Genomic DNA, 69712 nt, shown 5'->3' with positions numbered 1-69712 from the left:
AGTTCATATATTTGTTTCGTAAGGCTGAAATGGTCTTCAAACAAATCACTTCTCTTCCTACGATCTGATTGTTATCCATTCATCAGTATGAGGAATTCGATATAAGGAAATCAATATAAGGAATTCAAAGATGCTTACTGCTAATACTAATTACAATAAATGGGAAGAAAACTAATCTTCTGGCCAGGCGTATGGACTCATGCCTGTAATCCCAGCACTTTGGGAACCCGAGGAGGGTGGATCACCTGAGGTCAGGAGTTTGCGATCAGCCTGGCCAACGTAGTGAAACCCCATTTCTACTAAAATACAAAAATTAGCTGGGCATGGTGGTGCATGCCTGTAATTCCAGCTACTCAGGAGGCTGAGGCAGGAAGATCACTTGAGCTTGGGAGACGGAGTTTGCAGTGAGCTGAGATGGTGCCACTGTACTGCAGCCTGGGTGACAAGAGTGAGACTCTGTCTAAATCATCATCATCATCGTCATCATCATCATCATCATCATCTTCAATTTCCATAAGGTTTTTCTTAAAAAAGCAAACTATGAGTGTCTTACTGGAGAGCTCCAAAACAGCTTCGTAAAGAGAAGTTCGTATAAATATCATGATTTTTAATGAGTTATGTTTTGAAAAATGAAAAAGGAATTCTAAGAAAGGTGGATTATACAACATTCCAGTTATATAGTATAGTTTCTTCATTCCTATTAAGCGCAATCCTTCAGCAGTTTTCTTAAACCTTTGCTTATGCATTCCCTTCTTAAATGTTCATAAAGACTCTTTACCTTAAAGTGCTATCATAAGACAGTCTAGAAAAACAACTATTTCTTACTATTCCTTATTTGATGTAAGAAGCATCTGATGGAGATGGAAGAGCCTGAGAAACTCCTGAACAGTGTGTCTATTTTAGTATAAATTCTAAAGTTCACATTAGATTTCACCGTAAACCTCAACCATCTGTCGGCATATACCAAAAACAAAAGTATTCCAGCAAGGATAGATAACTACGGTAAAAACCAAAATGATGTTTTTACAAATCCTGTCAGAGTGTACTAATCAGAGGGTGAGAAATGATATACAGCTGACATATTCAGTGATCAAAACTTACCACCTGATGGTAAGAAGAAGGCTCAGGGAAATAGCACACTTACCAAGCTCTTCAACATGAGAAATCAAGGTGGTATGTTTTGCATAATTTTATACATCATGCAACAAAAAAGTTGATGGAAACAATAATTTTGCTGGTAAGAAAAAACCATTCCTGGCCAGTCATGGTGGCTCACGGCCTGTAATCCCAGCACTTTGGGAGGCCGAGGCTGGTGGATCACTAGAGGTCAGGAGTTCAAGACCAGCCTGGTCAACATAGTGAAACTCCGTCTCTACTAAAAATACAAAAATTAGTTGGATGTGATACCACACACCTGTAATCCCAGCTGCTCAGGAGGCTGAGGGAGGAGAATCGCTTGAACCCCAGAGGCAGTTTGCAGTGAGCTGAGATCATGCCACTACACTCCAGTCTGGACAACAGAGTGAGACTCCATCTCAAAAAAAAAAAAAAAATTCCTGTAATTCCAGTAACAGATTTTTTTGTTCGATAGCTCATTACAGTTATCAAAATGATAAGAAGGTGGGGCCACTTATTAAAATAACATCCAGAATGTTAGAAAATATAATGGATACATTGAAGAATCATCTTTAGTTAGAAACAAGAAGGAACTTCTTCCTTTTGCCCTAAGGTACTCTGCTCTGGAGAAAGAAGCTAGGATAGGTGAAACAGGAGAGTGGGCCTGTTGGTGAGGCTGCAGGTGAGGTTAGTGAAAATCCAGGTCCTCAGAAATATCAGTTCAAGTCATGAAGGCTTTAAAGAATAGGCCTGCAGTAACTGAGGCTGAGCTGACTTATACTCGTCTCTAGTGAATCAGGTGACTGAAGGAGGGAGTGGACTCTGACTCAGATTTAGGAAGATTATCTTACCTGAAATAATTTCTTCACTTACTTTCTAATTCTTAAAAATTTACAATTTAAGATAAAATGGATCAATGAAAAAGAACTGGAACTAGACCGTTAAATGCCTTAATATAGAGAACAAATTGTTTATTAAAATAACAGGAAATGAATGACAACAGCTTCTTTTAGATTCTAGTGGGAAATTAGTGGAAGGAACTGAAAGGGTCTAAATGCAGAATCGGCAAAAGAGGGTCAAAGCTGTGTTCAGGAGTGTTTCTGAGGGTGTGTGGGAGAATGAAGAAGAAAGGCGGGGAAGAAGTTCCTATAATTCCACTAACAGTTTTGTTGTTAGATGGCTCATTACAGTTATAAAAACTGATAAGAAGGTCGGGCCACTTATTAAAATAAAGGGTCTAAATGCAGAATTATTTTGCAGAGGTAATAGCTAATGACTGTTTAGTGTCAGCTTTGTTTAGCCTCAACTAGGAAGAGAGCAACAGGAGGAATGAATGACGGTATAGCATCAACTTTGTTTACTCTCCACTGGGAAAGAACAAGTTAAAAGAATGAATGGCTGCAGTGCTAATTAATTTACTGTCAGCTGGGAAGGGACCAGTGAGATATTTGAATCCAGGTGTTTATTGAGAGGGTGAGTTGGAAAGGCAATTTAAGATGGTTTCTAGGCAAAAGTTTACAAACACAAGTAAAATAAAATAACTTCATCCTAGATAAGTGTTTATTGATATTTCACTGCCTTTAATAAATCATTAATAGGAAGTAATCTGTTGAACTACATGAACAATAACTAGAAAAATGATTAATATCCCATCTACAGATTATAGGAATGTACATTTCTTCGTTTTTATAGAACATAATAAAAAAACCACTGTAAACTAATCTTTTTCCTTGCCAGTGCAGTCAAAGTCAACTCTCATAACCACAAAGCACAATGAAAGTCAACTGCTCATTTATGTCAGCTTTCTGATTGGTATACATTTGGGGATCCTGAATGGGTCTATTTTATCTTGATGGTCTTATATAACGGATTACCCAGAGCTGTCTTGGTATGTATTTTGATTGGTATATATCCGGGGACCCTGAATAGGTCCATGTTATCTTGATGGTCTTATGTAACCGATTACCTAGAGCTGTCTTGGTATTTGGTCTCTGAGAGAAGTAAAATTGATTATTCAAGAAATACTTCAGAGGTCAAAGATATGGGGGAGGCTTTGCTAGTTCATATATTAACACTTTAAGGATAAATTCAGAGTTATTTAAGTGGGAGAATTTGGATGTTCAAATTTATAAGATTGGAGATAAGGATGCCAAGACCTTGGATCATTGGATATGTGTTCTGTGATAACGAGCTGATTAACGGTAGTTGGCTGACTTCCAGCCTAATAGGTATTTTTGAAAAGATGGTTTAATTTTTTTGGTTTGTTTTTGGAGTGGATTTTGATAGTGGCCTTTATAATGATATTTCCTCTTTTATAAAACTTTATCTAGTTATTGGTTCTTCTCCTTTCATTTTTTTTTTTTTTCCAGATAGCACACACCCTTTCCAGGACAGTAACTTATATCATTGTATGTATAGGAAAAAACTTTATACAAAATGTTACTGTAAAGTGATCAGATTGATTCTAAAAGAGGCATTTGAATCTCAGCTGAGTTTCTGAGCTTCTCAAATAAAGAGACAAGAGGTCTTCCCTAAGGGGCAAGCCAAGGGATGAGACACACATCCCTTCTATGGGTTAACTAGAGCTGCTTTTTTTCCTTCTTTAGATAAGGTCACATTTCTGGAGGTATAAGGCATATAGAATGTTTAAGTCTTTGCAAAACTAATGAGAAAATTAAAAGGAAAATCTAGACTATGCAAAAATTATTAGGTTAAAATACCTAGGGACAATATTTATTGGTTTAAACAAATGACTTAAACCTAAAATTAGTTGATGGAGATGTTGGGTTCAAGCAACATAGTAATTTCATAGCTCCATATATTTTAGTTGAAGCTTCCTGTAAAGACTGCATCATCAATATACTCTTAATTCAATCCAGGCTACACTTATGGATATGCTTACATTAAGATAAAAGCCTTGTGCCATCCATTTCACACTGAAACTATAATTTTTACTTCACTTCCTATGCAGTCGCCACTAGAGTTCTGCACTTAACATGCATTCTGCTGACAAAGAAGAAACATTATAAAAGAGTTTTGTGCAGTAAAAAATTTTAAAAAAGAGAAACATTATTTCTCTTCAAAATCTGTTTAAAGGAGAAATAAACTGCATAGAATTTTCCTGCAAATTGAAAATTGGAGAAAGACCAAATTAGAGTTTATGTTCCTCTGTGCTTCTCAAGGTACCTCAGTAGCCTTGAGCTCAAAAAGAAAGCACTCCCCCAGCATTGCCCTCAAAACAAAACAAAAGCCCAGGAATGTTCCACTAGGGCTTCTGTCTATTGAGATGGGTTTTCTTGGGTGTGAACTGAGAAGACAGAAAGACTTATAATAGAAAAAAGCTTTGTTTTTTTCAGAAAGTGAGAAAACTTGGTGGAGGATGGAATCAAAGCTGGTTGTGAAAACTGTCTCATCTCATACTACCATGTCACCAGGATGACAGGTCATATTTTGAGGGCCTTCGAGACTGCAGAAAAGACTCCCAGGCTGAGCACAAGCCTTAAGCCTCTAGAATATGCTGGTTTTCTAAGCATTCGCCAATCTGGTTCTTATCAGTTACATTTTTTCTCCTACTCCTTCCATACCTTATTCGCTCTATGTGATTTTTGGCAAGTGAGTTTACATCTAAAGACATTTTCACATCTCTAAAGTAAGAACAAGGTAATACAGAATCACTGTAACCATAAGTCCTATAGAACAGGATTCTATTCCAGATTGTCGCAACCTTAATATTTAGACTACTAACTGGGCAACTTTTTAGATTCTATTCCAAATTCCCTCAAACACTTTCTAACATTGACAGACAAATTCCCATAGCCCCAATCTTCCTCTTTAAAATAAAATCACTGGGCTGGGCACTATGGCTCCTGTCTGTAATGTCAGAACTTTAGTAGGCCAAGGCAAGAGGATCACTTGGGTAAGGAGCTACAGAATGAGTTTGGAAGTATTTCCTCCTACATTTTTCAAAATAATTTGAGTAGAATTTTGTTGAGAAACATTAAGTTTACCCTGCCCCCATGGCTCCTCTGTGGACGGTACCTTTTAGTTTGTAATTAGTGGTAGGCAGGTAATAGCTGCCTACTTGGTATATTCTTGAGTTATGTGTATATGTAGAACACCTGTGTATTAATAGGAATCACCTGTCAAAGAGCAAATAAATGCGTGGATGAATCTCTGCTGGGGACCTTCAGTCTGGAGCGATGTCAGCCCTGCAGGATCTCAGGCTGTTTGTCCCCAGGATAAATCCACTCTGTTTTGCTGTCTGGGTGTCTGCCTCTCAATACCTTCAGCCCACCTGGGTGGGGGTCTCCCTACCAAGCTGGTTTCTCGGTAGGATTTGTGTTAGTTCTTCTTTAAATGTTTGGTAAAATTCAGCAGTGAAGCCATGGGTTCTTGAGCTTATCTTTGCTGGGAGACTTTTTATTAGGGCTTCAAACATGTTACTTATTATTGGTTAATTCAGAATTTAGATTTCTTCATAGTTCAAGCCTGGGAGTTGTATGTGTCTAGAAATAGGTCCATTTCTTTTAGACTTGCCAATTTAATGGCATATTGTGGTTCACAGTGGTCTCTAATGATCCTTTGACTTTCTGCAGTGTCAATTGTAATGCCTCCTTTTTCATTTCTGATTTTTTGTCTTCTCTCTCATTTTTAAAAATTCTGACTAAAGGTTTGTCACTTTTATCTTTTCAAAAGGTCAACTGTTTGTTTCATTGATCTCTTCAATTTCATTTATTTCCACTCTGATGTTTAGTATTTCTTTTCTTCTACTAATTTTGAGTTTGCATTGTTTTTGCTTTTCTAGTTCTTTAAGATGCAGTTATGTTGCTTAATATTTTTTTCTACTTTCTGATACAGGCGCTTATGCTGTAAAATTTTCTCTTAGTACTTCTTTTGCTGTATCACATAGGTTTTGGTATGTTGTTTCCATTATCATTTGTTTTAAGACATTTTAATATTTTCTTCTTAATTTCTTCATTGACCACTGGCTATTCAGGAACATATTGTTTAATTTCTACGAGTTTGTATCGTTTCCAAAATTCCTCATTATTGATTTCTAATTTTATTCCTTTGTGATCAGAGAAGATACATGATATAATTTCATTTTTTTTGAATTTTTTAAAGTTGTGTTTTGTGGCCTAACACAATTTATCCTTGAATGATTCATGTGCTGAGGAAAATAATGTGCATTCTGCAGCTGTTGGATGAAATGTTCTGTATCTATTAGATCCATTTGATCTATAGTGCAGATTAAGTCTGATATTTCTTTGTTAATTTTCTATCTGGAAAATCTGTCCAATGCTGAAAGCATTTCTGCTTGATTATTTTTAATTATTTCAATCTCTGTGTTAAATTCACCTGATAGAATTCTGAATTACTTCTCTTTGTTTTCTTGAGTTTTGCTGATTTTCCTCAAAACAGCTGTTTTGAATTCTCTGTCTGAAAGATATATCTCTATCCCTCCAGGATTGGTCCTTGGTGCCTTATTCTGTTTGTTTGGTGGAGTCTTGTTTTCCTGAATGGTTTTGATGCTTATGGATGTTTGTTGACGTCTAGCTGTGAGATTTAGGTATTTACTATAATCTTCACTGTCTGGGCTTGTTTGTACCAGTGCTTCTTGGGAAGGCTTTCCAGGTATTTGAATGGATTTAGTTGTCATAATTTAAGTTTTTGGTCACTGTAGCCGTATCTGCATTAGGGGGTACCCCAAACCAGTAATGCTGTGGGTCTTGCAGATTCATAAAGGTGCCATCTTGGTGGTCCTGGATAAGATCCAGAAGAATTCTCTATATTACCCGGCCAGACTTATTCTCTTCCCTTATTTTCTCCCAAATAAATGGAGTCTCTTTCTTTGTGCTGAGCTGCCTGGAACTGGGGGAAGGGTGACACAAGCCCTTCTGTGGCCACCGCCACTAGGAAAGTGCTATGTCAGATCTGAAGCTAATCCAGCACTGGGTCTTGCCCAAGGCCTTTGGTAACCACTGCCTGACCATTGCCTATGTTCACTTAAGACCCTAAGACTCTAAAATCAGTCACCTTCCATTCAGGGTGGCAGAATTCCTTATGGCCCCAGGCAGGCCCACAGATACCATCTGGGAACCAGGACCTGGAGTCGGAAAGCTTAGTAATCTACCTGGTGCTCTATTCTACTGTGGCTGAGCTGGCACCCAAGCCACAGACTAAGTTCTTCCCACTCTTCCCTCCCTTTTCCACAAGCAGAGGAGTCTCTCCCTATGGCCACCACCACCCCAGGCCCATCGTGAGAACCACCTGGCTACTACTAATGTTCACTCAAGGCCTAAGCCTTCTTCAGTCAGCTTGCGTTGAATGCTGGCAGGCCTGGAACTCTACCTTCAGGGCAGTGGGCTCCTCTGGCCCAGGGAAGGTCCATAAATGCTGTCCAAGAACCAATGCCTGGATCAGGGACCTCAAGAGCCCAGCTGGTCCTCTATTCCACTGTGGCTGACCTGGTACCTACAGTGCAAGACGAAGTCCCATTTACTCTTCCCTCTCCTTTTTTTCAAGCAGGAGCCTCTCTCTGTAGGCACTGCAGCTGGGAATACGCAGGGTCATATTCCCTGGTGAGTACTGCCTGGCTATCACTGCTGACTACTTAGGGCCCAAAAGCTCTTCAGTCTGCAAGTGATGAATCCTGTCCAGACTGGGTCCTTCCTTTCAAGGAAGTGGGTTCCTTTCTGGCCCAGGGTGTCTAGAAATGTTGTCCAGGAGGTAGGGCCTGGAGTGGGGGCCTCAGGACTCTGCCTGTTGCCCTATGCACTATGGCTGAGCTGGTATCCAAGCTGCAAGAAAAAGTCCTCTCTACTTTTCCTCTCCTTTCCTTAAAAGGAAGTAATCTCTCCTGAAACTGTAAGGTGTGCTATGTGGGATTGAGTGAAAGGTGGCACAGATACTCCTTTGGCCAGCCTGGTTGGTGTCTCACTAAGTCATGCGTCTTCCAAGTCCACTGGTTCCAAACCCAGCCCAGCACCAAGACTTGCCTAGAAATTGCAGTCCTTGTGGCCTAGACTGCCTTTCAAGCTTATTTAGGACCCCAGAGCACTTCAGCCTGTGGTGGCATGGGGGGCTAAATTCAGGTTCTGACCACTGGGATAAATTATTTATCTGGCTGGGGCTGGTCTAAATGCTCCCTCCATGGGCACTGGGTTCTACCTGGTGTTGCTTTCTGCTGTGACAGGGCAGCACTGAGTTTTAATGCAGTCCCACAATCACTGTACTCTTCATCCCCCAAGTGCACATTCTCTCGCCACATCATGTGGCTGCTGTGGGGGAGTGGTGGTACCAGCAATTCAAGATGGTTTTTCCTACCCTATTCAGTGCCTCTTTCAGTGATAGTAAGTTAAAACTAGGTACTGTGATCTCTCATCTGATTTTTGGTTCTTATGAAAGTGCTTTTTTTAAATATGGACTATTCAATTTGGTGTTCCTGTGGGGAGGATGAGTGGTGAAGGTTTCTGTTTGGTCACCTTGTTTGGCCTCCACTGCGAAATGTTATTTTTAAAGTGATTATTTACAATATTAAGGTAAAAGAAAAACTTAGTTTTTAAAATGTAACAACATAGACTTTGTGAATGACAAAGTTTTCTATAAAAGTATTGTAGCTTTGGAGTTATCTCCATACTCCTTGTACTCCTTACGCAGTTGCATAAGATGGCTCCAGTACTTCATAAAATAAACTAAGGGCAAATTAAGATACGATCTGATGCTCTCTAGGGAGATGTTCTGAGGAGGGAGGGATAAAGAAGACTGAACATGGCGAACCGTAGCCCACCCAGAGCGCTGAATTTGTGACAGTGAAATAAACCTACACTTCAGAAAGTGCTCTGAGAACTTACCATAACTCATTCCTCTATCCTTTGTAAGTAGCAACCTGGAGGGCAGCATCAGGCAGAGCTTTTTAATTAGGCAGCTATGTATTTTGTCAAAAAGTTTACTAAGCAGTTGGCTAAAAGTGATTATCTTGAGCTGCACTAACTCTGATTAGTATCAATTAAACATCTATGGTTCTGCAGAAAGCTCAAAGATGGTCAGCTATGTGCCAAAGCACAGACCAATGGCTACCAATACACAAAGTTAGCACAGATATAAACCACATAGTTTGTAGAAAAAGTTTATTTAATGGGGACAGTAAGACTATGTAAGATGGTTACTAGAAAAACCTCTTTCAGTCTGGATAAATACACAACAAAGGATCATAGTTGAAATATCAGTGACCTTTACAAGAAGAAAGGTGGTCAGCCTATGGAATTTTCCTTTTGGTAACCTTAAGAAGTCATTTTAGCAGTACTAACCATATAGTTTATGTGAGGCACTGTAACAAATGCTTTACAAGTGGTGCTTCGTTTAGTCTTCATGAGTCTGAGGTAGGTACTATTAAATGTCCCCATTTTACAAATAAAAACATTGAGGTTAGCGAGGCTACAGAAGGTACCTGAGGTTTGGGAAGTGTAGAACCAGGATCTAAATCTGGAACTCCTAAGCAAAAAAAGTGTTTTAATAATCAAAATATATAGCTTTACTACATTAGTAAAATTTAAAATTTGTTTTTGTTCATTGTTCACTCTGCATGTTTTAAAATGTAAGGATTATAGCTTGTCTGTTAGGACAAACTCTCTAACTTCTAATTGATGGCTAGCCAAACATATCTTCAAAAAATAACTGTTATAATAACACCTTAGTTTTTGACAACCAAAACAACATATCCAGAAAAAAATAAATTCCTTAACAGATCATTTATTAGTAAATCTTTAATAGCTAGCACTAATCTTTGCCCAAATGAGGTAAGGCCTCCATTTCTGATTGGAATAATTTATTCTTTGGCCCACATAAAATCTTAGGCTACTGAAAATAAATACCATGTTTGTCTTCTGATTTTCTTAATAGTAACGAGTTTTTTATGTCGTAGGTACTCAAAAGTCAACTGAATCAACTAGGTAAAGCTGAAGAGGATAAGGTTTTAGTCTCGGTCTGCTTTCAACACTCTGAATATAAATGATTCTAAAATAAACATTAGGTGGTTCTATTTAGCTGTTTTCAACTTTATATTATAAAAATGGTTTAAAGTCGAGAGATTATAAAAAATGGATACCTCAATTCAAAGATATATCTAAAATGCAAAGCAGGCCTATTTAAATATTTCCAAAATTAGTATAACTTTCAAGGGAACTGGAATTGGCGTTTTCTAGCCACTATATCTTTCCAATTTATTAGATAATGACAGGTTTTGCAAGTAGCTAGTAGAGTTAATTTGGCAAAGGTGAAAGGGAATCTGCTGTATTTATCAATCTTGGAAAAGTCTGCTATATTTCCTCTGGTAGAACATAATCAGGGATGGAAGTAATCCTGTTTGGTGATTATGGGGTGATATTGCCATCTAGTGACCATTTATCGCTGCAAGTGATCTCCTTTTTCTGAGTTACTCGGTAATGAGGAGACAATAATCAGATGCATACATTTAAACACTCAAATTTACGTCTCACTAAATTACAAAGTCCTTGAGGAAGGGATCATGGCTACTTATTTGCTTTCCTGCAAGTATTTGTTAATATTGACATGAGAACATGTTCTGGACCCACTTACATAAGCATATGAGAAAGAATGTTTCATTCCTCATTCCCTTCACCTTCCCCTGCCCCTAACTCTTCTGCTACTCAGGCCTGCTTAGAAGCTGCCAACTGTAAAAATTGTGCTGGGACTATCTCAAGTAAGTTTCTGTTTTCATGACCACATTACCAATGTAAGTGGCACAACACAGATGATTAATTAATCAAGTAATTAAGTAAATTATGCATTACTGGCTTATCTTTACTTCTTAAGAAAAATAAGGCAGTGAATTCCTCCAGCTGCCAAATAAAATGCAACCAAGTTGTCAGCAGAATTTCAGAAACATCAATATAATTATTCTAATAGCTATATTTTATTGAATGCTTATAATATGCTAAACATTGTTCTAATTGCTATATGTGCACTGTATCATAATCCTCAAAACAACTGAAGGAGTTATAAATCTAATTTTAACAGTAAGAAAACAATCTAGTAGGTAGAAAGGCTAGAATTTGAAACCAAGTAATCTACCCATTTTTGGTAGAAAACAGAAAATAACAAAAATGTTGATATTTAGATTTTTAAAAATATGCAAATAGTTATTTAACTTTAGTTACCTGAATTACTTTGAAAAATGGATTGCTTTGGCAGATAATTATTCTTGGCAAGACACATACCCAAATTTATAGATGAAAGAGTTTATTTATCTATTTGTTAATACATAATGGCCTTGGCCCAAAAAAGACTAATTGGGGCTAAAAGAGGAATTACAGTAACTTCAAAAAATATATTAAATATATCCAAGATCCTAAATATATTATTCTCCCCAAAAGCTAGCTGCTTCCAAACTTGATTTGATATTTTGCATGTTTTCCCTACGTTGCTTGGTAAATATACTTGCTTCTCCTTTCTGCAGTCGATGTCTGACAGCTGATTTTTGCTGTTTTGTTAACTGACGTTTCACCTTCTGTTTCACCAGTTCCTGGAAAGATTTCATAAATTAGTATTACTGATAATGAACCATTTCAAAAAGTACACTGCTAATACCTTTTATATTTGTATGTTGACAGCATGAATTTTTAAGATTCCAAATACTGACAGTACTATATAGAAACTGTTATATAGGAGAAGTTAAATTTCAAATAGAAATACAGATTATATAGCAGAAAATACAGTGTATAGGCAGAATTTTCAAAAAACTACCATAGTGCCACCTAGTGTGCATCATAAAAACTGATGGAAAAAACGAGATGAAAACTGCTTGTTCCTCTCTGCTTTTTAGGTTAAAAGTAGGCTTTTTGAATAGATTTTGTAATAGAAAATTATTTTTGAAAGCATTCAGTATTGCTCAATATATCCAAGAATGACTTCACAATTTCAGTTGTAGAAATGACCTGATGGTGGCAATTATCCATGAAAAAGGCTTCATATATCATAAATTCAGGTTACTTATTAGTTAAGACACATTGTGCATGTCAAATGACTTACAAGATGAAAAAGAAATGCGAAATATTCACTTCACAATGATCTTTTCTTTCCCTGAAGCACTACAGCCTGTTATTTAATAACTGTAAATAACCTTGTATCATCCAATGTGTTTCCTAAAAAATATAGCTACAAAATGCTGCAAAGCCAGGAACAAGGGTTTTTTTTTTTTTTTTTTTTTTTTTGAGACAGGATCTCGCTCTGTTGCCCAGGTTGGAGTGCAGTAGCGGGAACATAGTTCATGGTGGCTGCAGTCTCCTGAGCTCAAGTCATCTTTCTGCCTCAGTTTCCTTAGTAGCTGGGACCACAGGTGTACACCACTATACTTGGCTAATTTTTAAGTTTTTTGTAGACAGAGATCTTGCTATGTTACCCAGGCTGGTCTGGAACATCATTGGCTGGGCACTGTGGCTCACGCCTGTAATCCCAGCACTTTGGGAGGCTGAGACGGGCTAATCACCCAAGGTCAGGAGTTCAAGACCAGCCTGGCCAACATGGTGAAACCCCGGTCTACTAAAAATATAAAAATAGGCCAGGCGTGGTGGTGGGTGCCTGTAATCCGAGCTACTCAGGATGCTGGGGCAGGAGAATCACTTGAACCCGGGAGGCGGAGGTTGCAGTAAGCTGGGATCATACCACTGCACTAGAGCTTGGGTGATGAGCGAAACTCCATCTCAAAAACAAAAACCAGGAACAAAACATTTTATACCATTAACATGTAAGGTCCAAGTGTCTGAGACTGTCTTAAGCACCTTATAATCCTCACAGTGACAGAGTTCATTAATCTTCAGTTCATATGAAGAATGGCTCATCCATCTCAAACCTGATTATTTTATCAAGAGACCTATATTAAGTTTTTGAAAGTCATCAGTTTGGATTCTAAGGCAAAATTATTTGAAATTTAGTCAACAGGCTGCCTAAAATCAGGACAATTGAAAAGGAAGGTATTTTGAGTTTTAACAACAAAAAGTCATTTGGCCTTCATTTTATACATAACGGTGAAAGGATTCAACTCTGCCACATCCTTTGAGAAACAATCACTTATTAGAATCAAATAAAGTACTGGTTTGAAGACTAAAGTCAAAAAGCAATCAACGGAAGTCTGTACCTGAAAAGCATGCATTATTTGTTTAATCACAGTAGTGATCTAATAAACATTCAGTACATGTTGAATGACTACTTACCGGAGGAATTGTTGAACAGCTTACAACACTGCCTGAAGAAGTGATACTCAGAGTTCTTGTTCTATATTGATTAATAGCTCCCATATTTTCTTCATCTCTAAAATTAACCCACAATTTATCTAGTTAATTTGTATAATGTAATGAATCCCGTTTAATTCATATTATTTTTTGCATACAGAACAACTGAAGACATAAAATACTTTAGAAAGATTATATTTCAAAATTTCTGTGAAGATAAAACTACCTACTGGTAAGTTCTGTATATTAACAATTTGTATTTTCCAGCATTCTGATAGTCACTATCAAAATTTCAAAATAGTAGAATGTTTTAGCCATGGAAATCTATCACCTCCCCACAATTCATCTTCCCTTTTCTAATAATACTTTCCTCTTCTTTCACTGAACTATAGAAGTAATGTTTCTCCCAATGTAAATTTTTGAGACTCTTTCCAATTTCACAAACAACAGATATAATGGAAACAGACAGTACTCACTTTAGTCAGCTCTGCTAAGGTAGGAAAAACTGCAACCTAGAGACTAATGCTTTCACATGGCTCAAAGTTTCAATATATGCAATGTATAAAAACTCAGACAGTATTAGCTCCTAACAATTAATATTTTTCAGCAACATCTGCTGTTCTGCTTTTACTTTGAATAAAAGTTTTGCTCAGCATGTATCCAGAGACTGAGAACAAAATTATTGTTCCCATTCTGAGTTTAAAAGACCATTTAATCCTATGCAGGTTTTCTTCTATCACTGTGGTTAATTTTATATGTTAACTTGACTGGGCCACAGGGTGCCAGATATTTGGTTAAACATTAACCTGGGGATGTCTTTGAGGGTGTTTCTGAATCAGTAAACTGAGTATAGCAGATTGCCTCCCAAGTGTGGGTGGACCTCATCCAACCCATTGAAAACTAATACACTTACTCAAAATCCTGACCCTCTGTCACTCCCGACTCTTAAGCTGCTGATTAAGTTTTCCAAGTTTATTATTCAAATGGCAGTAGCCCTGTGACACAGATACACAGCTACATGAAAAAGGAACAAAACTCTCAGGTTTTGCTTCATGAATAAAACTGTAAAGATAAAGGTAGGCTTAAGATATAAGCCCAAATATGTACTGAAAAATGTTCAATAAATTGCTGATTTACTTTTAATTGTCATATTACTATTTCGAATAAATAAAACCAATATTTCATTAAACTAGTTTGATTCTGAATACGCTATCCCAAATCCAAAAGTTAAGTTTTAGTTTGCTAATCTAAGCTGAGCTTAGTATTTGCCAAAAAAAAAAAAAAATCTTAAAAGAAAACATCATTACATAACTTTAACTATACATGAACAAAGAACTGAAGACTCAAGATTCTGGAGAAAACTCACTGCAGATGTTTCATGTAGAAAGTAATAAAAACATTTATTGCATGTTTTAATTTTTATATGCCTTTATATAACTCAAACACATCAGATGTGTAATTAGGAAAATATATGAGGAATAACTCATCCATCTAAAACCTGATCAATGTATCCAGAGACCTACATTAATTTGAAAGTCATCAGTTTTTCTTTTTTTTTTGAAAGAGTTCTTTGCTCTTGTCACCCAGGCTGTAGTGCAGTGGTGCCATCTCGGCTCACTGCAAACTCTGACTCCCAAGTTCAACTGATTTTCCTGCCTCAGCCTTCCACGTAGCTGGGATTACAGGCACACACCACCACACCTGGCTAATTTATGTATTTTTAGTAGAGACAAGGGTTTTGCCATGTTGGCCAGGCTGGTCTCAAACTCCTGACCTCAGGTATAGGACCTCAGGCCTGCCTCCCAAAGTGCTGAGATTACAGGCATGAGCCAACACACCTGGCCATCAGTTAGTATTTTAAAGCAGAATTACTTGAAATTTAGTTAATAGGCTACCTAGAATCAGGTCAATTGAAAAGGAAGCTATTTTGAGTTTTTAACAAAAAATTATTTGGCTTTCATTTTACACATAAAGATGGAAGAATACAATTCTGCCACATCATTTGAAAAAAAATTCATGTACTAGAATCTAAGAAGGTATCAGTCTCAAGGCTAAAGTTAAAAAGCAATCAACAAACCCAGCGCAGTGGCTCATGCCTATAACCCCAGCACTTTGGGAGGCTGAGGCAGGCAGATCACGAGGTCAAGAAATTGAGACCATCCTGGCCCTATCTCTACTAAAAATACAAAAATAGCTGGGCGTGGTGGCAGATGCCTGTAGTCCCACAGCTACTTGAGAGGCTGAGGCAGAAGAATCACTTGAACCTGGGAGGCACAGGTTTCACTGAGCTGAGATGGTGCCAGTGCACTACAGCCTGGCGACAGTGAGACTCCAAAAAAAAAAGAAAAAGCCATCAACAGAAGTCTATACCTGAAAGGCCTGAATTTTCTGTTTAATGATGACAAGGCAATTAGATGAGGGTATTCATCTTCATGCTCTTCGGAGCCAGCAGAGATTCCGCCTTGAACTGTCTGACCATCTTGCCCAGTATAATTTTCAGTTCTGCTTTTCTCCTCAGAAAATTCAGTTACACAGTTGTTTTCAACAATCTGCCCTTTTATTTCTTCTAAAGCTTGATGGAATTCATTCATTTCAAAACTCTGTGCATCAGCACTCTCTTCTGATAAACCATCTTTTTTTATTTGTCCAGGGTCTCCAGATGGTCTGTAATCACAGCCCTCTGATTCATCTAGAGAGTTCTGTTCACTTTCATTTTCTGACCTATAAACCTCTGTTTTTTCTGCCACTTCTTCATCAGAAAATGAGAATTCAGATCCGTCTTCTGTTGCAATGTTTTTATAATCTGGACCTAATGGATGAAGCAGTTCATCATCTGCCTTCATTTCCTTTGTGTAGCCACTGGCAGAAACCTCCACATCAAGAGTGTCCTCCCTCCTAGAAAAAAAAGGTGGCAAGCATTGAAAGAGAAAAAGTGTTTATCTGAGAGGAGCAAATATCTACTATTCTGATAAATTATGATTCAAGTGAGTTTAATGGCTTATATGTTAAAAATAATTTTCTCTTTCACTAATGTAATATTTAAATGACACATATACCTGTGTCATAAATATTACATAAATATTACAAATTTGAAAGGCATATATGCTGTCATTTTAAGAATAACTGAAAAATGACAATATAAATAAAGGTTATAAAAGTCTCAGCTTATGTTTATTAACTTTGTAAATTAACTTTCAAATGGGGCTAAAGATTTCCTTCAGATAATGTGGCTCCTCCCATATCAGAAAATATCTTTTAACTGTATAAAATAAATATGAGAAAACTGAACTTTGAGAATACACATATTATGTCTTGAGAATCAATTAAAGATACCTCCTGCTTTCAATAAAGGAACACAAATTTAAATGAACATTTGGTGTGACTCCTTATGAATGAGTTACTCACATAGCACCCAAAATAGAATTAAAAGTTCTTGAATTTATAAGAAATTAGATATGTTCCTTCCTAAAATTCAGTAGCAGTGCCTTTATGGACCAATTGCAAGAATTTTCAAGTTTTTAAATTTCAGTTATGTACTACAGAGCAATGACATCTAACAGTGATTGTTAAAATTTGAAAATTTTTTTAGATGAAAAATTTTTAGAAATACACAGACAAGATTAACTGTCCTATCATGTAAAGCAATGGAGAGTACAAACCTGATATCCCTAAAGGTTGGAAAAAGCTCACTTTCATAGCTGAAACGTTTCAAGAAGAAATCTCTAATGCATTTAACATCTCTGTCAAAATACCTGCAAAAGTAAGGATCATTTATGATATAGCCTTTATTGCTCATCTTTCTTCTTCTTAGCCAACGACAATATCTTTCTTAGTTAATGGTACTGCTGCTCCTTAAACAAGGAGATAAAAGATGTTACACAAAAGAAAAAAAACCATACAAATGAGTTACCAGTGTGTTCGAAAAACTAAAATCCAAGGAAATCTCAAGGATACTAATCTGTCAATGCCATGCAGTTCCTATGGTTAGGAAAGTCAAGGTTTTCTCATAGTTACTGTTATGTTAGATACACTAGGGAAAGACAAGTGTGAACTCCAGGAAGTAAGATTATGGGCCTACGGTTTGGGGATAGGTTTCTACTTATCCTCTTTGTCCTGAGTCTGGCTATGCTTCCCATCAGCAATACTCAATAGAACCCCTAGCAACTGAAGGAGCAGAAGATAAAAAGATATTAATATTAAATAAGTTTGGAGACTACTGAATTATGTTTATGTATCTTTGTTATATCCAGTAGCAAATTTGCAGTAACACCCAAAGGATAAATGCTACAGCTTATAAAAATAATCTGAAGACAGGTTTATCTGGACCAAAAGTCGAATAATTTCTGAATATCAGATTGCCTATAAAGCAGCAAAAATGGATTCAATTCTCTAGATTTCCAGACAAGGAGAATAAGGACAGGATAACGTGGAATTGACTATCTCTTTGTGAAAGATGAAGTTTGGAAACAGGAACACAATGCCTCTCCTCTTTGCTCATAGGGCATTCTGGGAAAGATACTAATACATTTTAAAAAGACTATTTTTATATGTTTACATCTCCCTATGAGACAGTAACTTCTTCTAAAGCATATACAGGGCTTATTTATCCCTCGGTCTCTAGCACTTACCACAGCTCCTTGGCCCCAGTACTGTTCATAAAAACTGAAATTAAATTACCATGTCTCCCCATAGAATGATGCCGCCTAAACCTAGAATGTCATAATCTGCCACACTCTGGTGGCTCCTAGATGTTCCTTTATTGTGTGACTGTGTTATTCCTTATTAATAAAAATGGTGATTAGTCATCATCCAAAGAGTACTGACCACCTGAGTGCCAGGCATTAGTCTTTTAGTATTTTGTTGAAAACATTTTTAAAATTTATTTTCAAATGACATTTCTTTCTATAGCATATGTATACACATTTTCTACTGAAAACCAGGATGAAGACAAACTTCACTTAACAAAACCACTTCAAGCTCAATCTCTGCAAGAATTAATATACTCTATTATATAACTGCTACTAGTTGTTAGTTGAGGAAAAAGAAGTTTCTCATAAAGCTTGTAATAGAAATTTAAAAAATTCTTAGTTACACTCAGTTGAATCATGAACTACAAGCAAATAAAGGAAAAGGTCTTATTTCATGACTTGGCTGGTTTAAATAAATAATGTGAAGAATATGATTATTATAGTATATAGTGATTCTGCTCTGTGTCAGAGATAAAGTTTTATGTGAATTTTTTTCTAATAGTAAAAGCTAAAAGTGACAAGAGATAATTATCATTGGTTTGAACAATTGAGTCTAGTCCAAAACCACAACTTTTATTCAGATCTTTGAGTTTACTGAGTTATGCTTGGTGAATCTCTCTTGGAGGCAATCATAGAACAGCAAGAAAAAGGGAAAGGCAAAAGTGGTTCTAGGGTTCTTTTTCAGTCATAATTTTTGCTTGGATAGATCCCAAACAAACACATTCACATCCAGAATCAATAATAGCATATACATACCACTCAGCATTGGGATGAGACGTCGAAACCATCTGCGGAAAATCAATCATGGTGATATGGTCATTTTCATCCAAAATGAGATTAAATTCATTAAAATCTCCATGAATCAGCCCATGATTTGCAAGTTTGACAATTAGTTCCATTGCTTCATTATATACTGATGCAGGATCTTCAACATGGTGTATCTGACATCTGAAAGTATTTTAAGCATGAAAACAGATTATTTGTATTCGTTTATGGTTTTAATCAAAGTATGTATGCATGTGAACATATATATCATTTCCATGCCCTGTCTCCCCAGTATTTTTTTCTCATTCCCATCAGCGCACAGATATAATATCTCCAATCTATTAAAAAAAAAAAAGCCACACTCTGCTTCAATTCTGTATATTTTTTCCACTGCCTTTTTTGGATCTTTACAGCCAAACTTGTCTACATGTGCTTTTTCCAATTTGTTTCCTCCCACTCTCTAATAAACCCATTTCAAACAGGCTTTCGTCCACCTTATTTCAGAGAAATAGCCTTTGTTGAGACTACCACTGACTTCAATGTTGCTAAATTCAGAGGTCAATTCTTAGTCCTCATCATAAGTGGTCTGTCAGTTGACCTCTTTGAAACATTCTCTTCACTTAACTCTTGGGACACCATTCTCTCCAGGTTTTCTTCCTTCCTCATAGATCATACCTTCTTGGTCTTTTCTTTTAGTATTTCATTTTTTTCCTTTACCTCTGAATTCTGGAATTCCTCAAAGGTCAAGCCTCTGGCCTTCTATTTTCTCTTATTTAGACTCACTTTTGGTGATCTCATCTAGGCTAATGGTGTAAATACCATATATACACTGATTTTAACCTAGACTTCTCAAACTCTCAGGCATCTCAAACTTACCATATCCAAAATGGAATCTCTGATTCTGTCCCACCCTCCAACTCCTCCAAAATGCTCTTCCTGTAGCTCTCCTATTTCTGTACATGGTAGCTTTTTCTCTCCAATTAATTTGCTACTCAGGCCAAAAACCCTGGTGTCACCATTGACTCACCCCTTCCTTTACATCCATATCCAATCCCAAATCATGTTGGTTCAACCTGCAGAACACATTCAGAATCTGGCCACTTTTCATCACCTTCATAACTATCACTGTAATCAGAACTACAACTATTTCTTGCCTAGATTGTGATAATAGCCTCCTATCTTTTCTTCCTAATTCTGCCTTTGTCTCCCCAGAGTCTATTAATTCAGCAGGCAGAGTGACCCTCTTAAAACATTGAGATCACTGACTGATGAGATCACCTCTTCTCTGCTCAAAATATTCCCACTCCAATGACTTCTAATCTGAATCAAAATTTGATAAGGTTTTACCTTATCAGTGAGACTTTTCCTGACCACCCTACATAAAACAGTAGTCTCCCGTCCCCAGTAAGTACTTCTTTTCTCCCTTACTCTGCTTTATTTTTATCCATAGTGCTTACTAACAGCTGATACACATTTGCTTTAGTTAGTCCATACTGTCAGAATAAAACTGAGTTTTTAATTTGTCTTTTGAGTCTGTTCCTTTAAATCAATTTCTAACTTCCCAGAGACAATATTTCATTAACTAAAAAAAAATTTATTATAAACCCTGAAATTTATTTCTCAGAATTCATGGCTTTAAGAATAATGAATACTTACAGTGGATAACCATTTATGAGTTCCATGACCACTGCATGACGATTGTAATCAACTGGCTTTGGAACTGGAAATTTTCTCTCATACAGTGCCTAAAACATAGCAAAACAGGTGTAAGCTAATGAAGAGGTCATTACTCTTTAAAGAACAATAAAAGTAAACACACCTTTCTATAGCAAGAAAAACACACAATCGTTTATAAAATTATAGTTAACACAGGGTTACTTATGCATAACTTATTTATTCACTGTGGCAGAGTAAGCCATACATAAAAAACGAATTTTAAACAAAAGTTTGAATTCACTTTTCTGCCAAAATGAACATTTACAAAATTGAGTATTAAAAAGTTTCTAAACACTTTATAATTAAAAAGTCCCCAACAAGCTTACAGTCTCTTAGGGGTATATCATTTCCTATTTTGTAATTCTCTGGCATTTGTTGAAATGTACTGAAAATATTCATATTAGAAACAAATTGTAATTTAGGAAATACTCATCTTCTGACATATTAGGAAATGAGGCATTCTAAGAGAACAGAAATATTGGTTTATAGGGTACCGACCTTTTTCTCCAGACCACAATATGCAATATAAATCTATTACGTGAAAAACATATACGCTGTTGTAGGCTGAGTCACTGAGTTATTTAAGACTATCCATACATCTTTTCCCCTAAGCTTACTGTCTTCAACCTTATTGTTCACAAAGCCCTGCTATTACTTCCTTGAACAATAGTAGGTATTCACCTTAGATTTATGCCCTTTGACATTTAAAATGCTAGTATTAGGAATGGTAAAAACTGCAATTACTTTTGCACCAACATAGTGTAGGGAGGCATTTGTTATTTATACCTCATTACTCTACCGGTGTTCTAGTTCTTGCAATCATACCTATCCTATTCTATGTACCAATACCAGACTAACCTGCTGATGCCAATACTCCATTTAAAAAATATACACTGGCTGTGTTTTCAGTTTGAACAACTCTTCCTGGTTTTCAAAACTCTTTAATCCACTTGTACAGTCCTACGTCTCCCAATATTCTCTCCAATACGCACCGAGAAATGCAGTCAGGACAGTCACCTCAGTGTCACCTAAACACATAGGGTTCACATTTATTCATGTATTTGCCCATACTGGCTTCTCTGCCAAAATACACTGTCTTAGAGTCAAGTAATATCCAAGCTTCTTGGCTCCACTCAGCTCCTACTCACTACCTGAAACTTCCTTCATCAACTATTCTATCATTTACAAAAGTTTCTACAAAGTCAGTATAATTTTTTTTTTTAAATTGTTCTTAGACTTGCAGTGGTGTCTCACGCTTAAAACCCAAGTACTTTGTGAGACTGAGGTGGGTGGATCTCTTGAGCCCAGGATTTTGACAGCAGCCTGGGCAACTCTGCAAAGCAGGCATAGTAGCAAATGCCTGTGGTCCAGATACTTGGGAGGCTGAGGTGGGAGGATAGCTTGAGCCCAGGAGGTCAGGGCTACAGTGAGCTGTGATCATGCCACTGCATTCCAGCCTGGGGAGAGTGGGACCTTGTCTCAAAAATAAAGAAATAGATAGATAGATTCTTTGTTTGATGTGTTCTTTGATAGATGTGTGTTTGTGTTATCTTCTCAACTTTAAGACACAGATTGTACTGGTTATTTCTTTGGCATCCACTCCTTTACCCTACACTACCCTCAGCAATTAATTTCAAAAGGCTGTCTCGCTTACCTTCTGTGAACAAGAACCAAACTACTTCCCACTTCCCAGAGATTTTTATTTGCTTTGTTTTTAAGTAATTTTTTTCAACATAGACCATTTTGAACATAACTTGGCAGATCAATAGCAAGTGATAACCTTAAACATTACGAATATTTGTCTACAACTTGTGCTATAGCCTAGACCTCATGTTATAGCCTAATCTTTATCTTATTGTTTCTCTCTTATGAAAAATCAATATATTTAAGGAATGTATTTATGTGCAACCAGATTCCATTCCTATACCTTCAATATAAATATCCTGAAAAACACCTACTACAGTTTTGGGAAAATATGTAATGATCCTTACCAAACTGCTAATTTACTGACTATTATAAGACATAAACTATTAGTATAAGACAATAAATACACAACATGTATGCTATCAGTATTACTAGTTTATACTGTCTTAAGAAATCTCCCATGATTAGTAAACATTTAAGCATATAATATAACCTACTCAAACAACAACAAATTGAATCCTCAAGAAACAGGTGTTTACACACTGTGCCAATCTTCCATTCAAATTTTTTTTTAAAAAATGAAGATAAATTATGACGAACCCTATTGGCAGAATAATGAAAACACAGTATTATCTTTTGTTTAACCTAGTTATTATTGAATATATTTTATTTGGCTATTATATTTAACAAATCTATGCTGAACTTAATTTTGAAGGCAAAAAGTTAAAAATAGAAGATTTTCTTTAATGTCAGAATAGAGTACAAACGTAATTCATCGCTACCATAAAATATGTAGTTAAGCTGCAATACTTGAGGAAACCGCAGAGGTAAGCACACCTGAAGTAAAATGAGAAGGCCTAACCCTGAGAAAACCATCTTTGCAATTATGGCATTTCATCTGCAGGATTAAGTATTTTTTTTCTATTTGTACAAATGTATGAGGTACATGTAACATTTTGTTAAGTATACATGAGGAGTGATCAAGTCAGGGTATTTAGTGTGTTCATCTCCTGAGTAAAATACATTTTGTTTACTATAGTCACCCTACTCTGCTATCAAACATTGAATGTATTCCTTCTAACTGTATGTTTGTACCCTTTAGCCCACTTCTCTTCATCCTTTCCTCTTAGAAACTAAAGATTTTTACCTTTTTTTTTTTTTTTTTTTTTGAGACAGTTTTGCTCTGTTGCCCAGGCTCAAGTGCAGTGGCATGATCTTTACTCACTATAACCTCTGTCTCCTGGGTTAAAGTGATTTTCCTGCCTCAGTCTTCCAAGTAGCTGGGATTACATGTGCCCACCACCACACCTGGCTAATTTTTGTATTTTTAGTAGAGATGGGGTTTCACCTTGTTGGCCAGGCTGGTCTCCATTATGTCAAGTAATCTGCCCGCCTCGGTCTCCCAAAGTGCTGGTATTACAGCCACTGTGCCCAATTTTTACCATTTTTAACATTCAGATAAGTCTATAAATGGCATTTGTTCCATTATGTGAAACAAAAAACTAAATAACTTATCTGAGACACTAAGGTTTCCATGGATGGTAATTACTTAGTGTTTTCAATTAGAAACAGACATATGTATAGTTATATGTATTGAATAGATATATATACACCCACACATAAATATTTGTGAGCTAACAGCATCATTAACTATTTTTGGTTATTCCATCTTGTCAATATTATAGAATGTGCTGCCCTTATGCATTAATAACAATTAAAATACCTTAACATAGAAGGGAATTACTTAAAGAGCCCAAACAATCAACAGAATTATTTAGGGATTGAGTCTGTTTGTAGGCATTGAGTCTGAGGTTAGAGAGATGTGGGGGCCACAGAATCATACTTGACATTAAGGCCTTTGAGACACATGTATTATTTGGCTAAAACATGCATGACTATAAAATAAATACCTTCATATAGGCAAATTCCTTCATGGCAGAGAGACGAGATAAATAAAGCCAAGAAACATTATGCCTATGTTTATGATAATCACGTTTGTTTTTCAGATTTCGAAATGAGGTTCTTCCTAGTCTGTGAAGCTTTAATGCAAATTGCTGTCCTTCTTCATTTGCAACAATGTAAATATCTAGAGACAAGATTTCAAAAAACAGCATTATCACATGTTTATTCCAATCACGTAAAACAATTCTAACTTTGTCTAATTTTATTTGTATCAAAAACGTCATTTTTCCTAATAAAGGCTGAATATCCCTTATCTAAAACTTTCAGACCAAGAGTGTTCTGAATTTGGGAATATTTGGACACAAATAGTGAGATATCTTGGAAGTTATTAGAAGAAAATTCCTGGTATAAATGAATTTTCAGTGACAGACTTTCAGATAAAATAATAACCTACTAATTAAGGGTGCCTTCTGATTTGTATTGCTTCCAACCAACTTTCCAATTTACTGTTTGTTTGGAAAAAAGGGAAAATTAAAAGAAAATATGCTTTCTGAAGGGAAAACATAAATTAAAGCAAAGCAAATACTTTCTATAGTACTATCAGCACTTACCTGATTCTTTGCCAACACCCATCTGGTTTCCAACAGACTCAACTACTTGCCTAGAAGAAAGTGTTTTCAAAGCTAGGTAATCATATCCTGCATTTGTCAACCGGTAGCCTTGGACAGCTACACAAAATCAAAGGAGAAAAACCATATTTCAGTTACACTGTATAACCAAGTCACGTAAGTTCAACTCAAAAGAAATATTTAACAATGGAAAATCTTTATTGGAAGACTCGGGCTCACAAACTTCCAATTTCTTCCTATAATTTGCATTTCTTCTTCAGTGTACTGTTAATTAAAGTGTGACCTACAGACTGAGGTCTATACGTTTGTGATGAGATAAAAGGAGGCATTTAAGTTCAATTTTTATATTAATTTGACCTAGAATTTATGTCTGATTTTGCATATCTGTTATCCATTTCATTTTTCTAGTATTTTTTTTTATTTTATAAAAGTAAGGATCTGTGATAGGTTGGAAAAAACGAATCCCTCACCACAGATGGTTTAAGAAGTAATTCTCTAGAGTATGACTGCTGATTGTATTTTCCAAAGATGGTAGCCACAATATCTCTATGCTACATGCTCTTCTGCAGTTCTGCGGTACTCTACATGCTCTTCTGTGGTACCCTACATGTTCTTATTACCACTCTTTCTCCACTTCTTTTTGAGCTGGTAGTGTCCTGTGATTGTTTTGATTAATAGGATATGGCAGAAGTATGTTTTGTCAATTCTTCGTCTAATGCTTTACTAGTCTGGCAACTTCTACTTCTTGCCTTTTGGAACACTTGCTCTGGGGGAAACCAATTACCTGAAAAATCACAAATGATGCCTCAAAATACTTACTTTTGGTACACTCCCAAGCTATGAGTTTATGTTTCACTAATTACCTGAAAAATCACAAATTGTGCCTCAAAATACTTACTTTTGGTACGCTCCCAAGCTATGAGCTTATGTTTCACTAATTCTCTTAAAACTTTATTACAGCCACCATGTTTAAGGCTGGCTATAGAAGCAATCAAACTGCCAGGAACAATTTCATGGTTCTTCATGCCCATTTCAACCTGAAATTAAGGGAATCATTATGTAATCATAATCAACACAAAACTTTATCTATCAAAACCCTGCTAAGAAATGAACTTCTCCTTGAAACTTTCCTTACTATGCAATTCTCCAACTAATTCTGAGACATAATCACTTCCATCTCTGAAACTATTTTAAAATTGCAATTTGAGATCTAATCACTGGTATTTATATTGTCTTTCCATTTCAAGAGTAGGAATTTTGAGTGCTAGACATACTGATGACCTTCGGGAAACGCTAAAATATTTGATAACATCTAAACATTTGTCTTTAAAAACTACAGATATGCAAGTATTTATTAAGCAGGTATTTAATGAGAAAGTACTACATGTAGGCATTGTAGAGGATTTAAAAAAATATATATAAACATTTTTTCCCCTGAGGAATTTTTATCTCATGATGGAAATTTTTGAAAATGGTATACATCTAAGTTTATTAGAAGGTAAGAAGTGATAAGTGCTTCAAAAGGTAGCTCAGGGCAAATGAATACTTCTAGCTTAGGGATCAGTTCGAAGGAAGATGCAAAACTAGAGACTGACTTTTTTTTTTTTTTTTAGACGGAGTTTTGCTCTTGTTACCCAGGCTGGAGTGCAATGGCACGATCTTGGCTCACCGCAACCTCCGTCTCTTGGGTTCAGGCAATTCTCCTGCCTCAGCCTCCTGAGTAGCTGGGATTACAGGCACGTGCCACCATGCCCAGCTAATTTTTTGTATTTTTAGTAGAGACAGAGTTTCACCGTGTTGACCAGGATGGTCTCGATCTCTTGACCTTGTGATCCACCCGCCTCGGCCTCCCAAAGTGCTGGGATTACAGGCTTGAGCCACCGCGCCCGGCCACGAGACTGACTTTTAAAAGATGTGGGCATACAGAGAAAACAGACAAGGAGCTATTAGTGAAAGAAAAAGATTTAAAAATGGCACATATGCAAGAAAGTACTGACCACAGAGAACAGCTGAGTACAGTGGCAGCTCAGATGGGACAGCACATAGAATTCATGCAAAGGCGGCTGGAAGATACTTCTAGCATACAGAAGGCATTGAAATGCAGACCAAAGAATTTTATATTTTACCCTGAGGAAAGCAGGAAACTCTTGAAAATGTTTAGGCATGGAATACGCATGAACAGGATTATTTTAAGGACATTAATCTACCAGAAATATGCAAATTGGCTTAGAGATGGCAAAATCTGAGGGGGTACTCTGGAGAACTAAGACAGAAGTCCAGCTCAGAGGAAAGAGCAACCAGAACAGGGCAAGTGGTAGTGGTGCTGGAAGGAAGGAATTAAAGATCTTTAGGAAGTATTATGGGAGAGCTTGGCAATTAGATGCCAAGGGTATGAAAGGTAAAGGTAAAGGGAAGGGTAAAGGGAATGAAAAGCCACAGCCGCAAGTGAAGAGGAAAAAGAAGTTTTAAGATTATATACATATATATATATATATATATATATATTTATTTTTTTTTTTTTCTTTTATGGAGTTTGGGAAAAGATAAAGGGGGTAGAAAAAATTGAATTTAGTTTGAGCACATAGAGTCAAGTAAAAACATTCGAAGGAAAATTGGAAAGGGGTCTGCACTTAGGAATGAAGTTGTAATCAGAAGGAAAAATAATCAATTATTTTATAGAGATGAGAGTTGAAGACGTGAAGTGGATGCAAAAAGGAATGCTAGGGAGAAGAATTCTGGGGCAAGTTCATATTGAAAGCCAAGGGCAGCTAGTCTAACAATGTTTATTGATATAGGAGGAGCCAAAAAGGGAAGAGAGGCCCAAGGAAGGGTACCAACACTGGTGAGATGCAAATGAGACTGGAATGTTACATTTAATGACTAAGTCATTTCTTGGTGAGCTTTAAAAATAATTTAAATATTGCAGAGCCAATGTTTTGCAAGATAAATCTGGCATCATTCTGATGTCTCACCAAAACCTTAACTTTTAAATTTAACGTATTTTCTGTGCTTTGTCTCTGCCTCCTCCATCCTGTAACACTCTTAATTTTGACCCCTACTTCTTCAGAGGCATTAAGGAATGCACGCGCTGAGGAAGCAGAAAAAGAAGGTATCTTTCAGAGGTGACAGGTTTCATAAGGGAAATCTAACTGATTAGAAGAATCTACATGAGGAGAAAGTAAAGTGTGTTCCAAATTTCACACTGACTTTGCATTTGAGAGTTTAATCCTTAAGTGCTATTTAATTAAAAAATACATAATACAAGAGTCGGTGTGACTCATATCACATATCCTATTACATAATTACATAACATAGGTCGTCCTTATCATGGGGTTCACTCCTTACCAAAAGATAACGGCTCCTAAATAAATGTACTACTTTATTGTACAAATGTCTACATCTGTGTATTAATTTCTGGGCCATAAGACTAAGGCCATAAAATCATATTGTGTTACTCCCCTGATTAAAAACATTCAGTGGTTATCCCCACACTCTTTACCAAGCCTGCAAGGCTCTGTAGTACATAATCTGGCTCTCACCTTTTCCAGCTATAGCTCCAACCATTAGTGTCTCACTTTGCTCCAGCCACACTGGCCTTTCCTCTCTTCAACGACTTTTCTGTCTTAGGGACTTTGCACTTATTACTCCTTTTTTCTCTGCCTCCAGCTCTTTCCAAGGACTTCACCGGGCTGTCTCCTTCTCACACAGCTCCTATTATTCCCCCATTCATTCTTTCAATTACCGAATATTTATTTATTCATTGTCTACCAAAGGCCAATAACTTGTGCCCCTCCTCTCCCATAATACTTCCTAAAGATACATATGCTTTCTATTCCATTATCCTTTATCAACTTCATAGCGCTTATCCATTACCCTACTTATTCGTTTACTTGATGATCTGTGTCTCTCTCTCCACTTGTCCGTTTTGTACCTCGTTGAACCTCCTAATGTTGCTACTAAAAACCCGACAAATACGTGTTGATTAAATGAATCACAAAAACTGCTAGGCGACTGAATCTATTAGGGAAGTCAATATTACCAAATCTCAGGAGGAACCTTAAACTTTTCACAGCTGGTAGGAAGCTCAGAATCAGAGAAGTTTCCAGGCCACAAAGATGCGAGCATTTCTCTTTAAGCACAAGGCGAACAGCAGCAGAAAAGAAGAAAATAATTAGAAGACGGGGCCTTTGCTCTGTTTGGGGTTAGGTAAGCTTCCAAACAGCTTTTTAAAAATCCAACTCTGATACTCTGTTCTCCACTCCCAACTTCTGCCACGTCCCGGGTCCCAGAGAGGGCCTGCTCAGATCCCGGAAAACTTCGAGGAACAGGAAGAACACTGTGGGAAGGGACAGGAAGAATAAGAACGGCGGGTTCCTTACCGCGGTCAAGACCCTGAAGTCATCTCGGCTCATGTAACGCAACTTGGCCACATTCACCTTCCCCATGGCTGCCTCAGTCCGGACCTAGACGCCTTTCACACGACAGCCGGAAAGCGCAGAGCAAGTCGCTATTCCGGCCTCTTACGCAGTTTACAGTAGCCAAATGCCTCGCGCATGCGCTGTATCTTATTATAGGTCCTTGTTAATAGCTAGAAGAGCTAATCTCATTGGTATAGGAAAATAAAACTACTTGTACGTTTTATGAAGCATATAGTATAGAACAAGGGAGTATTTTATTTTTGAGAAATTTCTGCGTTATGGCTGAGTTGTCGGAGTGCAGATGTTCTCCACAATATGCCTTTTTTCCCCCCATATCTGTCAGGACTTGCTGCCTGAATGACGCGTGCCGCCGCACACAGCAAAGTGGTGACTTAATCGGAGGAGGAAATTTTTCCCGCAAACAGCTAGTTTAGGCAAAGTGACTACTAACCTGAGCCACAGTCCAGACAACCAAATCTGTTAAAGGTAAAGAGGACTGTATAAAAAGGACTGTAATCACACAAGCACGCCCTCCACTCCTAATTGTGCCAGCTCCGGACAGCCCCGGAGCGGCTGGTTAATGGAACTCTTGTGCTTGCTAAGTACTTCTCTTAAATTGTCCGCCAGGCTTTGGAGTGCGCCTGCGCGGTTTGGGGTTGGGGTTTAACGTGAGACGTGGATAGCGCCGCGGTCTTTACTCTCAGGGAAGTGGGCATTTTGATAGTTTAGCCTGGCCTGCGCCGGTAGGACTTTGAGGTCCCAAGAGCAATTCAAGGATTTTAGAATAGTTACCCATGCTGGCTCTGCAACTCCGGAGCGGGACTGTAAGCTAGTTGTACCCCGACAAAGAGGATGACTATGATCTGCCCCGTGTTTCCAGGTAGGATAGTTAGTGCTCTGAAATCACAGAATGGAAAAGGAAAAACTGCCTTTTATTCCCTCTGTATTCAAGCCTTTGGCTGTTTTTACTTGAATGCAGGATATCTTTGATCAACCATATTCAACTAATGATCAACCATATTCAACCAATGAACATCTCCATTTAAATGAAGTTTTTCTTTCTGTACTTGTTAGAGAAAGTCGAGCCAAGACGCACAGAGACTGAGAGACAAAAGAGAATCTCTTTATTGGAGCTCCAGCTGACGGTGGCCTTACTGCCCGTAATTGCTGCCAGCCCCCCACAAAGGAAAATAACTTGCTTATATAAATATTGCGCAGGACGATAAGGCAGGGAAAAAAGGGGTTTAAACAAAGACAGTCAGTCATTAACGTGTGACAAGTTTTACAACCTTGAGAATACATACACTCCAAGCGGTATCTCATTCCCCCCACTGGCAGCTGGGGAAGAAAACAGGTTTTAACAGAAATATGCTTGTGGGCTGAGGGTACAAAAATATGTTTGGGTGCCTTATCTTGGGAGGAGGTTATGCTGGGTCTGCTTTAACTGCAGGCAATTTTAGGCTGGAGGGTTGCTCCTCTGTTCTTTATAATTATTTTTGTAGCCTACTCTTAAAGCTTGTTCTCTATTAAAAGTTAATTTCTATTTTTGTTTTTCCTACTCATAGTTACATAAGAAGACATAAAAATGATTTATTTTTTTATTTTTATTCTTTTGTTTTTGAGACAGAGTCCTGCTCTTTCGCCCAGGCTGAAGTACAGTGGCTCCATCTCAGCTCGCTGTAACCTCCGCCTCCCTGATTCAACAATTCTCCTCCCTCATCCTCCTGAGTAGCTGGGATTATAGGCGTGCACCACCACGCCCAGCTAATTTTTCTATTTTTAGCAGAAACAAGGTTTCACCCTGTTGGCCAGGCTGGTCTCAAACTCCTGACCTCAAGTGATCCACCTGCCTCAGGCTCCCAAAGTACTGGGATTACAGGCATGAACCACCACGCCTGGCTGAAAAGTTTTTAAAGAAACCAAGTGACGAACTTTATTAGTACAAATTTATGGGGTACATGAGAAATTTTTTTACATGTATTTAGGGTGTCTATCATCCAAATACAATATATTTTTGTTTAACTATAGTTACCCTATACTACTATCAAACATTAATATATTCCTTCTATCTGACTGCATATTAAAAAAATTTTTTAATATGACCCTGGAAGCACAGACAACAAAAGCAAAATAGACAAATGGGATGTCATCAAACTGAAAAACTTCTGCACAGCAAAGGAAATGATTAACAAAGTAGAGAGAAAACCCATAGAAGGGAGGAAAATATTTGCAAACCATACCTCTGATAAAGGGATTCATATCCAAAATGCATAAGGAACTCAACATATTTAAAAAATGGGCAAAGGACCTGAATAGACATTTATCAAAGATGACACACAAATGGCTAATTGGTACATGAAAAAATGCCCAGCATCACTAATCATTAGGGAAATATAAATTATAACTACAATGAAATAGCACCTCAAACCTGTTAGGATTTTTTTTATAAAAAAGATGAAAATAACTGTTGTGGTGGATACAGAGAAAGGGTACTTTTATACATTGTGGGTGGGAATGTAAATTAGTATGACCATTATAGAAAATTGTGTAGTGGGTCCTCAAAAATGTAAAATAGAATTGCCTTGTGATTCAGCAATCCCATTTCTGAGTATATGTCCAAAGGAAATGAAATCAATATGTCAAAGAAATATCTGCACTCCCCTATTAATTGCAGCATTATTCACAATAGTGGACATGTGGAATCAACCTAAGTATCCATGGACAGATGAATAAAGAAAATTTGCTATATATACATAATGGAATATTATTCAGTCTTAAAATGAAAGATATTCTGTCATTTGCAACAATGTGGATAAACCTGGAGGACATTATGCTAAGGAAAATAAGCCAGGCACAGAAAGACAAATAGCATGATCTCACTTATATGCGGAATCTTAAAAAGGTTGGACTCAAAATAGTAGAGAGTAGAATGATGGTTACCAGAGGCTGGGAGTAGGCAGAGAGGGAGACAATGGGGAATTGCTGGTTGAAGGGTATAACGTTTCAGATAGACAGGAGGAATAACTTTTGTGAATCATTGCACAGCAGGGTAACTATAGTTAATAAGGTATATTTCAATATAACTAAGAGTGAATTTCAAATGTTTCACCACAAAAAGTGATAAGTAAGTGAGGTGGATGTGTTGAATGGCTTGATTTGATCATTTTATTTTCTTTTTATTTTGATAGGTTTTTGGTGAACAGGTGGTATTTGGTTACATGGATAAATTATTTAGTAGCGATTTCTGAGATTTTATTGCGCCCATCACCCAAGCAGTGTACTCTGTATCCAATGCGTAGTTTTTTAATTCTTCACTACCCCTTCCTGCCCTTTCTGCCTGAATCCACAAAGCTCGTTGTATCATTCTTAAGGCTTTGCATCCTCACAGCTTAGCTGCCACTTAATGAGTGAGAACATAGGATGTTAAGTTTTCTATTCCTGAGTTACTTCACATAGATGGAGTCTCCAATTCCATCCAGGTTGCTACAAATGCCATTATTTAGTGCCCTTTTATGGCTGAGTAGTATTCCATGGTGTTTCTGTCTCTCTCTCTCTCTCTCTCTGTGTGTGTGTGTGTGTGTGTGTGTATGTATCACATTTTCTTTATCCACTTGTTGACTTATGGACATTTGGGTTGGTTCCATATTTTTGCAACTGCAAATTGTGCTGCTATAAACATGCATGTGCAAGTATCCTTTTTGTATAATGACTTCTTTTCCTCTGAGTAGATATCCAGGAGTGGGATTGCTGGATCAAATGGTAGATCTACTTTCAGTTCTTTAAAAAATCTCCAGATTGTTTTCCATAGGGGTTGTACTAGTTTGCATTCCCACCAGCAGTGTAAAAGTGTTCTCTTTTCACCACAACCATGCCAACATCTATTATTTTTTTGATTTTTGTATTATGGCCATTCTTGCAGGAATAAGGTGGTATCGCATCATGGTTTTGATTTGCATTTCCCTGATCAATGGTGATGTTGAGCATTTTTTCATATGTTTGTTAGCCATTTATATATCTTCTTTTGAGAATTGTCTAGTCATGTCCTTAGCCCACTTTTTGATGGGATTGTTTATTTATTTTTGCTTGCTAATTTGTAAGTTCCTTGTAGGTTCTGGATAGTAATCCTTTGTCAGATACATAGCTTGTGAAGATTTTCTCCCACTCTGTGGGTTGTCTGTTTACTCTGTTGATTATTTCTTTTGCTGTTCAGAAGCTTTTTAGTTTAATTAAATTCCATCTAATTATCTTTGTTTTGTTGCATTTGCTTTTAGGTTCTTTTTCATAAAGTCTTTGCCTGAGCCAATGTCTAGAACGTTTTTCTGATGTTAACTTCTAGGATTTTTATGGCTTCAGGTCTTAGATTTAAGTCTTTTATCTGTTTTGTGTTGATTTTGTATAAAGGGGAGAGAGGATCCAGTTTCATTCTTCTTCATGTGGCTTGCTAATTATCACAGCACCATTTATTGAATAGAGTGTCCTTTCCCCACTTTATATTTTTGTTTGCTTTGTTGAAGCTGTAAGTATTTGGCTTTATGTCTGGGTTCTCTTTTCTGTTCCATTGGTCTACATGCCTATTTTTATACCAGTACCATGCTGATTTGGTGACTATAGCCTCATAGTATAGTTTGAAGTTGGGTAATGTCATGCCTCTGGACATTCCAGGAATTTGTCCATTGGTGATCATTGGTAAAAAACCTAAAAGATTAGGTTTTTTAGTTTCTGCATGTAAAGATGTTCATAGTAGCCTTGAATGATCTTTTGTATTTGTGTGGTGTCAGTTGTAATATCTCTTGTTTTGTTTCTTACTGAGCTTATTTGTATTTTCTCTCTTTTTTTCTTGGCTAATATTGCTAATGGTCTATAAATTTTATTTATTTTTTCAGAGAACCATATTTTGGTTTCATTTATCTTTCGTATTGTTTTATTTTTGTTTCAATTTCATTTATTTCAGCTCTGATCTCGGCTATTTCCTTTCTTCTGCTGGGTTTGTGTTTGGTTTGTTCTTTTTTCTTTAGTTCCTTGAGGTATGACCTTAGATTGTCTGTTTGTGCTCTTTCAGACTTTTTGATTTTGGTATTCAGTACTATGAAGTTTCCTCTGAGCATGGCTTTTGCTGTATCCCAGGAGTTTTGATAGGTTATGTCACTATTATCAGTCAGTTCAAAGAATTTTTAAATTTCCATCTTGATTTCATTGTTGACCCAGTGATCATTCAGGAGCAGGTTATTTAATTTCCATGTATTTGCATGGTTATGATGGTTCCTTTTGGAGTTGATTTCCAATTTTATTCCACTGTAGTCCGAGAAAATACTTGATCTAATTTTGATTTTCTTAAATTTATTGAGACTTGTTTTGTTGCTTGTCATATGGCTTATCTTGGAGAATGTTCCATGTAGGGATGAATTGAATGTATATTCTGCAGTTTTTGGGTAGAATGTTCTATAAATATCTGTTAAGTCCATTTGTTCTAGGTTATAGTTTAAGTCCATTGTTTATTTGTTGACTTTCTGTCTTGATGGCCTGTCGAGTACTGTCAGTGGAGTATCGAAGTCCTCCACTATGATTGTGCTGCCATCTATCTCATTTCTTAGGTCTAGTAGTACTTATTTTATAAATTTGGGAGTTCCAGTGTTAGGTGCATATATATTTAGGATTGTGATATTTTCCTGTTGGACTAGTCCTTTTATCGTTATATAATGCCCCTCTTTGTCTTTTTTACTGTTGTTACTTTGAAGTCTGTTTTGTCTGATGTAAGAATAGCTACTTCTGCTTGCTTTTGGTGTCTATTTGTGTGGAATGTCTTTTTCCACACCCTTTACCTTTAGTTTATGTGCGTCCTTATGTGTTAGGTGAATCTCTTGAAGGCAGCAGATAGTTGATTGGTGAATTCTTATCCATTCTGCCATTCTGTATCATTAAATAGAGCATTTAGGTCATTTACATTCGATGTTAATATTGAAAATGAGGTTGCCTGAATACCTGCTATTAATCTGATAGATTTTTCTATGTAGATCACCTGATGATACTTTTGCCTCACAATTCTTAAGATTCTTTGCTTTGCCTTGACTTTAGATAACCTGATGACTTTGTGCCTAAGCAATGATCTTTCTGCAATGAATTTCCTAGGTATTTTCTGAGCTTCTTGTATTTGGATATCTAGATCTCTAGCAAGGCCAGGGAAACTTTCCTCTTATTTATTCCCTTAAAAATGTTTACCAATTCTTAGGTTTCTCTTCTTCCTCAGAAATGCCAATTATTCTAAGGTTTGATTGTTTAACATAATCCCCAACTTCTTGGAGGTTTTATTTATTTTTTTAAATTCTTTTTTCTTTGTCTTTGTTGGATTGGGTTAATTTGAAAGCATTGTTGTTGAGCTCTGGAACTCTTTCCTCTACTTATTTGATTTTATTGCTGAAACTTTCCACTGTATTTTGCATTTCTCTAGGTACATCCTTCATTTCCAGAAGTTAAAATTGTTTTTTATTTGTGTGATCTATTTCTGTGGCAATTTTTTTTCCGTCTATATCCTGTATCATTTTTATTTCTTTAAGGTGGTATTCACTTTACTGTGGAGCCTCCGTGAATAGCTTAATAATTGATCTTTTGAATTCTTTTTCTGGCAATTCAGAGATTTCTTCTTGGCTTGGATCCATTGCTTGTGAGGTAGTGTGATATTTTGGGCTGTTAAAAACCTTGTTTTGTCATATTACCAGAATTGTTTTTCTGGTTCCTTCTCCTTTGGGTAGACTATGTGAGAAGAAAGATCTTGGGCTCAGGGGCTATTGTTCAGATTCTTTTGTCTTACGGGTGCTCCCTTGATGTAGTGCTGTCCCCTTTCCCCTAGGGATGGGGATTCCTGAGAGCTGAACTGAAGTGATTGCTATTTCTCTTCTGGGTCTAGCCACCCAGTGGAGCTACCAGGCTCCAGGCTGGTACTGCAGCGTGTCTGCAAAGCATCCTGAGATGTTATTAATCTTCAGGTCTCTCAGCCATGGATACCAGCACCTAGTCTGGTGGAGGTAGTAGGGGAGTTGATTGGACTCAGTAAGGATCCTTGGTTGCAGTTTTGTTTAGTGCACTGGTTTTGTGTTGTTTGGCCTCCAGCCAGAAGGTGGTGCTTTCAAGAGAGCATCAGCTGCATAGTATAGGCAGGATACAAGCTTGCTTTAGGATTGCCTGGGTAAGTATTGAGGCCTTTTAGGTGGTGGTTGGGCCCATAAATCTCCTAAGAGATTATGTCCTTTGTCTTTGGCTATCAGGGTGGCTAGAGAAAGACCATCAGGTGGGGGCAGGGTTATGTGTGTCTGAACGCAGATTTTCCTTGTGTGTGGCTTGCTACATCTGCTGTGGGGGATGGGGTGTGGTTCTGAGGCTTGCTAATGGGGCAATAATCCCAGGGGGTAATAGCTGCCTCCGCTGCTTCATACAGGTTACTACAGAAGTGGGGGAAAGCCAGCAGTGACAGGCCTCTCCACACAGCCTGAAAGGCCAGTCTCATTCCCACCGTGCCCCACCAACAGCACTGAGTATATTTCCAGGCAGCTGATCAGCAGGGCAGAGAACTTGCCCCAGGCTACAAACCTACCTGCTGAGAAAGCAAGCAGGGCTTTCAGGTTTCCTGCCTCCCCACAAGCCACAGTTTCTGTGCTTTTATCTGTACTCCCAGCTCGCTCCCTCCCCGGGATCTGTCCAGGAAACTTCATGTTCAGTCGAAAATGTTACAAAGTTTGTCTGGAAATTTCCTTCTCCCTGTGGTCTTTCTGTAATTCTGCTAGCAGCCCTCCTCAAGGACCGTTGTGAGACAAAGTCAGGAATGGCTTCCTTGGGAACCAACAGTACCCACAGGGCTCTTCCTGCTGCTTCCTCTACTTCTGTATTTCACTTGGCTCTAAATTTGTCTCGACTTCAGGTAAGGTCAAATTCTCCCATGATCTAAATCTTCACATTCCCCAGTGAGGTTGTGTGTTCAGACATGGACATTCTCCCTCTCACACTTTGGGCACTCATAGTTTTCTGGCTGTCGCATGGAAACTGCCATGGCAAGCTGCTTCATTCAAAGTGTCTGTGGATCCTGTTGGTTTTCCTGGTATTTTCCTGTTGTAGTTCTTGGAGCAAAAGTTCATAATGTGAGTCTCTGCATGCTGCTCTGTCCATCTGAGTGGGAGGTGCAACTTAGTTCTGCCTCCTATCTGCCATTTTTCCCAATAGATCTTTTTTTTTGATCATTTTGTATTGTGTACATGTATCAAAACATCACGTTTTAACCTCATAAATGTATCTGATTATGATTTATCAGTTAAAAATACAATATTTGGTTAAGATTTGTTTTATGAAAATAATATATTTTCATTTTGCAAATAAATTATATCACACTAGTAGATACTCATTTTCAAACTGTACCTCCCAATCTCTTAGTGATTTTAATAGCTCCACTCACCTTGAGGTGATCAGTCAGGAACCAGTCTCAGTGGACAGAAGGGATCCTAGTTATTTAAACAGAGCCTTTAATATTAAGAATGTTAAATTAGGCATAAAGTTTACTAGAAAACTAAAAAGGGGACAGGAGAATATTAAGGCACCACAGCTACCACCACTAGGGCTGGAGGAACAAAAAGAAGAGATTGAAATTACTGACACTTAGCTGCTTAGAAGAGAGGACTCACAGACCTGACAACCTGACGTCTGAGTAGGGGACACTGTTATGTTGTTGCTAATATTTCTGGAGCAGGAGGACATGATAAACTTGTTTGCCAAGTGTTGGAAAAATTGCATCTAAATTCAGCTGATGCCAGCTGGGGTAAAGATGTGTTGTCAGGGTAATGCTAACAAAAATGGCACATACACAGGAAGCTTGTAGAAAGCAAACAGGAAGAAGACAGAGGGGGCAAGTTGACTCTTTCTACTTCTAGGATTCCTTTTTGGCAGAGTGTAACATGGAGCCCGCTGGCAAAGCCAAAATGGAATTTACAAGGTCTCAGTCCTATCATCAGAGGCTAGAGTGTAGAAGTCCAGGTGTAGATCTAAGAGACAATTGCTTGATAACTGGCACAGCCTGTATGGTCTTTTTGAGATCTATTTGTCTGTTAGACCTGTGTAGGGCAGTAATCAAATAAGCATCTTAATGGCTTGCCTTTTTTGAGATATTTTCTATTTATGTTCCTTGATTTAGAGAGCATATAACTTGTTTCAGATCTTTGATCATCTACTTCATTGAATTTAATGAATGAATTTACCTGTTTTAGTTCTGTGCTTGTTTTACTTTTTCGTTGTTGTGATATCTTTGTTTTCAAAAACTAAAAAAAGCCCATTACTCTGTTAGAAATGTTTATGAAATAGGGCTTTTGAGTTACCTAAAATAATATGTAAAATTGTGTAGGTTACATGTTAGAATACTAAACATGTTATTCCAAGGTACTCTTCCAATGCTACAATTTTAAATGTTTCCATACACTAAATATGACATTGATTTATGATTTTTTTCTTTGGATAGTGAATCTTGGTTTTAAAAATATTCTTTTATCCATGGGGTATTTAACTGCCTTCTATTAGAACAGCTTTTTTAGTCTAAACTACTGCCTGAGTTCCAAACTTGGTTAAATATTCTTACTACAGCCCCCACTTTTTAAAAATATGGCTTAATATGCTCCTCTTTAATTCAAAACAACGTTTCTTCAAACAACTATTTCAAACAGGTCTCCAAAGGATGTAGTGGTTTGGTTCTCTTAGAATGTGCAACTTTGTTAAACTGCCATCTACATAGTCTGCTGACATCTGAAATTAGCTTTTAGAACAGTGACCGCGGTTACCATAGCGACTATTACTCTGATAATCCAAACTCATTTATTAACCTAGGGAGTGCTTGTCAAGGAAGTCAAAGGTTGGCACTAATTGATTTGAGGTTACTGTCTGAATATTAGTTTATGTTGAACTGATTTGTTTTTATAAAACATATCTAACATATGTTAAGCTTATATGGGATAAAGCTTGCATAGTATAGTTTATCCCAAAATAAGCTGTTGGCTGGCCATTTTTAGAAATTTCACTATTTCTATAAATATTAGTGATAGTATGTTCTATTACTTGATATGTTGCTTCTTTAAAGTCACTGGAGGAATTGGTCATTCAATTTGTAAATAAACTGAAATGCTATCTTGGGTTTTTTCCTCATGAGTTCAGAATGCTTTGGGCATTTTCCTATCTGTGTAACTCAAGGTGGGTGGATAAAAGAAGGTGAGGTAAAATGAAAATTATGGTATTTTTATTGTTGTTTTTACTTTATTGGCTCTGATAAAGTGTTTCTTCAGAGTTTGAAGGCATTTCATTAAGGATCTTGGCTCATTTAAAAAACTGAGATTTTTTTTCATGTTGTTGCTACTAGATCACTAAAAGTAGATCTCTATTATCTCAACATTAGTTTCTTAAATGTCAAGATAGAATATTACTTATGCATGTCTAAAATGTTTTTGGAACTAAATTTGTAAAGAAACCAATTTTTAGTTTTAAAAGTATATTCTTATTTAGAATTTTTAAGAAATGTAATTTTTATTGATAAATAATTGTATGCATATATTTATGTAGTACAGTGTGATGCTTGTATACATGTATACATTGTAGAATGAGCAACTCAGGCTAATTAATATATCTGTCACCTCACATGCTTGTAAAATCCAACCTTTTGGCAATTTTGAAATATATATTAACACTAATTATAGTCACCTTGCTTTGCAATAGATCACCATAACTTAAAAGGATATTTGCTTTTTTTCCCTTTTAATAATTTCAGCTTTTATTTCAGATTCAGGAGGTATGTGTAAGTTTGTTACATGGCTATATTGCACAATGCTGAGGTTTGGGTTACGGCTGATCTCGTTACCCAGTAGAGAGTGTAGTACCTGATAGTTTTTTAACCCCTTCCCTCCTCTCTATTTCCCTTCCTCTAGTAGTCTCCATTGTCTACTGTTGCCATCTTTATGTCCATGTGTATACAATGTTTAGCTCCAATTTATAAGTGAAAACATGCAGTATTTGGTTTTCTGTTTCTGGATTAATTTGCTTAGGATAATGGTCTCCAGGTGCATCTATATTGCTGCAAGGACATGATTTCGTTCTTTTGGATGGCTTCATAGTATTCCATGGTGTATATGTACCACGTTTTCTTTTGCAGACCATCATTATTCTGATACTAAAATTAACAAATATAGCACAAGAAGAGAAAACTACCCACTAATACTCCTATGAATATAGAGGTAAAAACTTCAACAAAATATTAGCAAATAGAATTCAGCAACATATAAGGATTATATACTATGACAGACCAGAGTTTATCCTAGGAATGCAGGATAACTTCAACATACTAATCAAATATAATATAAAATACAAATGCAAAAAACAATCATTATAACAGATCATATTAACAGAATAAAGGATAAAAATCACATGATCATCTCAAAAGATACAGAAAAAGCATTAGAAACAATTCAACTTCTCATGATAAAAACACTTGAACACAAGGGAACTCTCTCAACCTGTTATAAAGGGCAACTATGAAGAACCTAAGACTAACATTTTACTTAATGGTGAAAGACTGATAGCTTTACCCTTAACACTAGGAATAAAAGACAAAGATGTCCGCTCTAATCACTGCTATTTAACATTGTACTGAAGGATCAAGCCAGGGAAATAATCAAGAAAGAGAAATATAAGGCATCCAGATCAGAAAGGAAGAAGTGAAACTATCTTTATTTATAGATGTCATGATCTTGTGTATAGAAAATTCTAAGGAATACATATACACACAAATTATCATAACTAATAAACAGTTTTAGTAATGTTGTATGATACATGATCAATATGCAAGATTCAATTATATACTTGCATTTCCTAGCAATAGATAATCCAAAAATGGAATTAAGAAGATAATTTCATTTATAATAGTCTTAAAAAGAATAACTTAGGAATGAATTTTACAAAGAAAGTGAGAATTGTACAGCAAAAACTTAAAAAATTATATAAAAACACAAAAATAAGAAAGACAGGGATTGGAAGACTTAGAATTGTTTAGAGGACAATACTCTTCAAATTGATCTATAGATTCAGTACAATTCTATCAAAATCCTAGATGACCTTTTTTGCTGGAATTGACAAACTAATCTTAAAATTCATATGAAAATGCAAGGAACCAAGAATAGCCAAAATAATCTTGAAAAAGAAAAAGTTCAACACAGACACTTCTCAGTTTTGAAACTTACTAAAAAACAACAACAGTCAAAGCAGTGTGGTACTGATTTAAGGATAGACACGTTGGTCAATGAAACAGAATTGAGAATCCAGAAATAAACCTTACATTTATAGTTTATTGATTTTCAACAAGGATTTCAAGAATATTCAACTGAAAAAGAATAGTCTTTTAAAAAAGTAGTGTTGGGACAATTGGATATCCGTATACAAGAAAATAAGGTTAAGTTGGACCCCTACCTATAAGCAAAACTTAACTCAAAATGGATCAAAGAAGTAAATGTAAGAGCTCAAGCCATAAAATTCTTAGAAAAAACAGGCATAAATCCTCATGACCTTGGATTAGGCAATTATTTATTAGATATGACACTAAAAGCATAAGCATGAAAGAAAAAAATACATACATTGGATTTCATAAAAACTTTTATACTAATGTTTACGGTAGCATTTTTTATCATTATAGTCAAAAGGTAGAAACATTCCAAATGTTCATCAACTGATGATTGGATAAATAAATGTATCATATCCATATAATAGAATAGTATTCTGCCATAAAAATGAGTAAAGTAATGATACATATGACAATATGGATGAACCTTGAAAACATTATGCTAAATGAAAGCAGCGAATATAAAAGGCCACATATTGTCTGACTCCATTATTAGAAATGTCCAAAATATACAAATCCATGAGACAAACTGTAGATTATGAATTGCAAGAGGGTAAGGGGAGTGGGAATGTGGAATGACTTCCAATTGGTGTGGAGTTTTGTGGGTTAATAAAAACTAACTATTTGGTCTTTGTTTCTGGCACAGAGCTCCTAAAACATTTGGAATTTACTGTCTTTTGTATGCTTATAAGATCAGGGCAAGACCACTTCAAGATGGGAGCTGGTTTTCAGAAAAATTAACCACATAATTAGAGAGTCAGATTCTTTCCACTTCAGGAGGCAGTGCTTAATTTTTCCTTCTTTAGTGTTGTCTAGGTTTAGTAACTTCTAATGAAAATAATATGGAAAGGGAAAAATAGTAACTTTATAGTCAGAAACCTGGCTGACATTATCTTAATGAAGTGATCAAGGTTACTGTTTAGTCCGTTCTCACATTGCTATAAAGCAATACATGAGACTGGATAATATTTTTTTTTTTTTTTTTTTTTGAGACGGAGTCTCACTCTTTTGGCCTAGGCTGAAGTGCATTGGTGCAATCTTGGCTCACTGCAACATCTGCCTCCTGGGTTCAAGCGATTCTACTGTCTCAGCCTGGTTACTAAGTAATTTTTAAGAAAAGAGGTTTAATTGGCTGATGGTTCCACAGCCTATACAGGAAGCATGGCAGCATCTGCTTCTGGTCTCAGGGAGCTTTTACTCATGGCGGAAGGCAAAGCTGGAGCAGGCATCTTCACATAGGGGGAGCAGGAGGAAGAGAGAGAAGGGGGAGGTGCCACATGCTTTTAAACAACCAGATCTCATGATAACTCACTCACTCACGGATCACAAGAACAGCATGGAGGGGATGGTGCTAAATCTTTCATGAGAAACCAATACCATGATTCAGTCACCTACTACCAGGCCCCATCTACAACACTGGGGATTACAGTTACACATGAAATTTGGGTGGGGACATAGATCCAAACCATATCATTTACCATCACCAGTAATAAATCATATTGATATCTCTTCCAAGTATGATGTGATGAGAGGGGCACTTCACCTGTATAGTATTCGTGTCAAGGATTCCTAACCCTGGTATAATCATGAGAAAACATCAGACAAGCCCAAATTGTGTAACAGCCTACAAAATATATACCACAGCAGTGCTCTTCAGAAGTTGTGAAGTCATGAAAAACAAGGAATAACAGGAACTCTCAGAGACTGGAGGAAACTAAGGAAATATCAAGTCTAAGTGCAACATAGTAAACTGCTTTGGATCCTGGAACAGAAAAAGGGCATTTATTGGAAAAACTGGTGAAATCTGAACTTTGGTTAATAATGTTGTACCCATTTTAATAACTTAGTTTTGATAAATGTACCATGATTATGTAAAATACTAAGATTGGAAGATTAAAGGAAGTGGTACCTTCTCTGTAACACTTCTGTAAGTCTAAAATTATTTCAAAATACAAAGCTTAAAAATTACTGTGATTTACGTGCTCTGTCATTTCTTCTTCTGCTTCTTTTGGAGAATTATGATTTTCCTCCCTCATAAAGAATCCCCTTAAAAGTAATACTGATTGGCTCTGAATTCTGTGGGCTATTTATTTTTCTTACTTAAAAGAAAGTCTTTACAATCCTCATCAATCTAATCATTATATTTTAAAACCTGTAACAATATACTTTTGGCTCCATGATTCCAGAATATCATATTATGTGGTTGAAAAATCTGAATGTTATACAGTTCTTAATCCATTAAATAATTTGAATATGTATTTAAATTCAAGTCTTATATTTCAAATTATTCTAATTTACAATAGAAAGTAAGTTATTTTGCCTTTTAATAATGATAAAAATCAGATTAATATTATGCTAGGAGGTTTAATATTTATTCATATTTTATATTCCACCAACGTTAAAAAATTCTTGAGTTAGGTTACAATAAAAATACACACATAGCTATTTAAAAGCCTTGTTCTAGAAAAATGAGAACATGGAAAGGTGTTACATTTTAAAAAATTATACAAAAGTTTTTACAATCTTTTCATAGTTTTATAAAAGAATATATAGAGAGAATATGTATAAAAGAATATATATAATATTAAAAGAATATATATAATCTATATTCTCTTTATGTATCTATATCTATAGATATAGATATACTTGTTCTATATGCCTAGAAGAACATATACCAGAGTTTTTAGCAGAAATAGTCATCATTGTGTTGTGGTATTTAAAGTTTTTCTCTGCCCTATTCTGCATTTTCAAAAGTATATACAAGGAATTTTCAGTACTTTTGCAATTAGAAAAACAATAAATATTAAAAACATACATGCATATATATAATGTGATTGTTAAAATTGGCAATAGCACAGAGAAAAGAAATCAATATATATTGTTTTCCTCAATAAATGAATCTAAAATTTACAAGATTTTTTTACTTTCTGACATTTATAAAATGGTTCTAAATTCTTCATGCTTTGTGTTTTAACTTATAAACACGTTCCAACGTAGATGCAGAAGTCATATATGTCTCCATTAACAAAAAAAACTCATGTCCTTTACTTAGGACAGCGAATTCTCAAAGAAATTTGGCTTTTACAGTTTTGTAGATGGCTAGCCATTATATTTTACGATAACACTCCATTTAACCAGTGTCATAGAGATAATGCAGAATTTAAAAAATAAGTTTAAATCTGTAAATATCAAAACTTCTATTTTAATTATTTAGAATGCAAATATTTGCACAATACTTTCCCAACTTAAATCCTATTTGATTCAGGGTAAGCTTTATGAATCTTAAATATTGAATTAAGCTGTGATGCATTGACACGTTGTTGAGTATATTATATTACCACTTACTAAAATCAAATGCTTTCAGATTGTATGGAAGAATTATAAAGAAGACAAGGTCTGGCCTACTCTCTAAATTGTCTACCAGCTCTTACTAATTTATCATGACATGGTTCACCTAATTGTTGGAGCCTATATGTAACTTCTTGTCCTATCATATAAAGCTCATGGATTTCACCATAGGCCTTTTAGCCTTTTTATTTCTATGTTTTAAGCCAAATTCTAGTTCAAAACCACAGATGATCAGAGGTCTTACCTGGATCAAGTGGGGGCATTATGGTATTTTTATAGCTAACTTAAGAAAAAAATTATGACCCAATTATTTGAGACTAGTGCTTGCTTGTGATCTAAAATCAAATTTCTTATACTTTTGACAAATTTTTATTGCAGAAGGCTGTAGTTGAAGCATGTGTAGTGAAGCTTTTATTAGACACTGTACTTGGCTCTTCATGGCAAGCTACTTGCCTCTCTTTTTGAGACAATAATTACACCTATGCTATAAGATTTTGAGGGGATTAAGTGGAATGTATATAAAATGCTTAACACAGTGCCTGGAGCATAACAAGAGCATAATTATTATTTGTGAAAGGAAGAGAAGGCCAATGTAGATGGAGAGTAAGGCAGAGTGCTGTGCCATTAGAGGAAGGAAAGTTGATAAGGGCCAGGTGGGGCTGTGCTAAGATTTGGGACTTCATTTGGGAGCAAAGTGGGTATCCCTGAAGGGTTTTAAGCAAGGTATGGCATGATCATATTTGAATTTTGAAAAGAATATTCAGGCTGCTCTTTGGAAAGCAGAAGAGCAAGTGTACATGTCTTATCTCTGGTCTGTATGTTTATGAGTTGAACATCTTTGATTTAAACCAGTGGCTCAAATCCTTCCCAAAATTACACATGTGACACATGCGGAGTCTTAGCTTCCTACTTTTATTTTGACATGCTAATAGCACACTTGCAAGGTATATAGCTCTTAGGTTCTAGGTAATTTTTGACTAAACTTGTGAATGTAGGGACATCTATGTAGGGGATAGGCAGAATGCCAAGGAGCAGACCAGACTTCAGTGTGGCTTCCTGAATTCTCTGGTAATGCTTGCCTTTTACTTGGAAGCTTTGCTTCCTCTCCAGGTTTTATTACTTTAGTCTCAGATAATATAAGACAACTCTGTGGCATAGTTGCTACCATTTGCCTATTCCCCACTCATCCTGGATTTTTCCCTCTTCTTGGAGTGCCAGAATCCTTATCGTAGCCCTACATGTACCTATCAAATTGCTACAGTTGGCAGAAGCATTGGGACTTCTGCCAACATTCCTGATCCAACACTTGGCTTATTATTGGCATCTATGTTATATCATCTCACTCTGCCTTAATTTCTATATGGTTTGCAGCTGTTGGATCTTTATCTGACTGCAGCTACCATAAATGCTTTGGCCTTTACCATATTTTGATGTGTATCCCTTGGCTCACTTCTTATAGACATGAAGGGCTTACCTTTCTTCCTGTCTGGATCTGGGCTCTTCCTTTGGTCTTTCCTTTCACCTCCTTGCTTTATCTGATTAATTTCTTTGTATTGTTGCCCACTTCCCAGGTTGATGATACCCGGTTTATCCTGAGCACCTTTCTTCAGCAGTAAATATATAGGGGAGAAACTGAAATATTACTGAGTGAAATAATATGTTGTCTGAGATTTGCTTTTAGAGACCCTAGGAAAACTAATAAAAACGTTGTAGAAACCTAGATGAACTAAAAATGACCCGATGTTGATATTTTTTTAAAGCTGGGTGATGTCCACATTATTCTATTATATTCTGTGTGTGTATGAACATATCCATAATAAAAATTAAAAAAGAGAAACACATAGAGATTAGAACATAACTTTTAGCCAAGTAGACGTCCTAAGGATGGAGGTATGAGAAGCAATATGTGATAGCCAAAAAAAGGGTGCTCTGTATTGTCTTGACATATTAGACAGGCCAATTATGTACTCTTGTAATACATTGTCCTCTTCCAAGTGATTCCTTACAGACGACACTGGTTCGTTTTCCTTGATCTTGCTATTTTGTTCATAGTTGCTTGACCCAGGGAGGGTTTTTTAAAAAAGGCTTCTACTGCTGGGCGCGGTGGCTCAAGCCTGTAATCCCAGCACTTTGGGAGGCCGAGGTGGGTGGATCACGAGGGCAAGAGATCGAGACCATCCTGGTCAACATGGTGAAACCCTGTCTCTACTAAAAATACAAAACATAGCTGGGCATGGTGGCACGTGCCTGTAATCCCAGCTACTCAGGAGGTTGAGGCAGGAGAATTGCCTGAACCCAGGAGGCGGAGGTTGCGGTGAGCCGAGATCGCGCCATTGCACTCCAGCCTGGGTAACAAGAGTGAAACTCTGTCTCAAAAAAAAAAAATTAAAAAAAAAAAATAAATAAAAAATAAAAAAGGCTTCTATATGTGTGGCAATGTCTAAGCATTGGTGCTATTAACATTTTGAACTGGATAATTCTTGGTGCTGTTGACATTGCCTTGTAGGATGTTTAGCAGCATTCCTGACTGCCCACTAGTTGCTAGTAGCCCTACCTCTGCCCCCCAGTTGTGATAACCAAAAACGTCTCCTTTGTAGGGACATGGATGAATCTGGAAACCATCATTCTCAGCAAACTGATACAAGAACAGAAAAACACCGCATATTCTCACTCACAGGTGGGTGTTGAACAGTGAGAACACATGGACACAGGGAGGGTAGCATCACACACTGGGGTCTGTCGGGGGGCAACGGGAGGGACAGCAGGAGGTGGGGAGTTGGGGAGAGATAGCATGGGGAGAAATGCCAGATATAGGTGATGGGGAGGAAGGCAGCAAATCACACTGCCATGTGTGTACCTATGCAACAATCTTGCATGTTCTTCACATGTACCCCCAAACCTAAAATGCAATAAAAAAAAAGAAAATAAATTTCTGTTGTTTAAAAAAAAAAGTCTCCAAACCTGGCCTCATGTCTCCTGGGGGGCAAAGTCACCCCAGTTATGAACAACTAAAGTATAGAGATGAAACTTTAGATAGGCTCTATCCTTGTAGATGCAAACATGCATTTAGATGACATAACTTTTTAATTATTTACTTGTTTATTATTATTATTATATATTTTTTATTTCCATAGGTTATTGGGGAACAGGTGGTGTTTGGTTACATGAGTTCTTTAGTGGTGATTTGTGAGATTTTGGTGCACCCATCACCCAAGCAGTATACATTTCACTCTATTTGCAGTCTTTTATCCCTCATCTGCTTCCCACCCTTTCCCCCTGAGTCCCCAAAGTGCATGTGTCATTCTTATTCCTTTGGATCTTCAAAGCTTAGCTCCCACTTATGAGAGAGAACATACAATGTTTGATTTTTCCATTCCTGAGTTACTTCATTTAGAATAATAGTCTTGGATCTCATCCAGGTCTCTGTGAATGACATTAATTCATTCCTTTTTTATGGCTGAGTAGTATTCCATTTTATATATATCTACATATATATGACAGTTTCTTTATCCACTCTTTGATTGATGGGCATTTGGGTTGGTTCCACACTTTGGCAGTTAAGAATTGTGCACTGTAAACATGTGTGAGCAAATATCTTTTTCTTTTAATGACTTCTTTTTCTCTGGGTGGATACCCAGTAGTGATATTGCTGGATCTGATGGTAGTTCTACCTTTAGTTCTTTAAGAAATCTCCACACTGTTTTCCATAGTGGTTGTACTAGTTTATGTTCCCACCAGCAGTGTAGAGTGTTCCCTGTTCACCGCATCCATGCTATTTTTTAATTATGACTATTCTTACAGGAGTAAGGTGGTATTGCATTGTGGTTTTGATTTGCATTTCCCTGATCATTGGTGATGTTGAGCATTTTTTCCTATGTTTGTTGGCCATTTGGATATCTTCTTTTGAGAACTGTCTATCCATGTCCTTAGCCCACTTTTGGATGGGATTGTTTGTTTTTTTGTTGGTGATTTGTTTGAGTTCATCGTAAATTCTGGATATTAGTCCTTTGTCAGATGTATAGATTGAAGATTTTCTCCCACTCTGTGGGTTTTCTGTTTTCTCTGCTGACTGTTCCTTTTGCCATGAAAAAGCTCTTTAGTTTAATTAAGTCTCACCTAATTGTCTTTGTTTTTATTCCATTTGCTTTTGGGTTCTTGGTCATGAACTTTTGCCTAAGCCAATGTCTAGAAGGGTTTTTCCAATGTTATCTTCTAGAGTTTTTATGGTTTCATGTCTTAGGTTTAAGTCCTTAATCCATCTTTAGCTGAAGTCCTTAATCCATCTTTAGTTAAAGTCCTTAATCCATCTTTAGTTGATTTTTTTCTATAAGGTGAGAGATGAGGATCCAATTTCATTCTCCTTCCTGTGGCTAGCCAATTATCGCAGCACCATTTGTTGAAAAGGGAATCCTTTCCCCACTTTATGTTTTTGTTTGCTTTTTTGAAGAGTCAATTGGCTGTAAGTATTTGGGTTAATTTCTGGGTTCTCTATTCTGTTCCATTGGTCTATGTGCCTATTTTTATACCAGTACCACACTGTTTTGGTGAATATGGCTTTATAGTATAGTTTGAAATTTGGTAGTGTGATGCCTCCAGATTTGTTACTTTTGCTTACTCTTGCTTTGGCTATGAGGGCTCTTTTTTGGTTCCATATGAATTTTAGAATTGTTTTTTTCTAATTCTGTAAAGAATGATTGTGGTATTTTTATGGGAATTGGGCAGAATTTGTAGATTGCTTTTGGCAGTATGGTCATTTTCACAATGTTGCTTCCACCCATCCATAAGCATGGGATGTATTTCCATTTGTTTGTGTTATCTATGATTTCTTTCAGCAATGTTGTGTAGATTTCCTTGTAGAAGTCTTTAACCTCCGATTAGCTATATTCCTAAGTATTTTATTTTATTTTGCAGCTATTTTAAAAGGTGTTGAGTTCTTGATTTGATTCTCAGCTGGGCTTTGTTCATATTTTATTTTTTTCTTTGTCTCTGTTGGATTGGGTTAATTCAAAGACCTTGTCTTTGAGCTCTGAATTTCTTCTACTTGTTTGATTCTATTGCTGTCACATTCCAGAGCACTTTGCATTTCTGAAAGTATGCCTTTTGTTTCTTGAAGTTTTGATTGTTTTTTATTTATGCTGTCTATTTCATTGAATACACTTCTTGTATCATTTAATTTTCTTACATTGGGCTTCGACTTTCTCCGGTGCCTTCCTGATTAGCTTGATAACTAGTCTCTTGAATTATGTTTCAGGTAAATCGAGGATTCCTTCTTGGTTTGGATCTATTGCTGGTGAGCTAGTTTGGGGGTGTTAACCAACATTGTTTTATCATATTACCATAGTTGGTTTTCTGGTTCCTTCTCATTTGGGTAGGCTCTGTTAAAAGGAAGGTCTCGGGCTGAATGATGTTGATCAGATTCTTTGGACTCATGGGGTGTTCCTTTGATGTTGTACCCTTCTTCTTTTCCTATGGATGTGGCTTCCTGAGAGCTGAGCTGTAGTGATTGTTATCTCTCTCTGGATCTAGCCACCCAGCAAATCTGTCAGGCTTCGATCTTGTACTGGGAGTTGTCTGCACAGAGTCCTGTGATGTGAACCATCTGTGGGTCTCTCAGCTGTGGATACCAGCACCTGTTCTGGTGAAGGTGGCAAGGGCGTGAAATGGACTCCATGGGTTCTTAGCTGTGGTAGTTTATTCCAATATTTTTGTGCTGGTTGGCCCCATGCTGTGAGGTTGAGCTTTTCAGAGAGCCTCAGCTATGGTAGTATGGGGAGGAACAGGCAGTGAGTGGGACCCTAGAACTCCCAAGAGTATATGCCTTTTGACTTCAGTTACCACGGTGGGTAGGAAAGGACTATTGGGCGGGGGCAGGGCTAGGCATGTCTGAGCTCAGACTCTCCTTGGGCAGGTCTTGCTGCAGCTGCTGTAGGAGATGGGAGTGAGGTTCCTAGCTCAATGGAGTTATGTTCCTAGGAGGATTATGGCTGCCCCTACTGTGTCACACAGGTTGTCAGGGAAGTGGAGGAAAGTCAGCAGTCACAGACCTCACCAGTTCTCACACAATCTGAAGGGCCAGTCTCACTTCCACTGTTCCCCTCCTCCTAACAGCACCAAGTCTGTTTCCAGGCAGTGGATGAGCAGAGGTGAGAACTTGCCCCAGGCTATCCACCTCCGAGCTGCAAAAGCAAAAGCAAGTGTGGCTTTCCTTCTTCCCCCAGCTGTGGAGTCTGCACATCAGATTCATGCCCTCTCCTGAGTTCTGGCCAGCAGACTTCTCAATCAGTTCAAATTATTAATAAGTTCAGCTGGAGATTACCTTCTCCCTGTGGTCTTTTTCCCAGTGCGTCTAGCTGCCCTGCCAAAGGACCCCTTTGAGACCAGGCAGAAATGGTTTGCTAGGAGGCCCAGTGAGCTCACAGGGCTTTTCCCACTGTTTCTTCTACCTCTATATTTCCCTCAGCTCTAAATAGACTGAGCTCCAGGTAAGGTCGGAATCTTCTCCCGTAATCTAGACCTTCAGTTTACCCACTGGATATGTGTATTCTGGGTGGATGATCTCCCTTTCCCATTTCCAAAAGCTTGGGCACTCACAGTATTTGGGGTATCTCCCAGTTTCTGCAGGAGCAACCCGCTTCCTTTAGAGAGTCTCTGGGTCTTCTCAGGTTTCCTGATTTATTGCTGCAGTTGTTCTGGAGAAAACATCATGATGCAAGCCTCTACACACTGCTCTGTCCATTGAGTCAAAGTTGCAATCTAGTCCTGCCTCCCATCCTCTGTGATCTGATGACATATTTTTTTTTTTCATATTAAATAAACAGGCTGATTCTAAGTATTACAAATAAATAGTAATTTAAAAATAAAAAAATTCAGATCTTCTTACGTGTTTGTTACAATAATATAAGCTTGTTTTATGCTTGGGCCCTCTGGCTTTTTAGCTTTATCATATACAGTCTTGATTTTTTTTTGCATAAAATTTTCTTTGGATTATTATTTCCTCAGTTTCTGTGTAAGATACTTTATTTTACAAAATCTTCTATACATTATTATTATTTTCACCATTTACAAAGTATAATTTCTTCTTTTGTTTTTAGGTACAATTATGTACTGCTAATTTTTTTTTATTTAAAAAAATTAACCTAACTTTTACAGTGTCTTTGGACATGTAGGCTTTACTTGGATGGGAGAGTCTGGAAATTTATTTGATAAATTTTGTGGTTCTGGGCACAGTGTAAATGAAACATTTTCAGGTGCTACAGTATATAAATAAATGAATGTTTTTCCTGGCTCAGTTTTGTACCATACCTAGCCAACAATTCTTGTATTAACTTCTTCAACTAAATGGAAGCGCACTAGTACATACTTCTGATTTAATAAAATCCTCAAAATAGGTTTTTGTGCTAATATATTTATAACATGCAGGTGTTTGACACAGAAATATAAATTACATGTACATAAAATGGGTTCAGGGAAATACTGAAATGTGTTGGGGAGGATATTAAAATATTTGAACATTTATTTTACAATTCAACTTGAACATTTTTCAAAACTGGTAAAGAGTTCATAGCTCTATTTTGTCATTCATTTTTCTCTGTTGAACATTTCTAACCTTGAATGATTTTTATTTTTTCTTTATTTTTCTTGTTTTCTTATTATTTAGATAGTCTGATTGTATAATTTCTTATTTCTGGAGCACAAAACAGGTATTTGAGTACTGCTGAAAAATCCAGGTAATTATTCCTAAGAATCTTCTTTATCAAATCTTTTTATCACACTTTTATATGGAAACACACATAGTATATGGTTATCTTGTTCCACAGGAACTATAAGTCTTCTGGTCTACTTAGGATGACAATCATATTTGCATGTTATGCTAAAAAAATTGGTCACATTTGTAAGAGATTTTAGAGAGACAGCATTATTAAATAAATTATTTAAAAAAGATACTTAAGTTGGTGAAGGTTCATCTCTAAAATTCAAATATGCTACTTTAATTGGCCTCTTAAAAGATGTTTATTTAAAATATATTTATTGAGTGCTCACTAAATGATAGTGTTCTTTTTGACTTTTCCATTATCGTTTCTCATCAATTACATAAAAAGAAATATTCAATTAAGAAAGAGTAAGGAAAAAAACATGATTAAAATGAGGATTAATTTTAATTTTATTTTAAGTTCCGGGATACATGTGCAGGACATGCAAGTTTGTTACATAAGTAAACGTGTGCCATAGTGGTTTGCTGAACCTATCAACCCATTGCCTAGGTATTAAGCCTCACATGCATTAGGTATTTGAATTAGGGTTCCCTAGAGGGACAGAACTAATAGGATATATATGTGTGTGTATACACACACACACACACACACACATACACATATATATCTATATCTATATATCTATATATACACACATATATATGGGAGTTTATTAAGTATTAACTTACATGATTACAAGGTCCCACAATAGGCTGTCTGTGGGCTTGAGGAACAAGGAGAGCGTCATTCCAGGTCTCAAAATTAAAGAACTTGGAGTCTGATAAAGGCAAGAAGCATCTAGCATGGGATAAAGATGTAGGCTGGAGGCTAGGCCAGTCTTGCCTCTTCATGTTTTTCTGCCTGTTTTATATTAGCTGGCACCTGATTAGATTTTGCCCACCAGATTAAGGGTGGGTCTGCCTTCCCCATCCCACTGACTCAAATGTTAATCTCCTTTGCAGCACCCTCACAGACACACCCAGGATCAATACTTTGTATCCTTCAATCCAATCAAGTTGATATTCAGCATTAATCATCACACTATTTATCCTGATATTCTCCCTCCCTAACTGCCCTCACCCAGACAGGCCCCAGAGTGTGTTGTTCCCCTCCCTGTGTCCATATGTTCTTTTTGTTCAGCTCCCACTTATAAGTGAGAACATGTGGCATTTGGTTTTCTGTTCCTGTGTTAGAGTTTGCTGAAGATAATGGCTTCCAGCTCCATCCATGCACCTGCAAAGGACATGATCTTGTTCCTTTTTGTGGCTGCACAGTATTCCATGATGTATATGTACTCACGTTTTCCTTATCCAGTCTATCATTGATGAGTGTTTGGGTTGATCCATGACTTTGCTATTGTGAATAGTGGTGCAGTGAACATACATGTGCATGTATCTTTATGATATAATATTTTATATTTCTTTGGGTATATACCAAGTAATGTGATTGCTGGGTCAGATGATATTTCTGGTTTTAGTCATTGAGGAATCACTACAGTGTCTTCCACAGTGGTTGAACTAATTTGTATTCCCACCAACAGTGTCAAAGTGTTCCTATTTCTCCACAGCCTCACCAGTATCTGTTGTTTCTTGATTTAATAATCACCATTCTGACTAATGTGAGATGGTATCTCACTGTAGTTTTTATTTGGATTTCTCTAATGATCAGTGATGTTGAGCTTTTTTGAAAAAATATATTTATTTTTTATTGTACTTTAGATTCTGGGGTACATGTGCAGATCATGCAGGATTGTTGCATAGATACATACATGGCAATGTGTTTTGTTGCCTCCGTCCCCCTGTCATCTATATCTGGCATTTCTCCCCATGTTATCCCTACCCAACCTCCCTACTCCCTGCTGTCCCTCCCCTAGTCCCCTCCAATAGACCCCAGTGTGTGATGCTTCCCTCCCTGTGTACATGCGTTCTCATTGTTCAACACCCGCCTATGAGTGAGAACATGTGGTGTTTGGTTTTCTGTTCTTGTGTCAGTTTCCTGAGAATGATGGCTTCCAGATTCATCCATGTCCCTACAAAGGACATGAACTAATAGATTTTTATGGCTGCATAGTATTCCATGGTGTATATGTGCCACATTTTCCTTGTCTAGTCTATCATCGATGGGAATTTGGGTTGGTTCCAGGTCTTTGCTGTTGTAAACTGTGCTGCAATGAACATACATGTGCATGTGTCTTTATAGTAGAACGATTTATAATCCTTTGGATACATACTCAGTAATGGGATTGCTGGGTCAAATGGAATTTCTATTTCTAGGTCCTTGAGGAATCGCCACACTGTCTTCCACAATGGTTGAACTAATTTACACTCCCACCAACAGTGCAAAAGTGTTCCTGTTTCTCCACATCCTCTCCAGCATCTGTTGTCTCCAGATTTTTTGATGATCGCCATTCTAACTGGTGTGAGATGGTGTCTCAATGTGGTTTTGATTTGCATTTCTCTAATGACCAATGATGATGAGCATTTTTTCATATGTTTGTTGGCCTCATATATGTCTTCTTTTGAAAAGTGTCTGTTCATGTTCTTCACCCACTTTTGAATGGGTTTTTTTTTTCTTGTATATCTGTTTTTTTTTTTTTTTTGACTGAGAACTACTTTATTTGAAGATCTTTTCTTCTATAGTTCTAAACACAAAAGGAATGCTGTTATAGTGAGTACTTCATAGGCATTCTTGTATTCAAATGAATCACATAATGTTTACACTTTTAAGCTACACTTGAAATTGAAGACTTAATACAACCTTTTTAACAAAGAAAGCATCAGTCATATCAAAACATAACTATTCATTCTACAGATTATCACTTTCCCTAAAATGACTACTAGATACATAACCATTTTTATTCCTACAGGAACCATTAAATATAAAAGATGGTCAATTTTGAAGAGCAAAACGTTGCTGAAATGACTTGTATGGTTGGCTGGTGCTTTCTCAAATGGATTGCTGTAGTTTATTACTAGTAAAAAAAAGGAAAATGTGATTTACATTATTGTGGTTTTTTTATTGAAAAAACAACCTTAAGAATGGGGCACTTTAGCTGTCCCCACAATGTTTTCTTGTATATCTGTTTTAGTTGTTTGTAGATTCTGGATATTAGCTCTTTGTCAGATGGGTAGATTGCAAAATTTTTTTCCCCATTCTGTTGGTTGCCAGTTCACTCTAATGATCATTTCTTTTGCTGTACAGAAGCTCTGGAGTTTAATTAGATCAATTTTTCTATTTTGGCTTTTGTTGCCAATGCTTTTGGTGTTTTGGTCATGAAGCCCTTGCCTATGCCTATGTCCTGAATGGTTTTGCCTAGGTTTTCTTCTAGGGTTTTTAATGGTATTAGTTCTTATGTTTAAGTCTCTAATCCATCTCGAGTTAATTTTAGTGTAAGGTGTCAGGAAGGGGTCCAGTTTCTGTTTTCTACACATGGCTACCCAGTTTTCCAGCACCATTTGTTAAACAGGGACTCCTTTCCCCATTTCTTGTTTTTGTCAGGTTTGTCAAAGATCAGATGGTTGTAGATGTGTCGCATTTCCTCCGAGGCCTCTGTTCTGTTCCATTTGTCTATATCTCTTTTTTCATGCCAGTACCATGCTGTTTTAGTTACTGTAGCCTTGTAGTATAGTTTGAAGTCAGGTAGCGTGATGCTCCAGCTTTGTTCTTTTTGGTTAGGATTGTCTCAGCTATACGGGCTCTCTATTGGTTCCATTGAAGTTTAAAGTGTTTTTTTTCCAGTTCTGTGAAGAAGGTCATAGGTAGCTTGATGGGGATAGCGTTGAATCTATAAATTATGGGCAGTATGGCCATTTTCACAATATTGATTCTTCCTAACCATGAGTATGGAATGTTTTTCCATCTGTTTGTGTCCTCTCTTATTTCCTTGAGCAGTGGTTTGTAGTTCTCCCTGAAGAGGTTCTTTACATCTTTTGTTAGTTGTATTTCTAGGTATTTTATTCTTTTTGTAGCAATTATGAATGGGAGTTCACTCTTGATTTGGCTCTCTTTTAGTCTCTTATTGGTATATAGGAAATCTTGTGATTTCTGCACATTGATTTTGTATCCGGAGACTTTGCTGAAGTTGCTTATCAGTTTTAGGAGATTTTGGGCTCAGATGATCGAGTCTTCTAAATATACAATCATGTAGTCTGCAAATAGAGACAATTTTACTTCCTTCTTTCCTAACTGAATACCTTTCTTTTTCTTGCCTGATTGCTCTTGCTAGACCTTCCAATACTATATTGAATATGAGTCGTGAGAGAGGGCATCCTTGTCTTGTGTCAGCTTTCAAAGGAAATGCTTCCAGCTTTTGCCCATTCAGGATGATATTGGCTGTGGGTTTGTTGTAAATGGCTTTTATTATTTTGAGGTACGTTCCATCAATACCTAGTTTATTGAGAGTTTTTAGCATAAAGAGCTGTTGAATTTTATCAAAGGCCTTCTCTGCATCTATTGAGATGAACATGTGGTTTTTGTCTTTGGCTCTGTTTATGTGGTGGATTACGTTTGTAGACTTGTGTATGTTGAACCAGCTTTGCATCCCTGGGATGAATCCTACTGGCTTGTGATGGATAAGCTTTTTGATGTGGTATTGCAATCAGTTTGCCAGCATTTTATTGAAGATTTTTGCATCTATGTTAATCATAGATATTGGCCTGAAGTCTTTGTTGTTGTTGTTGAGTCTTTGCCAGGTTTTGGTATCAGGATGACGTTGGTGGTCTCATAAAATGATTTGGGAAGGATTCTGTCTTTTTGTATTGTTTGGAATAGTTTCAGAAGGAATGGTAACAGCTCCTCTTTGTACGTCTGGTAGAATTTGTCTGTGAACCCATCTGAACCTGGGCTTTTTTTGGTTGGTAGGCTATTAATTGCTGCCTCAACTTCAGCCCTTGTTATTGGTCTATTCAGGGTTTCAACTTCTTCCTGGTTTGAGGGGGTGGAAGTGTCCAGGAACTTGTCCATTTCTTCCAGGTTTACTGGTTTATATGCATAGAGTTGTTTGTAGTCATCTCTGATGGTAGTGTGTATTTCTGTGGAATTGGCAGTGATATTCTCTTTATCATTTTTTTATTGCATCTATTTGATTTTTCTCTCTTTTCTTTTTTATTAATCTGGCTAGTGTCTATTTTGTTAATGTTTTCAAAAAATCAGCTCCTGGATTTATTGATTTTTTGAAAGGTTTTTTGTGTCTCCATCTCCTTCAGTTCTGCTGTGATCTTAGTTATTTCTTGTCTTCTGCTAGCTTTTGAGTTTTTTTGATCTTGCTCCTCTAGCTCTTTCAATTTTGGTAATAGGGTGCCAATTTTAGATCTTTCGTTGCTTCTCACATGGGCACTTATTGCTATAAATTTCCCTCTAGACACTGCTTTAAATGTGTCCCAGAGATTCTGGTACATTGTATCTTCATTCTTGTTGGTTTCAAAGAACATCTTTATTTCTGCCTTCATTTCTTTGTTTATCCATTCAACATTCAGAAGCCTGCTATTCAGTTTCCATGAAGTTGCATGGTTCTGAGTTAGTTTCTTAATCCTAAATTCTAATTTGATTGCACTGTGGTCTGAGCGACTGTTATGATACAGCACACTAATGGGTCTTGACTCTTTATACTGCTTGCCATGAAGAAAAAGCCCAGGACTAGACAGATTTACAGCTGATTTCTACCAGAGATATAAAGAGGAGCTGGTACCATTTCCTCTGAAACTATTCCAAACAACTGAAAAGGAGGAACTGCTTCCTAACTCATTTTATGAGGCCAGCATCATCCTGATACCAAATAGGAGAGAGAGACAACAGATACAACAACAACAATAATAAAAATACTTGAGGTGAATATCCCTGATGAACATGAAAAGAAAAATCCTCAACTTAATTTGTAATACAGCCAACAAGGCAAGTGAAGGACCTCCTCAAGGAGAAGTAAAAACCACTGCTCAAGGAAATGAGAGGATACAAACAAATGGAAAAGCATTCCATGCTCATGGATAAGGAGAATCAATATTGTGAAAATGGCCATAGGCCCAAAGTAATTTATAGATTCAATACAATTCCCATTAAACTAGCATTGACATTCTTCACAGAATTAGAAAAAAACTACCTTAAAATTTACATGGAACCAAGACAATCCTAAGCAAAAAGAACAAAGCTGGAGGTATCATGCTACCTGACATAAAACTACTACAAGGCTACAGTAACCAAAACAGCATGGTACTGGTACAAAAACAGACACATAGACCAATGAAATCAAATAGAGATCTCAGAAATAAGACCACACATCTAGAACCATTTGATCTTTGACAAACCTGACAAAAACAAGCAATGGGGAAATGATTCCCTATTTAACAAATGGTGATGGGAAAACAGGCTAGCCCTATGCAGAAAAGTGAAATAGGATCCCTTCTTTAAATTTTATAAAAAAAATTAACTCAAGATAGAGTAAAGACTTAAATGTAAGACCCAAAACTACTGAAACCCTAGAAGAAAATCTAGGCAATACCATTCAGGACATAGGCACGTCAAAGCAATTACAACAAAAGCAAATATTGACAAGTGGAATCTAAATAAACTGAAAAGCTTCTGCACAATGAAAGAAACTATTATCAGAATGAACAGAAAATCTACAGAATAGGAGAAAAATTTTGCAATGTATCCATCTGACAAAAAGTCTACTATCCAGAATCTATAAGGAACTTCAACAAATTCACAAGAAAAATGAAACCATTAAAAAGTGGGCAAAAGACATGAACAGACACTTCTACAAAGAAGACATTTATGTGCCAACAAACATTTTAAAAAGCTCATCATGAAGGGGATCCAAGATGGCCCAATAGAAACAGTTCTGGAGTAGAGTTCCCAGTGAGAACAATGCAGAAGGTGAGAGATCACCACATTTCCAAATGAGTTTTTACTGCCCACAGACCAGGAGGTTCCTGGGCTAAAAAGTGCTAAGAGTTTCCAGCATGGCTGTTTCAGCCAGAGCCACGGGTATCCGCACAAAACTCACACAAATCTGGGCAGCTGTTTCAACTGGCACCTGGCATGTCTAGGAGTCAGAGTCACCAATTCAACTGATAAAAAGGAGGCTGAAACAGGGAGCCAGGTGATCCGGCTCAGCAGGTCCCACCCCCAACAAGGACCAGCAATCTGAAATGCTCTGGATTGAGAGTTTCGCAGCAAATGCAGCTGGACCCAGGATGGTCCAGCTCTGTGGGAGGAAGGGCATCAGCCATTACCCAGGCAGTCCACCACTACCGAGGCAGTCCACCATTACAGAGACAGTCCACCACTAATGAGGCAGTCTGCCATTAACAAGGCAGTCCACCATTACCGAGGCAATCTGCCTTTACCGAGGCAATCCACCTTTACTGATGTAGTCCTCCATTACCAAGGCAGTCAGCCATTACTGAGGCAGACTGCCATTACCAAGGCAGTTCTAACTGTACCTCTGTTAACAATACCACAAGGAAGTTCACACAGCAGCTGGGCAGAGCCCATGGCAGCTTAGCAGAGCCTCTGCTGGCAGACTGTGACTAGACTATCTCCTTGCTGGGCAGGGCATCTCTGAAAAAAGGCAGCAGCACCTCAGGAACTTATAAGTAAAGCCCCACCTTCCTAGAACAGAGCACCTGGGAGAAAAGGCAGTTATGAGTTCCACTGCAGCAGACTTAAACATACCTGCCCAGCAGCTCTGAATGAAACAACAGAGTTCCCAGCTTAGCACTTGAGCTCCTATAAGGGACAGACTGTCTCCTCAAGCAGCTCCCCAACCCCCGTATATCCAAAGAGACACCTCATAAAGGAGAGCTCAGGCTGACATCTGGCGGTACACTTCTGGGACAAAGATAACAGAAGAAGGAACTGGCAGCAACCCTTACAATTCTGTAGCCACCACAGATGATCCCCAGGCAAGCAGGGTTTGGAGTGGCCCTCCAGCAGTCCTACAGTGGAGTGGCCTGTTAGAAGGAAAACTAAAAAACGGAAAGAAGGAACTTCGACATCAACAAAAAGGACATCCACTCAGAGACCCCATATGAAAGTCACCAACTACAAAGACCACAGGTAGATAAATCCACAAAGATGGGAAGAAACTAGCGCAAACTGGATGAAAACACCAAAACCCAGAATGCCTCTCCTCCTCCAAGGGATCACAACTCCTCACCAGCAAGGGAACAAGGCTGGATGGAGAATGAGTCTGATGAATTGACAGAAACAGGCTTCAGAAAGTGGGTAATAACAAACTTCTCTGTTCTAAAAGAACATGTTCTAACCCAATGCAAAGAAACTAAGAACCTTAAAAAAAGGTTAGACGAAATGCTAATGAGACTAAACAGCTTAAAGAAGAATATAAATGACCTGATGTAGCTGAAAACCACAACAAGAGAACTCTGTGAAGCATACATAAGTTTCAATAACCAAATCAACAAGGCAGAAGAATGGATATCAGGGATTGAAAATCAACTCAATGAAATAAAATGAGAAGGCAAGATTAGATTAAAAAAAGAGTGAAAAGAAATGAACAAAGCCTCCAAGAAATATGGAATATGAATAGACCTAATCTACATTTGATAGGTGTACCTGAATGTGATGGAGAGAACGAATCCAAGCTGGAAAACACTCTCCAAGATATAATCCAGGAGAACTTCCCCAATCTACCAACGCAGGCCAACATTCAAGTGCAGGAAATACAGAGAACACCACAAAGATATTCCTCAAGAAGAGCAAATCCAAGATACATAATCCTCAGATTCACCAGGGTTGAAATGAAGGAAAAAATGCTAAGGGCCACCAGAGAAAAAGGTCAGGTTACCCACAAAGGGAGGCCCATTGGGTTCACAGCAGATCTCTCGGCAGAAACCCTACAAGCCAGAAGAGAGTGGGAGCCAATATTCAACATCCTTAAAGTAAAGAACTTTCAACCTAGAATTTCATATCCAGCTAAACTAAGCTTCACTGGCAAAGGAGAAATAAAATCCTTTACAGGCAAGCAATTGCTCAGTGATATTGTCACCACCAGGCCTGCCTTACAAGAGCTCCTGAAAGAGGCACTAAACATAGAAAGGAACAACCAATACAAGCCACTCCAAAAACATACCAAATGTTAAAGGACATTGGCACAATGAAGAAACTGCATCAACTAATGGGTAAAACAACCAGCTAGCATCAAAGCAGGATCAAATTCACACATAACAATATTAACCTTAAATGTAAATGGGCTAAATGCCCCAATCAAAAGACACAGACTGGCAAATTGGATAAGAAGCCAAAACCCATCAGTGTGCTGTATCCAGGAAACCCATCTCACATGCAAGGATATACATAGGGTCACAATAAAGGGATGGAAGAAGATTTACCAAGCAAATGGAGAGCAAAAAAAGCAGGAGTTGCAATCCTAGTCTCTGATAAAATAGACTTTAAATCAACAAAGATTAAAAGAGACAAAGAAGGGCATTATATTCTATAAATATTCTTGAGCTTGATTCTGGGACTCAGAGTCTCTTATAAACAGTTTGATCCTTTCCAGGTAATATGGACATCTAAGCTGGTGAATAGAAAGACAGAATATACCAGGGAATACAATGTGGAAAGAGAATTGTCCTGGAAGCCAAGGGGCTAGTATTTAGAAATAGAGAAATATATGCAGATCACATGCTGCTGAAGGGTCAAGTGGAACAGAATGAAAACAAGCTACTGAATAATGTCATTTATTTTATGCAGGGAATATTCTTTTGTTCTTGTGAGCAGAAATCAGATTATAAAAGATTGAGGATGGAGGGAGGCAGAGAGCAGATTTTCTTTTTTTATTTATACAGATTCTCTTTCTCCTTATATTTTTTCTGAGTTTCCTTAACAAATAGACTAACAGCATATGATGGGTATACTTTATTTTAATAATGTATTTTTTCCTATTTAGACTTATTTTCCTATTTAGACTTTAGAAGATGAAATACCTTTACTTGTGGAGGTTGGCTGGTAACTACCAACATATATCTGACTAAGTATATTTTTAGGGTTTGGAAAAATAGATGTTATTATCTTCAGGTTTCAAACCATAGAGGAAAATCCTAAATAAATTTCTCATTGCTACTGATTTGGTATTACTGTGTACAGAGTTTCCTAGTTCATGTTCAAAATTATAGCCTTGGTTTATTTCTGTAATAACACACTGCTTGCTCTACCTTCATATGTAGCATCAGTATGTTTAGTAGTAAAATAGGAGATTGGCAACATCCAGAGAAGACCAAATCATTCCTTTACAGCTTTTCTCAACCTATACAATGAAAATATATATATTAGAAATACTATAAGTGAAATCTCACAAATTTTACGGGCATTCATCAGATGGTGTTTTCTCTTTTTTTTCTTTCTTTTATTATAATTTTTGGAGGCAGAGTCTCTTTCTCTTAGTCACACAGGCTGGAGTGCAGTGGCCCGATCATAGTTTACTGCAGCCTTCAACACCTAGGCTCAAGGAATCTGCCTGCCTCAGCCTCTCAAGTAGCTGAGACTATAGGCATGCAACACAAGGTCCAGTTAATTTTTCACTTTTTGTAGAGATGGGATCTCATTATATTGCCCAGGGTTGTCTTAAACTCCTGGCCTTGAGTGAGCTTCCTGCCCCAGCCTACAAAAGCATTGGATTACATGCATGAGCCACCACCTCTGGCCATGTTTTGATAAGGAAACAGTAAAGGATTTAAGCATTGTCTTGAGCATAGTGAAACCATGTAATAGGAACTTTTTTGAAAAGTTGTTTACTACTAAGTATCTTGTGAAATTAAAGAAATGGATTCACCATTGGTAGAAATGGTTCTGAAAGCATCATTAACAGGCATGGCTTCTACCTTTCTTCTGTTATTAACTGTATGACCTTAAGCAAATTGCTTAAATTCTCTGATTCTCAGTTTCCTTATTTGTAAACTGTGGTAGGCTTTGACCTCCCAGTCTCATAGGCTGGTCATGCAGAGCAAATGATAAACAAAAATGTGACCAACCATGAAGTATTAGATGTAGTCATGGAATTTCAATAATTAAGTATTTCTAGCCTTCACTGACACTCATTGGGTTCTAATTATTTTATTAACTTATTTTATCCTGAATAGATTAGGTTACTGATTTTCTTCCCTAAAATTACAGGCTATGTTAATTCTAAGGTAACAGTTCTCTTGTGGGAACTATGCAATTCAGAGCTTTCTGGCTTGGGATATTACTGAGGACATACGGAGACAAATTTGAGACTTTGGCTACATTTCTCAGATCTTGTTATCAGCCACTTACGAGGTAGAATGGTCTCTCTACCACATATACTATTGAAAGTACAGATATATTAGTGAATTAGAGATGGTGATTGTCTTGTCTTAGTTGCCTGTGTACATCCTGTGGAGACAGGAGAAATAAGTAATAACAAAGTGGTAAAATTAGAGTGCTTTCTTGGCAAATGCTTTGTTCTTGGGCTGCATTTTTAACAGGGGGTGTGTTCGTATTATGCTAATTTTCTATTTTATGATGTGTGCTTTTTGTTTTTTTTTCCTGAGAAGAAGCTTGCTCTGTCACCCCGGCTGGAGTGCAGGAGTGCCATCTCAGCTCATTGCAACCTCTGCCTCCCGGGTTCAAGTGATTCTCCCGCCTCAGCCTTTCAAGTAGCTGGATTACAGGCACATGCCACCACACCCGGCTAATTTTTGTATACTTAGTAGAGACAAGGTTTCACCATGTTGGCCAGGCTGGTCTCAAACTCTTGACCTCGTGATCTGGCTGCCTGAGCCTCTCAAAGTGCTGGGATTACAGGCATGAGCCCCTGTGCCCAGTTCAATGTATGCTTTCTAAAGCCCATTTAGTCCTAGTACTTTGCAAAGTTGCAAATGAGGAATATTTACTAGAAGTGTAAATGTAATTTATCCCAAAAATGTAAGGCAAAAATATAAATTCACATATTATAAAAAATTGAGAGCTTAATGTTAGAGCAAAACTGTAGGATCTCAGAATTTTGTGAGGATATGTTTGACTTAGAAAACATTGGGATCATATTTATAGAGCAAGCCTGTGTATGTTGATTTATAGTAAATATAAAAAGCAGATGCTGTTATGAACAATATGAATGGTCTATTTTGTATTTAGGGCTTTTCTGGGAAAAATGTCTACAGTCTTTACCATGAAACCTAAATTGTGCAGTTCATCTGACAGTAAAGTGCTACTCATTTGATTTTTACATGATAAGGACAAATGTGTCAGGAAAGTTTTTATAAGCCTATCATGGTAACTTGGAAATCAGGAATAGTAAAATTTCACAAGTCAAGTGAGATAGAGCCATAATGTCAATATTTGTAGACTGATAAAATGTGACTTGTGAAATTTGGCTCCAGTTGCTAGCTGCCTTAGTCTTGCAATTTAAAAATTACATTAGTAATGAAAACTAATGAATACAAAATTTCCATTTTTATAAAAGTTCCACACAACTGAGATACTTTTTGAGAAAAATAACTTTAAATAGTTTTGGCAACTACTGGTTAAATATTTGAATCTGGTTTTGTGCATGTAGAGCACATTTTATTCATTACATTAACCACACGGTAAATAAATGAATACCACAGTCATTTACTTTGCTTAGTATAACTAAAAAGTTAAGTATTAAATGTGCAATGAATATGTAGAAATGCAAAAGTAATGAGGAACATTATTGGAATGCTGTGCAAAAACCCCACCACATTCTTTTATCTTATTATTATGTTTTTCTTGAAATTTAACTGAATACTCCTAATTTTATTTTTTATATAATTATATAAAATATTTTGGTTTCAAATATAATTTTGATTTACTCCTAAATTTCCTCAATATGTTCATGTAATTCTTTAATTACTAAGCCATAATTTGTGTTTAGTTGTCCTTGTTGATCAGAACATTTAAAAATTCATCTTGAGAGAAGCTTTAATTGGCTGTCAGTGACTTCAGATCTTTTTTCTTCAAATATTATTCTAGGTATTATTGGAAATTTCAAAGTAGATAGATAAATAATAACTTTAACCATTATATAAAAATAATGTACTATCTTAGCTTTAATCAAGTGGTTCTTAATTGTTTTCCTTTGCATGTTTTTCTAGTGGGCGCAGATAAAATGGAATAAGCGTTTCTTTGACAGATATCTGGGGATGGATTGGTTCTTTTAGTCTGCCATTAAAACGGAAAAATTGGAATTTCAGCTGACTTTTTCAATGATAATTAAATTTCATAGTTTCTGCCTTTGACATGTTCCTATCTTTTTTTTAGATATAATTAAAAATGGGAGAGGGTGAGTTATTTGGAGGGAAGATTGTTACCTATATTTACTGACTGTAAATAAAATAGATGTAAACTTAAATAATGTAAACACAAATAACATAAATCTAAATTAAATGGATAATGACAACATTTCCAAGAGCTTTAAACAAATCTGCATGTAATACTTTATCTCTGGGTAGGAATCACACACAGATGATGAAATTCCCTTTAGGTTTATCATGTAACTAAAAGACCTGTGAGGACCTTGATGCTTAGAGAAAATATGAAAATTAGATATGTTTCCTTACATATTTTCACTGGTAACCCTTAATGGAAAACAACACAGTATATGGTATGAACCTTTTCTGCAGAAATTGCAAAGAGCTGTGGTATTGCAGGCTTTTGTTTCAAACATCTATAATACTTTCAAGAAAGGGTGGCCGGCCCTGTGGCTCAAGCCTGTAATGCCAGCAATTTGGGAGGCTGAGGTGGGTGGATCATGAGGTCAGGAGATTGAGACCATCCTGGCTAACACGGTGAAACTGTATCTCTACTTAAAATACAAAAAATTACCTGGGCGTGGTGGCATGCACCTATAGTGTCAGCTATAGGGTGGTATACAATTCTCAGGGCTATGTTGCTAGGAGGAGGAAATCTCTGTAGTATTCTAAGAGTCTAGAATAGACTCTTAGCACACCACCACTTCTCAGTAGACTTTTTGGAGGCATCTCAGTGTATTCATTAATAGTTGGGCCTGGAACCAGACAGTCTAGGTTTAAATCCTCGCTGTGCCACTCATTTGCTAGTGAATATAGGCAGATCACTTAACCTGTTTGTGTTTCTCTTTCTCCTCTGTAAGATGCCAGTAATAACCATACTTTTCAAGTTGCTTAATACGTAATCCAATGCTTTTTCAGTATGTGGCATATGGTGAATACACAATAAATATGAGTCATTGTTATAATGGTAGAAGAATAATAAATAATTTGAGGACCTTTGGTTTTCAACAAGGAATAGTAGTTGGCTTCTGTCTTAGTCAATGCAAGCTGCTATAATAAAATACCTTTGATTGGGTAATTTATAAACAACAGAGATTTACTGCTTACAGTTCTGGAGGCTTTAAAGTCTAAGACCAAGGTGCTGGTAGATTTGGTGTCTCACTCTCTGCCTCATAAATGGTGCCTTCTTTCTGTGTCGTTACACGGCAAAAAGGTCTGAAAAAGGTCCCTCATGCAGGCCTCTTTTACAAAAGGGCACTAATCCCATTCATGAGGGCACAGTCTTTATGACCTATTCACCTCCCAAAGGCTCCACCTCTTAATATCACCACATGGAGATTTTGTTTCAACGTATGACTTTGGGGAGGACACAACAAATATTCAGACCATGCCAGACTCATTTTCCTCCAGGAAGCTTTGGGTGTTCTCAGAACCTCAATATTCATTCTATAGATTGTTTTGCCAGCCATGCAGCCAGACACAAAGGACTTGATCATATTTAGGGAAATATTTGAAAACCAAAATTACATTATAAGAATGATTTATTAAAGATATTAACATATTATTTCTTCCAAGCTTGTGCAAAAGAAAAATATGGATAGGATTTGGATTGAGAGCTGGATATGACACAAATTGTCAACAATTTTAAAACATCTGTTCTTTTTTTGGAAGAAATTCTGGAATAAAATCTTATTTTCTAATTTTATGTATATTCCAAATGTATTTCTGCTTAGTCATATCAGACATTTTTTAAATTGGGAGAGTTGTTTTAAAACCCTCTTATATAAAGGCGGATTATTTTGCAGCAGATGAAGATGCACTGGCTGAGCTGGGGGGAAGAAGGGATTTAGGGCCTATCAGGTGGCCCTGGAGGAGAGGATGGGAGAGGATGGAGGCTGAAGAGGTGGAGCACTGGTGGAATTTGGCTTAACTGGAGGGTAAGGAAATAGAAGGGCTTCTGAATTGCTTCCTTAAATGTCAGGAGACAGTGAAGGAGATACTATGAAACTTATTCGAGAAGGGTTTGTTTTGTTTCTTCTGTGGAGGTGCTGCCACACGTGGTAGTGTTAGCGGTAAAAGAGATATGTTACCCGAGTTGCTGGTGTCATACACATACAGGTCTGCAGCAACTTCAGTTCTTGCCTCTCAGAAGAAGGAATTCGACTGGGGGACATAAGGCAGAAGGATAGACTGAGGCACGCTTCAGAGCAGCAGTGAAAGTTTATTAAAAAGCTTTAGAACAGTAAGTAAAGGAAGAAAGGAAAGAAAAAAATGAAAGTAACTCTCAGAAGAGGACCAAGGGGGTGACTTGAGAAACCAAGTGCACAGCTTGACCTCTTGACTTGGGGTTTTATAGGTTGACATACCTCCGGGATCTTGTCTTAACTTCTCCCAACTCCTGAGGTCTTGTTGGGAAGCTGCTGATCAGTTTCAGGTGTTTTCTATCTTCAGGCGATGGCTCTTCCCTGGTGCCGGCTGTGACCAATTACTTTAAACAGTTAACAACTGCCTGATCATCACCTGATGGATGCCCAACGCTCCTGGTGTGTGGCGGAGCCCTCTCCTGCCCTGCTCAGACCTGACTAGCTACCTACTGTAGCAGTAACTGCCTCATGGAGCAAGAACGAAAACAAGCCAGTTTTGTGAGGTAAGCCTGGCCAGTTTGGATTTCACATCTAAATGAGTACAAATAGTTTATATCCTAAAATTCTTCATGCCCTGGTCAAATAATCTTTGCATTTAAAACAATTGATTGAAAATTTGATGGTACAGCATGGTTGATTCTCAAGATGCAGAAAAGACTGTGCTTTTCAGATCCTGTCCTAAAGAGTAGTTTAATCCTTTGCTTGTGGAAAATCAACAGAGTCAAAACAGAAACTTCTGTTGGCAATTTTCCTTAATAGTTCAATAAAACGTTTCACCCTGCTATCTTGTGACATAATTGTAGTTCTGTAAATATGCCATGGCACTTGGGGTGAGACAGGAAGGGAGAAGTACATGTCTAATTATAAAAATCGGTGTGAGCTGGCTGGCAGGTATGTGCTGAGAAAGAAAAATACCACGTCACATGATGACATCTCCCTTATACAGTGTGCTTTGCCCCCCATTGTAAAGTGCTCTTCTACTTAGTATTTTATTTTTTCTTAATGACAAGTTTCAAAGGAACTGTGTGTTTTTGTAAGAGTCTTTTCTACAATGTAGAATCCACACCAAGAATATACATAGAATGCCCTACCGGATTTTATCCTTTTGTGTCTGGCTCAAGCTTGTACTTGGCATGAGCTCTAATTTTAGGTACTAGCCTGAGGCATCTAGACCCTTGCTGCTGCCACCTCTAGAGAGATAAAAATGAACGAAATAGAGTAGTTATACGAGAGAGGAATTTAAAGAGACCACCCCGAGTGTTCAAGCTACTTTTTCTTCTCCCTTCCCTTCATCCTTCTTTTCTCCTCCCTTTCTCACTCCCTTCTTTCCTTCCTTCCTTTTTAAAGCCCTAAGAACCATTTCTTCTGTGGAAAGTTTATACGGAATCCCAAAGGAAGACAAAACAAAGACTGCTTTGGTAGAAGCATAGATAAGTACCCAGAACTCTTCCTGGTTGTGGTTCTGGGGAGAATAATTTGAAAACACACAATTAATTACATTAAAAACAGAGACCTAGACATTTGAATGATTTGTTATAGTTTCTGATTTTGACTCCAGAGATAATGTGAGTGTGCTGAACTCTTCTGGTAATGGGGGATTTTTGACATGGTTTGCCAGATCTAGCCATTAAAG

The 69712-nt window shown here is 37.1% G+C and overlaps 1 protein-coding gene and 1 non-coding gene across 5 annotated transcripts; both read right to left on the bottom strand.

Moving 5' to 3' along the window:
- Positions 1–9231: 9231 nt before the first annotated feature.
- RIOK2 (RIO kinase 2) lies at positions 9232–29320 on the bottom strand. 4 transcript variants are annotated; one of them, XM_032275642.1, is made up of 10 exons: positions 29148–29320; positions 25667–25805; positions 24751–24867; positions 24148–24323; positions 20534–20622; positions 18869–19060; positions 17024–17116; positions 15744–16259; positions 13347–13443; positions 9232–11659 (listed from the first exon to the last, which is right to left on the bottom strand). In XM_032275642.1, the coding sequence occupies exons 1-10, from the start codon at positions 29211–29213 to the stop codon at positions 11495–11497; spliced, it is 1650 nt and encodes a 549-aa protein (XP_032131533.1). In that variant the 5' UTR covers positions 29214–29320; the 3' UTR covers positions 9232–11494. The 4 variants fall into 4 exon arrangements, with proteins under 4 accessions (XP_032131533.1, XP_032131525.1, XP_032131547.1 ...); XM_032275634.1 differs by having other exon boundaries at positions 11012–11659; positions 15735–16259; XM_032275656.1 differs by lacking the exon at positions 25667–25805 and having other exon boundaries at positions 11012–11659; positions 15735–16259; positions 29148–29243.
- LOC116554640 lies at positions 22990–23151 on the bottom strand. Its single transcript, XR_004270260.1, has one exon. It is a non-coding gene; the product is annotated as a U1 spliceosomal RNA (small nuclear RNA).
- Positions 29321–69712: the final 40392 nt, after the last annotated feature.

The sequence above is a fragment of the Sapajus apella genome, unplaced genomic scaffold (genome assembly GCF_009761245.1).
Source record: "Sapajus apella isolate SASKATOON/1434 unplaced genomic scaffold, GSC_monkey_1.0 scaffold1, whole genome shotgun sequence".
NCBI lineage: Eukaryota > Metazoa > Chordata > Mammalia > Primates > Cebidae > Sapajus > Sapajus apella.
Note: the sequence above shows the minus strand (reverse complement) of the source record. Positions and strands in the feature narration are given on the sequence as shown.

Bases quoted from the DNA above. Each gene is read 5' to 3' on its own strand.
- RIOK2 (XM_032275634.1), bottom strand. From the start codon at position 29,213: ATGGGGAAGGTGAATGTGGCCAAGTTGCGTTACATGAGCCGAGATGAC. The intron at 19,061-20,533 runs GTAAGTATTCAT...AAATACTTTCAG, and splicing joins CTCATAAATGGTTATCCACT to ATGTCAGATACACCATGTTG. The intron at 11,660-13,346 runs GTAAGTAGTCAT...AAATCTTTCCAG, and splicing joins GCTGTTCAACAATTCCTCCG to GAACTGGTGAAACAGAAGGT.